Below are 72,089 nucleotides of genomic sequence, written 5' to 3' on the forward strand. Positions count from 1 at the left end.
AGTTGGTCATTTGATGTCAGGCTCTGGCTTGTTGGCAGGGCCATACCTGGTTGATAGAGCACTGAACACCCTACTGGCAGCGAAAACTTTTCAAGTCAAACTGCCTGTCCCAGTAAACTATGCTGTAGACTCAGAGGATGTGTCAGAGTTGACTGAAGATGGTGCCGTTGCTGATGACAGCGAGGACACACAAGTAAAACAGCTCCAGATTAACCAGTTTCTGATCAGCCAGATGGAGAATCCACAGACCATGCTAAAGTACCAGAGGAACTAGCAGAAGCCTCAGATCTGTATGACAGTGTTATGGCTGCCACCATAACCGGGACAAATGCAAGTGAATTACTCCAGATCATAACTCAGCGCTTGGAGGCAGAGAAGACAACCTTGGTAGATGACCGGACAGCAGCACTCTGGCCACAGTACATGGAGATGATTGACCTAGTCCGTGCATTCATCAGATTGGAGAAAACTGGAAATTGGGATCAGCACCTTGATACCCTGACAGACATGATGCCATTCATTCCGGCTGCCTCCGGACATAGCTTGTATGTGAAATATACAATAATCCTATAATTCTATACCCGCACCTGCTAACTGTAACTTGAATACACAGCGAAAATGTGGGCCAAATACAATTCTCTTCGTCGTTGATTTGAATGTGAACGATTGATAGCTTTTCCAAATGTCTCTTAACTTTTTCTAGATCTTTGATGGTATTACAAACATGTATTTGATGACATCATTGGTTATTTATTGTTTAACAGATATTATTATTGACAAAATACTAGTGTTCCTTATTTATTTTACATAAATGAATATTCAGATATTTTCCATACCTCCAGAAAATGCGCCAAATAGAAGACACACATCCCCAAGTTAACAAAAGATTTCTGGAAGATGGTCTGCAAGTTGTTCATATGTCAAATTAATACTAGGCTGGACTATCCCCCGACCTTGTAATAGAACAAGCCCTCATGCGAAGTATGAAACACAACGTTTGGTTCTAGTGGATGTGGGTTCTTTCCAACCCTGCAACATCTGAAATCAACAATGCAATGAAAGAAGTGACAGGGGTAAACTATGAAACTAGTGAACAGCACAAGGACCGTTCTGCATCAACACAGGAAAGAGACAACGCAGACACTAAATAAACAGACATAGGCAGACATCGAAATACTTGATGATACTTGATTGTTGGAGTCACAAAATCTGTTGCCGGGTATGAACACCTTCAACACCTAATCACTGGTGTGACAGCCCATAATACGGTGAATGTGGACCATTCAAAGGAGGTTGGTAGAAGGGTCTTAAATCTCACAACATAGCTATCTATCTCACGGCATTTGATAACAATGTCGAAGCGAGAGGCGTTTATAGCTTCGGTCTGCAAAGAGAATGTGGAGGACTTTCTACATTTTGAAAAACTCCACGTAACTTTGGAAAGATTACACCACGATTATGAACAGCCTTCATTTAAAGGACATGGTAGGGAAAAAGGTGACAGAATATACCTTCAAGAGGAAAGCACATGCAGTCACCATGGATTACAAATCCACAGTCAAACTGAACAAATTATCTGAAGCCTTCCAAGTATGAACAAATCCACAGTCAAACTGAACAAATTATCTGAAGCCTTCCAAGTATGAACTCTGAGCCGCCCAAAGAAGAGGTCAAGCTGGTGCCCACTGCGGGGAAGAAGCAGAACAAGAAGAAGGTGGAGGAGGTGGCAGAGGAGGAGGAGGAAGAGTATGTGGTGGAGAAGGTTCTAGACCGCATGGTGGTCAAGGATCGGGTGGAGTTCCTGCTCAAGTGGAAAGGCTTCTCAGACGATGACAACACGTGGGAGCCGCAGGGCAACCTGGACTGGCCGGACCTCATCGCCGAGTACATGCAGAACCACAAGCCCACAGAGAGCGACAACAAGAAAGAGACCGCGGGAGGGAAGAGGAAGACGACGGACCGACTAGAGCCCCCCAAAGAAGAGGTCAAGCTGGTGCCCACTGCGGGGAAGAAGCAGAACAAGAAGAAGGTGGAGGAGGTGGCAGAGGAGGAGGAGGAAGAGTATGTGGTGGAGAAGTTTCTAGACCGCAGGATGGTCAAGGGTCGGGTGGAGTTCCTGCTCAAGTGGAAAGGCTTCTCAGACGATGACAACACGTGGGAGCCGCAGGGCAACCTGGACTGCCCGGATCTCATCGCCGAGTACATGCAGAACCACAAGCCCACCGAGAGCGACAACAAGAAAGAGACCGCGGGAGGGAAGAGGAAGACGACTGACCCTGAGGAGGCGGGAGGAGAGGAGAGCCGGCCCAAGAAGAGGAAAGACGAGGCAGAGAAACCGCGGGGCTTCGCCAGAGGCCTTAATCCGGAACGCATCATAGGAGCCACAGACTTCAGCGGAGAGCTCATGTTCCTCATGAAATGGAAGAACTCTGATGAGATGAACCTGGTCCCGGCCAAGGAGGCCAAAATCAAGTGTCCCCAGGTGCTCATCTCCTTCTACCAGGAACGGCTGACGTGGCACTAAAGTGGAAGGAGGGGAGTGGGTCGTCCGCGGGGGGGCGGAGGAGGGGTTGGGGGGAGGGGTGTGGCTTCTTTCATTACTACTCTTTCACGCTACACAGTATTCATATGACGTTTATTGGTTGTTAGTAAAGTGTTACATTGACTCATGTCTCTCGGTTTATGGCGTCACGGTTTTCCAGGGGTTACTTTTAATTGTTTGATGTTTTTGGACAATATTTTTTTTGTTTTGTTAAAATAAATAAATAAAATAAAATTAAAAAAAAATATATATCTTTATTTGCGTTCACATTTTACAATACACCTGGATGGCAGCAGTGTTCTTCTCTGTTCAACTCTAATAAACATGTTCATGGAACCCCAGTGGAGGGTATCAAACGTAACTGGCCTGCTCTGGTGATGGAGCTAAATGAAGAGGCTGTGGGAGGAAATGCCCAAGCCCAAGGCCTCCTAGGTCAAATCCAGCCGTATAGCTTTATCGCCTGGACTCACGCACTGGCTGATGTGCTACCGGTGATGACCAAATCAATTGCGAAATGTAGACTATGGCCGCCGCCCATCATAGGCTAATAATAATTAGCATCATCATAATAACAATAATAATTATTAGGCTATAATAACAACAATGATAAAAACAACAGGATAACATTTAAACCTTCCTACTTTTCAGTTAATCTGGCTGTTGATGACATTTTGTCATAAAAAAAAAACAGGCCATCACTGATTCATTATCACTCATTCCGTCCTCTCAGCGCTTGAAGAATATGCCGAACCGGCCATCCAGACCATCATTGGTCATTTTGGCCAAGAAATTACCAGCGATGATGACTCAGCACCAGCCACAGCCCCGGTCATCGATGCCACAAACGTGCAACGAGATGCCATCGGTGTCATGACAGCGCTTCGTGGTTATGGGGGCTTGCGTTTCTCAACAGCCTGCGAAGTCCTCATCCGAGACTTCAGCGAAATGTACCCAGAGTGGGCCACACTGGCCAACATAGCCTGCTTGATTCCCGTCTCCAGTGTGCCTGCAGAGAGAGGATTCTCTCTGCAGAACCCAATTAAAACTGCGCACCGAAGTCGCCTTGGGGAGGGCAAGGTCACACGGCTAATGCGCATTGCAAGTTGCGGAGAGACACTTTGCACCTTTGATTTTAAGTCCGCAGCTGCACGCTTCAATGCTTTCAAAAAGCGACGTAATAAGTAGCTGAATGATATGAGCAGCCATTGTTATTTTTTTGTTTATTTTCAGAGTTTTTACTCTAGGCTATTTTATTTAAGGCTATCCCCTATCAGAGAAAAGGCATAGGCGTATGCGCATTGCAAGTTCATTTAATTCCTATGTTAGAAAGGTTCCAATATTGAACGTGCCACTCTGCTGGCCCACGACTCACAAATGGACTCCGCTGAACGTTTGATGGAGCGCCTGCTCTCTTCCATGAGACAACAGATCTCAGCCAGTCCCAAGACCAAGACCACCAACAGGGCAATCCAGACAGACTTGCTCGGCAGCACAACCAACCAATCAGACATGGCTTCCGTAACTCCCCCTCCTCCCCCTCCACTTCCTGCTGCTACCCCAAACCCTCCTCCTCCCCCACCCCCACCCCTGCCAGGCACCACTTATGGTGCACCACTTCTGGCACACTTTTGGTGCGCCACCCCTGGTGCACCCCCACCACCTCCTCCTTTACCTGGGATGCCACCTCCTTCTCCACCACCTCTACCAGGGATGGGGCAGGGAGGTCCACCTCCTCCCCCTCCCCTGCCTGGTATGGGCCCCCCACCTCCCCCTCCCCTGCCTGGTATGGGCCCCCCACCTCCCCCTCCCCTGCCTGGTATGGGTCCCCCTCCCCCACCACCCCCTCCCCCAGGTATTGGAGGAGGTATTATTGTGCCCCAGAACGTGCAGTTCTTGGGGGCATTCTACTACGCTCCTCTCCCCAAGGCCAGCCGCTGTCCCACACTGCGCATGAAGAAGCTCAACTGGCAGAAGCTGCCCTCCAGAGTGGTGTCTGAAAGCCAATCCATGTGGTCGTCAGTGCAGTCTGATTCCCTGGAACCTGACTACTCCAGCATTGAGGAGCTCTTCTGTGCCAGTGACTGACTCAAAGGCCAAAAGTACCAACACTACGGTCAAACGAGAGCCCAAAGAGATATCCTTCATTGATGCATAGAAAAATCTAAATTTGAACATATTCTTGAAGCAGTTCAGATGCTCACATAAAGACTTTGTAGCTATGATCCAAAATGGGGACCGTTCCAAGTTTGACGTCGAGGTGCTGAAACAGATGCAGACGTTACTGCCGGAGAAACATGAGATTGAGAACCTCAAGTCATACCAAGGGGAGATAGAGAAGCTGGCCGGTGTGGATCGGTTCTACCTCGAGCTCCTATCAGTTTCATGCTACACCATGAGGATCGAGTGCATGCTTCTCTGTGAGGAGACCGCTTCTGTGTTAAAGATGCTGCAACCCAAAGCTGAGCTGCTGGACGCAGCCTGTGAGAGTTTGATAGAGAGCACTCGCCTTCCAAGTTTCTGCAAGCTCATACTTGACATTGGAAACTTCCTCAACTATGGGAGTCACACAGGCAATGCAGATGGCTTCAAGATCAGCACCTTGCTGAAGCTCACAGAAACCAAAGCCAACAAGTCCCGTATCACATTGCTCCATCACATCCTGGAGGAGGCGGAGAAAACCCATGCTGACCTGCTGAACCTTCCGGATGATCTAGAGATCTGTGAAAAGGCTGCTGGAATAAATGTGGATTCTATTCAGGCGGAGTCGAGCTCACTGGTCAAACGGTTGAAGGGTTCTGAGAAAAAAGTGTCCTCTTCTTCTCAGGAGGATATCAAGCAGCAGTATCTCACTGCTATGAAGGGGAACCTGGAGGCCTGTGAGGAGCTGCAGGAGCTCTTTGCCTCCATCGAAAAGAAGAAGGAAGAGCTAGCAGAGTATCTGTGTGAGGACACGTCCCGCCTCTCACTAGAGGAGCTGTTCAACACCATCAAGACCTTCAGAGGACTCTTCCTTAAAGCAATCAAGGACAACCAGACCTGGAGAGAGCAGGCCATCAAGGCAGAGAAGAGGAAGAAACAGCAAGAGGAGGATGACGCCAAGAGACCGAGGGGGGAGAACGGAAAAATAATTCATAAAGCCCCCCCAGTTCAGGAGGAGGGCTGCATCATAGACCACCTGTTGGCTGACATCAAGAAGGGCTATGCACTAAGGAAGACCACCAGGGCCCAGGCAGACAGGGGCAGCCTGCCCTCTAATGACAAGAAAAGGGATAGCACCCAGCCTGAACATGCCAAGCTTGAGCGATCATCAGCCGTAGATACCCAAGATGGCATAGAAGTGGACAAGGTGGCATCAACCATTCAGCAAGGATCGCAGGACAGACTGCCACACACAGGGGAGTCCACATCAGGCCTTCCAACAGGACTCAAACTGGATTCATCAGAGACCATCGCCCCCCTCAATCCTGGATTGGATCCCCTGCTCAAGGAGGGAGGAGGCTCTTCCTGGATCTAGAGAGAAAAGCCACAGACCCCACCAGGTTCACCAACAGAGGAGGGGCCCTCCTCAAAGAGGAGAGACAGAGGTCAGAGTTGCACAAAAGCCTGCCCAAGCTTGAGAAGAAGCTGAAAGCCCAGATAGACGTGTGGGAGCAGGAGCAGGGGCGGGACTTCCTGGTCAACGGACAGCAGTTCCTGCAGTTTGTGGAGGAGCAGTGGGAGACGCACCGCGTAGAGAAGGAGCAGGAGAAACTGGAGAGACAATTGAAGAAAAGCAAGCAGACAGAAATGGATATGCTCTATGGAACGTCCGTCAGAACACCAACTAAAAGGAGGTTCCTTGGCACTGTGACCCCCAGTGCCTTGTGATCCTGCCAAACAGAGAGCATTGTCAACACAGATCCCACACCTCTCAAAATGCAGTTTAACAGAAGCCAGTAAAGCTTTATATCAGCAGGAAAGTCCAAATGTCCTACCTCATCACAATGAAAATGATGTGAATTACTATCAGACAACTGGACTGTAAACGGCAGAAACAACACAGACCCCCAGTAATCAGTGGATGTGATGTGTAATTGTTAATTCCTTATGGCCGTTTAGAGCTTCTGTGTTTCGCCCTCTGTTTTTACTGTCCTTCCGAGTAGGTAAACATGTTTTGTTGTTCTGCTTTTAGCTTTTTTAGTATCCGTATTTCACATAACGTTAAAGGCCTAATGTTATTGGTGTCAGCATTGGGGTCCGTTCAGTTTCATTCAGTTTAGGCAGTTCACTGAGGTTCCGGTTCTTAAATGTTCCTCATTGAAAAGGATGGGGGACATTTGGAATTGGAGTTGCAGTTTACTTCCTGAATTGATTAATTTTAATTGAGTTGACCCCAACCCTGATTGGTGTGAACCTCATGAAGAAAGGATGCTGCAGCACTAGATGTAAAAACAATGTTGCACTGATATATTTAAAAGATCTATGTGTTTTATGATATCGAATTGTGAAAAAGAGAGAGAGAGAGAGAGAGAAAGAGAGAAGGAAAAGACAGTGTTATGGTTTATTCTTTTTATATGGTTTCAGATGAAATGATATGAGGCTGAAATGTACAATTACAGAGATGTTTTTCATTATTGGAAAAAGCTATACACGTCTCTAATAACGTCATGTTTTATTTACCTGCTATGTTATATGATATCACCTTGTGTTTTTGTACCGTCACAAAATGTATGTGCCATTCTTTTTCTACCCCCCAAAAAAGAAGTTTTATTTTCAATACTGCTTCTGTAATTCGCTGTCTCAGATATTAAAACAAGAGGAGAAAATAACTAAGTAAAAGCAGTGAGGCCTTAAAGACTGAAGTAATGTTACTACTCTGACGGACCATCCCCTCTACTCTGCAGTCAGCCCCAACACCCAGCCCGTCTCTGTTGTCTCTGACTCAATGACTCCTACATTCCAAAGAATTGGATCAAATAAATGTTTGAATAAGAAAATAAAAAATAAAAAAAATAATAAGATCTACCAGTTCCCCGACTGTGACTCAGACTCAGACGAGGACTTCAAACAGCAGGACCAGGAGCTGAAGGACAGCATTCCCTTCGCGGTGATCGGCAGCAACACGGTGGTGGAGGCCAAGGGGAAGAGGGTGCGAGGCCGCCTGTACCCCTGGGGTATCGTAGAAGTGGAGAACTCGGCGCACTGTGACTTTGTGAAGCTGCGGAACATGCTGGTGCGTTCTCACATGCAGGACCTGAAGGACGTGACGCGGGAGACCCACTACGAGAACTACAGGGCCCACTGCATCCAGAGCATGACCCGCATGGTGGTCAAGGAGCGCAACCGCAAGTCTGCGGAGTCCTCCTCCATCTCTGGGTCTGTGGAGGTGAACGCCACTTCGAGCCTCCAACATTATTATTATTATTAACTTATTCCGCAAGCTGCTGTCAGAAATGTCTGCTGAGCACCACGATCTGCTTTTGCATAACGACGTCAGGTGGCTGTCCAAAGGCAAGGCACTGGAGCGTTTCTGTGATCTCAGAGACGAGATTACAACTTTCCTCCGCAGCAGCAGCAGCAGCAAGCAAACGAAGGCAGAAACACACTTGAATCGCATACTGGACGACAACTTCATGGCTGATGTCTGCTTTCTGAGCGACATTCAAACACCTGAATGACCTAAATGTGGGGCTACAAGGCAGAGACAAAACTGTGATTGATCTTGTGGAACAGGCGCGTTCCAAGTCAAACTGGACCTTTTCGCGGCCGACTTCTGCACCACACACACACACACATTTAATATCTTTATTTGCGTTCACATTTTACAATAAAATTCTTGAACACACCTGGATGGCAGCAGTGTTCTTCTCTGTTCAACTCTAATAAACATGTTCATGGAACCCCAGTGGAGGGTATCAAACGTAACTGGCCTGCTCTGGTGATGGAGCTAAATGAAGAGGCTGTGGGAGGAAATGCCCAAGCCCAAGGCCTCCTAGGTCAAATCCAGCCGTATAGCTTTATCGCCTGGACTCACGCACTGGCTGATGTGCTACCGGTGATGACCAAATTTAACTTGGTTTTACAGAAAGACGACGTAAATCTGGCCATGATCCGACCAATGGTTCACGCATCCGTAGCGGCACTAACACAGCTACGAGATGCCCCAGGCCCAGAAGAAGTTAAGTTCCAGGCGGACTGCCAAGACGGCCTGTACAATGATGTCAGAGTGACACATGTAGGTGACCGGTCCGTTCAGGCGTTTAAAAATGCCCGAGCACGCTACATCCAGCATCTAGTAGATGCACTACACGAGTGATTCCCCGAAGATTCCCTAGATGTACTGAACAGCTTCGACATCCTTCTGAACCCCTCCCAATACCCACAGACGCAGGATGGTAAGTAGAAGCTAGGCCTATTTAATTAAGTTGGTTGCAAAATGCATAGTATAATTCTTTAAATAGGCCTATCCTTTTTGAATAACCTAAAATGCTTGTCTAAATTGCGAAATGTAGACTATGGCCGCCGCCCATCATAGGCTAATAATAATTATCATCATCATAATAACAATAATAATTATTAGGCTATAATAACAACAATGATGAAAACAACAGGATAACATTTAAACCTTCCTACTTTTCAGTTAATCTGGCTGTTGATGTCATTTTGTCATAAAAAAAAAACAGGCCATCACTGATTCATTATCACTCATTCCGTCCTCTCAGCGCTTGAAGAATATGCCACTACTCTGTCAGGACATCGAGGACAGCTTCCAGGACAATGAGAAAGCTGGGGTAGTGTACCTGGATCTGACTGCTGCATACGACACCGTGTGGCACCGGGGACTTCACCTGAAGCTGCTGAGGACAATACCGGACCGCCACATGGTGAAGTTCATCATGGAGACACTTTCCAACTGCAGCTTCATCTTACAGACCAGCAGTGGCCAGTGCAGTAGGCTCAGAAGACTGAGGAACGGGGTACCGCAGGGGTCTGTTCTCTCGCCGATGCTGTTCAACGTTTACATCCACGACCTACCTGATACAGCATCTAGAAAGTATGGCTACGCAGACGATCTTGCCATCATGCTGAGCCGACCAACATGGAAGGCGATGGAAGAGGGTCTTAACGTAGACATAGGCACACTGGTAGCATACCTTCGAAGGTGGCTTCTACAACTCAGTGTCGGAAAGACAGTCGCAGCGGCATACCACCTTAGCACCAGAGAAGCCAGGAGGGAACTTGAGGTGCGCGTTGACAACAAATGTCTGGAGGTCCAGCAAGCCCCGAAGTACCTTGGAGTGCGCCTGGATCGGACATTATCCTTCAAGCAACACCTGCAAGAAGAAGTCAAGGCCAAAGTGACATCCAGGGCCGCGCTGATCCGCCGCCTTGCTGGTACAACCTGGGGAGCCTCCGCTAAGACGCTAAGAATATCCACCCAAGCCCTGGTCTTCTCTGCAGCGGAATACTGCGCCCCAGTCTGGAGCAGAAGCCCGCATGCGAGAAAGGTCGACGTGGCTATCAATACCTCCCTCAGAATAATAACTGGATGCTTGAAGCCTACCCCTGTGTCCCTCTTGCCAGTCCTCGCGGGAATAGCACCGGCCGGCCTCCGACGGGAGGCTGCCACCCTCGCCCTGGCCAGGAAGGCACAAAAGCATGACTGGCACATCCTGCACAACACCACCATAACACCAGCACCTCCAAGCCGACTCAAGACCCGCCACCCTTACAACAAGGCAGCACAAGCCATGCTCAACTCCACCTCTGAGGACATCTCCAGAGATGCATGGTTGGCAGCAGCTTGGAAGCAGGAGTGGGAGTCAGCCGGGCCCTCCCGAATCCACCGCTACATCTGGGACCCAGGAGATGCCGCCATTGGAGAAGACGACCTACCACGCCGGCAATGGACCACACTGAACCGTCTACGAACTGGTGTCGGTCGCTTTAAAACATCAATGAAGGCGTGGGGCCTGGCGGACAGTGCGGCATGCGAGTGCGGTGACCCAGAGCAGACCGCCGACCACATAATCACCATCTGCCCCTTATATAGACCACCCTCAGAAGCCAGCCTCTTCGACCTAGAACCAGAGATGCGGGCATGGCTACGCAACACCGAGTTGGACCTCTGACGTTACACGAAAGAAGAAGAAGAAGAATATGCCGAACCGGCCATCCAGACCATCATTGGTCATTTTGGCCAAGAAATTACCAGCGATGATGACTCAGCACCAGCCACAGCCCCGGTCATCGATGCCACAAACGTGCAACGAGATGCCATCGGTGTCATGACAGCGCTTCGTGGTTATGGGGGCTTGCGTTTCTCAACAGCCTGCGAAGTCCTCATCCGAGACTTCAGCGAAATTTACCCAGAGTGGGCCACACTGGCCAACATAGCCTGCTTGATTCCCGTCTCCAGTGTGCAATTAAAACTGCGCACCGAAGTCGCCTTGGGGAGGGCAAGGTCACACGGCTAATGCGCATTGCAAGTTGCGGAGAGATACTTTGCACCTTTGATTTCAAGTCCGCAGCTGCACGCTTCAATGCTTTCAAAAAGCGACGTAATAAGTAGCTGAATGATATGAGCAGCCATTGTTATTTTTTTGTTTATTTTCAGAGTTTTTACTCTAGGCTATTTTATTTAAGGCTATCCCCTATCTGAGAAAAGGCATAGGCGTATGCGCATTGCAAGTTCATTTAAATCCTATGTTAGAAAGGTTCCAATATTGAACATGCCACTCTGCTGGCCCACGACTCACAAATGGACTCCGCTGAACGTTTGATGGAGCGCCTGCTCTCTTCCATGAGACAACAGATCTCAGCCAGTCCCAAGACCAAGACCACCAACAGGGCAATCCAGACAGACTTGCTCGGCAGCACAACCAACCAATCAGACATGGCTTCCGTAACTCCCCCTCCACTTCCTGCTGCTACCCCAAACCCTCCTCCTCCCCCACCCCCACCCCTGCCAGGCACCACTTATGGTGCACCACTTCTGGCACACTTTTGGTGCGCCACCCCTGGTGCACCCCCACCACCTCCTCCTTTACCTGGGATGCCACCTCCTCCTCCACCACCTCTACCAGGGATGGGGCAGGGAGGTCCACCTCCTCCCCCTCCCCTGCCTGGTATGGGCCCCCCACCTCCCCCTCCCCTGCCTGGTATGGGCCCCCTACCTCCCCATCCCCTGCCTGGTATGGGCCCCCCTCCCCCACCACCCCCTCCCACAGGTATTGGAGGAGGTATTATTGTGCCCCAGAACGTGCAGTTCTTGGGGGCATCCTACTACGCTCCTCTCCCCAAGGCCAGCCGCTGTCCCACACTGCGCATGAAGAAGCTCAACTGGCAGAAGCTGCCCTCCAGAGTGGTGTCTGAAAGCCAATCCATGTGGTTGTCAGTGCAGTCTGATTCCCTGGAACCAGACTACTCCAGCATTGAGGAGCTCTTCTGTCTGCCAGTGACTGACTCAAAGGCCAAAAGTACCAACACTACGGTCAAACGAGAGCCCAAAGAGATATCCTTCATTGATGCCAAGAAAAATCTAAATTTGAACATATTCTTGAAGCAGTTCAGATGCTCACATAAAGACTTTGTAGCTATGATCCAAAATGGGGACCGTTCCAAGTTTGACGTCGAGGTGCTGAAACAGATGCAGACGTTACTGCCGGAGAAACATGAGATTGAGAACCTCAAGTCATACCAAGGGGAGATAGAGAAGCTGGCCGGTGTGGATCGGTTCTACCTCGAGCTCCTATCAGTTTCATGCTACACCATGAGGATAGAGTGCATGCTTCTCTGTGAGGAGACCGCTTCTGTGTTAAAGATGCTGCAACCCAAAGCTGAGCTGCTGGACGCAGCCTGTGAGAGTTTGATGGAGAGCACTCGCCTTCCAAGTTTCTGCAAGCTCATACTTGACATTGGAAACTTCCTCAACTATGGGAGTCACACAGGCAATGCAGATGGCTTCAAGATCAGCACCTTGCTGAAGCTCACAGAAACCAAAGCCAACAAGTCCCGTATCACATTGCTCCATCACATCCTGGAGGAGGCGGAGAAAACCCATGCTGACTTGCTGAACCTTCCGGATGATCTAGAGATCTGTGAAAAGGCTGCTGGAATAAATGTGGATTCTATTCAGGCGGAGTCGAGCTCACTGGTCAAACGGTTGAAGGGTTCTGAGAAAAAAGTGTCCTCTTCTTCTCAGGAGGATATCAAGCAGCAGTATCTCACTGCTATGAAGGGGAACCTGGAGGCCTGTGAGGAGCTGCAGGAGCTCTTTGCCTCCATCGAAAAGAAGAAGGAAGAGCTAGCAGAGTATCTGTGTGAGGACACGTCCCGCCTCTCACTAGAGGAGCTGTTCAACACCATCAAGACCTTCAGAGGACTCTTCCTTAAAGCAATCAAGGACAACCAGACCTGGAGAGAGCAGGCCATCAAGGCAGAGAAGAGGAAGAAACAGCAAGAGGAGGATGACGCCAAGAGACCGAGACGGGAGAACGGAAAAATAATTCGTAAAGCCCCCCCAGTTCAGGAGGAGGGCTGCATCATAGACCACCTGTTGGCTGACATCAAGAAGGGCTATGCACTAAGGAAGACCACCAGGGCCCAGGCAGACAGGGGCAGCCTGCCCTCTAATGACAAGAAAAGGGATAGCACCCAGCCTGAACATGCCAAGCTTGAGCGATCATCAGCCGTAGATACCCAAGATGGCATAGAAGTGGACAAGGTGGCATCAACCATTCAGCAAGGATCGCAGGACAGACTGACACACACAGGGGAGTCCACATCAGGCCTTCCAACAGGACTCAAACTGGATTCATCAGAGACCATCGCCCCCCTCAATCCTGGATTGGATCCCCTGCTCAAGGAGGGATCTTCAGAGAGAGATGAGGGCATGGCTACTGAATCCGGGGTTGAGGTTAAGGATGTGAACCGTAACGAATTATCCTCTACTGGGGATGCTACTAGGGAAGGAAACACAGAAACAAAGGTGATGGATCAGAGAGGGGCTGATGGAACGGTGGTGGATGGGTGTCCAGTGTCAGCACCTACCTTGGCCACAGTTGACGGAGACACAAAGTCCAAAGAAAAGACCCTATGGCTTGCGGCTCTGTTCGAAGGCCTTGGCTTCCAATCGAGTCACACTCGAAAATGAGCCATAGGGGTAGAAAAAGGAATCGGGATTGGCCCTTAATGTATTCCTCTCTACCGGTGCCATACTCTCACACATCCACCAGGGGGACCAAACACTTTTGAGATTGCCAGTCTCAAACCCTTCCAACCTCAAAGCCAGTGCTAATGCTTTTAGTACTTCTTCCTGCCAATTACAATAAATAAACATCAACAAATCTTTGGAAAAAATAAAAATAAATAAAAGAAAGGTTCCAATATTCTAAGTTCATGATTATTATATTTGGTTATCATTTCCACCTTAAGAGCTAAGCTGTGCCTAATATCACCTGCCACCTTAAGTGCGCAGTGCATTCAGGACCGCATTGATTGGAGAGAAGTTGAAAGTACCACAAGTTTCTCATGTTACAACTCCAGTCAGTTAGCCAGCGGTGTGACATCAACAGTAAGGCAACAGTAACACTACTGTTATTTTATGAAACTCCGTTGTCAGATGTTGTTGTAATTATTTCATTTTTATGAATCTGTAATTATGAGTCAACGACGGGTTTTGCAAGAACCACACATACACCCATTGTAGTGTTTGCAATCATCCTACCCATGCCTGAACTGTACCCTGCCTGAACCCACTAAAGAAACCTGAACACAAAGTCAATCTCCTGTCATGTGTGTCCTGATCGACGTCCCGGGGGCGAATGGAGCATACTCTCATTGAACTATTCACCTTATACAGTCCTTTCGCATAACCTCACTAACAGCCTATTTATTTTCAAAGTTTTATTCTATTTTATTTTATCTGATAAAAGGCATATGAACGGAAATTAGGCTAGCCTATGTGTCACGCCAGAAGCCTACATGTAACCTCTTGCACTTTTCAATAAAATGTTATAAATCTAGACATTGTGGTATTTCTTTATATACGTATCCCAGCCTGCCTATCAATTGTTTCTCAATAAACAGTTATGTTCTCCTCATTGTCATACTCCCGAGTCCGATTAAGTATGATTTGACAGGCAGCTAAACTAAATGCCTTACCAACCAGCGAGACCTGGTTATAGAAATGACGTTGTTTTATTGATAAAAAAGGGTAAAACTGGAAAGAGAAAATAGAAAACTCACATTAATCCCAAACAATTTAACAGACTTCAGTTAACGTAATGTGGAGTCCGTTCATTGATCGATGCAGTCTGTTCAGTTCCCAGTGTGGCGCGCGTTCAGCGCTGGACATATGGCATAGCGCGCATGCGAATCATGAAAGCCTATATTATTATATTTATTATATAGCTCGCATCTAATCGTATCGGATGAGAAATAGACATTAAACGGCATATATAGGCTACACAACAGTAATCACCGCGACAAACAGCTATATTATATTTTAATATGATGACCGGAATATCTCACGTTTGTCCGGTAAATTGAAATCTTCCCGGACACGTTGACCGACACCAATTTTTTCTAACGGAAACCCTGACACACACACAATAACTTGTGTACGTTCGTACACAACAAACAAAACCACACTAACAAAAAACAAACAAACAAGCTTCTAACAAAGCTAGATAGCTAACAAGCCAACACCTGTGTGGCTAGCCTAGTAAACACTGACACAGCTTAGCATGTAACTCAGTACACTAGTTAACAAACTAACACGTTTGGCTATGGAATGTGATTACATAGTTAACAAACTAACATGTTTGGCTATGGAATGTAACCTACTACATAGTTAACAAACTAACACATTTGGCTATGCCATGTAACTCACTGTCGGTGTGTCGGCAATAAACATACAAACTTGTACATACACACAGCTTAGTAAACAATGCAGGGGGGTATTCCACGTACGTTGATTAGTATATCAGCGATTAAAATAAAAACCGCGTTCAGGCAACTCGTGAATGGGATTCAAGCCTCAGGTGATTCCTCGAACGAGGATCAGGCTTATGTCATCAGTGTTCACAGAAGACGAAAAATAAGATGTAAAATAGTGCAATACTGCCGCAATTAACAAGGCGAGGGCAATGGTTTGGCAAGAAATTGCTGACCGATTAAATGCGTAGGTCATACTAGCCCCAGTTATTGTTAAATGTTCATATTTTAATGAATGAATATTTACTACTGTGGTGATATCAGTAGCAGGCTACATATAGTCATATTGTCACGATGACATAGTGGTTTTGACCGCTGCCATAGTATTAAATCATCATTTTAAGATGATGGTTCAAATCCCTCTTCAGACACACGTTTTACTGCATTTCGTTGTCTGAATCTAATCTAAAATCTCATCTAAAAAAGTATGTAGGCTATAAAATGATGGTGTAGAGTAGACTCAGAGGATGTGTCAGAGTTGACTGAAGATGGTGCCGTTGCTGATGACAGCGAGGACACACAAGTAAAACAGCTCCAGATTAACCAGTTTCTGATCAGCCAGATGGAGAATCCACAGACCATGCCAAAGTACCAGAGGAACTAGCAGAAGCCTCAGATCTGTATGACAGTGTTATGGCTGCCACCATAACCGGGACAAAGCAAGTGAATTACTCCAGATCATAGCTCAGCGCTTGGAGGCAGAGAAGACAACCTTGGTAGATGACCGGACAGCAGCACTCTGGCCACAGTACATGGAGATGATTGACCTAGTCCGTGCATTCATCAGATTGGAGAAAACTGGAAATTGGGATCAGCACCGTGATAATTAATAACTAATACTAGGCTGGACTATCCCCCGACCTTGTAATAGAACAAGCCCTCATGCGAAGTATGAAACACAACGTTTGGTTCTAGTGGATGTGGGTTCTTTCCAACCCTGCAACATCTGAAATCAACAATGCAATGAAAGAAGTGACAGGGGTAAACTATGAAACTAGTGAACAGCACAAGGACCGTTCTGCATCAACACAGGAAAGAGACAACGCAGACACTAAATAAACAGACATAGGCAGACATCAAAATACTTGATGATACTTGATTGTTGGAGTCACAAAATCTGTTGCCGGGTATGAACACCTTCAACACCTAATCACTGGTGTGACAGCCCATAATACGGTGAATGTGGACCATTCAAAAGAGGTTGGTAGAAGGGTCTTAAATCTCACAACATAGCTATCTATCTCACGGCATTTGATAACAATGTCGAAGCGAGAGGCGTTTATAGCTTCGGTCTGCAAAGAGAATGTGGAGGACTTTCTACATTTCGAAAAACTCCACGTAAGTTCTAACTTTGGAAAGATTACACCACGATTATGAACAGCCTTCATTTAAAGGACATGGTAGGGAAAAAGGTGACAGAATATACCTTCAAGAGGAAAGCACATGCAGTCACCATGGATTACAAATCCACAGTCAAACTGAACAAATTATCTGAAGACTTCCAAGTATGAACTCTGTGGGTATCCACCTGCGCTCTGCTCATAAACAGTGTTTCTCCCAGTGAACAAACCCCAAATTGCAAAAGCAATATGGAACGCAGTCCCTCATGATGGTGCCAGAAAGAGACATCCCGTACTTTACTTTTATTTATTTGTATAGCACTTATTAAGACAGCAGTCACAAAGTGCTTCACGGTACATTTGGTAGAATATTGCATAACACAGCAAATAGCAAATAGAGGAGCAAATAGAGGAGCTGTACAAAACACGCTGTCTCAGGAGGGCCTCCAAGATCTCCAAGGACCCGACCCACCCTGGGCACGAACACTTTGTCAAGCTGCCCTCGAACAGGAGGTACAGGACCCCGGCCGCTAAGACAAACAGACTGAAGGACAGCTTCTACCACAGGGCCGTCAAGGCCCTGAACACAGAAAAGGCCTAAGTTCTGGGCCCAGGACAGTCCGGACGGATTGTATGGCAGCTAGTGCTGAGGCACAAACATGTACATTTTCAAGCCTGCAAACTGTGACACTTTAAAATAATGTGAAAAAATACTTTCTTGTGAAATATGACAACCCTAGTTGACTATCTGTGCAGTATAGTACAGTGGATTGTGTACATAGCCTCTATTGATGTAAACCAGCTCCTTACCTTCTTGTGATTTTATGCATCTATGCTTTTTCCAAAATGTGTTTCTTTTTCCTTTCCTAAACACCAGGGGAGCCTCCCCTCCTAAATTTCGTTGTTTGGTACCTGTACTGTAGCAATGACAAATAAAGTCTATCTATCTATCTAAATAAACAGCCAGCGTAATTCATAAAAAAGTAAACAAGCATTTCACACAAGCAATAAAACAAATGATCAAATGAACGAATGATAAAATCAATGCAAATATCAGAAGTAAAAAGAGAAAACAACGTATAAAAATGCCATCCTATATAAGTGGGTTTTTAAACGTTTTTTAAAAAGTGGTACAGACCCAGCTAACCTGACAGTGAGGGGGAGGCGATTCCATAATGTTGGAGCTCCAACAGTAAAAGCACGGCCACCCTTTGTTTTGAGCCATGTGTGTTTTAAGGAGGGATTTAAAAATCTCCAGGGTCTGAGCGGCCCGTACGTGGAGGGGGAGGCTGTTCCAAAGTTTAGGTGCAGCAGCCGCAAAGCCTCATGGTCATGGGTAAAGGTGAGCCCATGTGGCTGTGGCGTCGTGTTGAAGACAGGCTGAAAGCGATGCAAATTACTCCACCCTGCCCCCACTGTGATAGATGACACCAGTCCAGTATGGAGGGTTACCTGCTGGTTGCCACCTCCAAAGTGAGTTTCTTTAATCTCTCTGCTATATTTACAAGAATAGTTCTCACTATAGTCTACGTCAGTCATGTCAAATTCAAATACACAGGGGGCCAAAATAAAAATTTGTTACAAGTGGAGGGCCGGGCTGGTTCAATGTTTATTAAAACTCGCAATTATTGCACATATTGAACCAATACCAATAACACAGCCTATATTGCACTTAACATTAATCATTAAATTAAATTAAGTAAAACATAAATAAAATCAGTTGCAATATTTTCTCAAGGCTCTTTCAGTAATAAATTGAAAACGTTTTTTTTTTCTCTTCTTTTTTTTAACAGGTAAACAGCAAAATGTAATTTTCATTCAAAGCTCAATGGCAAGATAAATGCAAAAATGAAACAGCATGCATTAAAAAACAAATCAGTTTGCTGCTCTGATCCTCACCAATGACTGTCTTTTATAATAAAATTTGAAAAGTTATTGCAAACGTGCAAAAGTGCAAAACAGTTGCATTAATTTCTTAGGCAACATTTCCCTGGGTCCATTCAACTGGAGAAAAAATAAATAATTCCCTTCAAACAAATATCAAGTCCAAGTCCTTTCTGCTCACTTGTCTGAGGCTGAGCCCGATACTTGGTGTCTCATCTTGAGTACAAGTTCATTAATGTTTGGGGTCAGGCTCTGAGCTGAGGAAATCCTCAGGATTGAGTTCAGGTGTTCATCAGTAAGATGCACATGCCCAAGATGCTATGTGATATTTTGTTTAGTTTCATCAACGAAAACAGTAGTTCACACACGTATGTGCTGCCAAACATAGACAGCGTGCGAGCAACTTGGGTGCGCAGCTCAGGCATTGTGTAAGGGGTGAAACGAGCAAACTCAGCAGCGCCGGACGCCATTTTGCCTTCAGTGTGTCATTACAGCTCCATTTGGAGATTTGCTGATGCACTTTCCACGTCAACTGCAAATGGATTGCTGAGCAGTTGAAGCCTGCTTTTTTGGGCTTCAAAGTCGGAAAATCTCCGCCTGAATTCGGCGGTTTGTCAGCAAACTGTGTACTCGGGAACACTCGGGAATTGACGGCGATGTTCAGACCTCCACTGTGACGGTGCTGCTACTGCTCATGACTAGTACTGACGTGAAGAGAAGACGCGGGGTCGCGCTCGCTCGCGGGCACTCGGTACGCGCCAATGCACTCGCAGTGCATCTTGGGACTTGTAGTATTATGGTGCTGCGGGCACAGAATACTGCGGGCCGGTTTTAATAGTAATTAAATATCATCCCGCGGGCGAGAGAGAACTCATTCACGGGCCTGATCTGGTCCGCGGGCCTTGACTTTGACACATGTGGTCTACGTGAATAACTACGTCATTCTGGGTCAGGGTTTCTCTCAAACTCCTCAGTCTTTCAAACTGGTGGTTGATATTGTAAATGTGCCTGGAGAAGTTTGAGAGGTGTTCCTGTGTGAGCTCCACCAACTTCTCAATGGAGGTATTCATCAGAGCAACGCATCCGGGTACTTTCCCCTCCCGTAATGTCCACGCCCCTTTTTGGGTGATAGAAGAGTAGAAGTTTGACTGGCAGTCAATGGGAATTTCTGTTCTTTGCTACTTTAATCAGATAAAATAAGAAAACCGTTGTGCTTTTTAGATATTAGGAGCACAAATCCGATGGCCAGTTAGGCAAACTATTATATAGTGTCATTGCCGATCAATGATCGACGTCGTTATATAGAGAAAATGAATGAAATAGGGGTTGATTCATCAGAGCAGTCATACGTCATCTCCCTGTCATCAGGCATTTGTAGTTCTTCAGTTGATTTGCCGTGTAACTCCCCAGATGAGTGTTACATTAGTTTTCTTAAGATAGGATAATAAATACATCTGTTCAATGGGCATTTGCCAAAGTAGCCTACTGTTAATCAGTATTTATCCTGTATGGTGTTGTATATGAAGATGTTATGACGTTTTATCATGAAAATAATGAACAGCAAGCTAGATCCAAAACTAGGGCCGGTGGAGGAGGGCAATTGTCACATTGGACAGACTACCAAAACAGAAAAATAAAGTATCTTAACGACAGCAAAAGTGATGGATGTCAGAAATACATTACCTGGAGATTCAATAAGGTACTTTTATATGACAGGATATTGGTTAGGGTTATATGACACCTGTAGCGAGATAGATAGAGCCAAAAGTAAAAAGTCGCTAATAAAAAAAGTCGCTAGTAATTGTATGACGCGCCAAACAATCAGCTGAGATGAAAAGTACGTTTTAGAGCATTTATTGAATAGAACAATCAAATTTGGCGATGTGGATGTGGGTTCTTTCCAACCCTGCAACATCTGAAATCAACAATGCAATGAAAGAAGTGACATGGGTAAACTATGAAACTAGTGAACAGCACAAGGACCGTTCTGCATCAACACAGGAAAGAGACAACGCTCTCAAGGGTAGTGGTGGTCTAGTGGATAGTGAGTTGGACTTGTGATCAGAAGGTTGTGAGTTCAAATCCCGCCTGAAGCCACACCACTACTAGTGTGCCCTTGGGTCAGGCACTTAGCCCTCAGTTACTCCAGGTGGAATGTCCCTGTAATTCGTAATTGTAAGTCGCTTTGGATAAAAGCGTCTGCTAAATGGCAAAATTATTTATTATTATTACAACGCAGACACTAAATAAACAGACATAGGCAGACATCAACATACTTGATGATACTTGATTGTTGGAGTCACAAAATCTGTTGCCGGGTATGAACACCTTCAACACCTAATCACTGGTGTGACAGCCCATAATACGGTGAATGTGGACCATTCAAAAGAGGTTGGTAGAAGGGTCTTAAATCTCACAACATAGCTATCTATCTCACGGCATTTGATAACAATGTCGAAGCGAGAGGCGTTTATAGCTTCGGTCTGCAAAGAGAATGTGGAGGACTTTCTACATTTTGAAAAACTCCACGTAACTTTGGAAAGATTACACCACGATTATGAACAGCCTTCATTTAAAGGACATGGTAGGGAAAAAGGTGACAGAATATACCTTCAAGAGGAAAGCACACGCAGTCACCATGGATTCCAAATCCACAGTCAAACTGAACAAATTATCTGAAGAATGAACTCTGTGGGTATCCACCTGCGCTCTGCTCAAAAACAGTGTTTCTCCCAGTGAACAAACCCCAAATTGCAAAAGCAATATGGAACGCAGTCCCTCATGATGGTGCCAGAAAGAGACATCCCGTACTTTACTTTACTTTTATTTATTTGTATAGCACTTATTAAGACAGCAGTCACAAAGTGCTTCACAGTACATTTGGTAGAATATTGCATAACACAGCAAATAAACAGCCAGCGTAATTCATAAAAAAGTAAACAAGCATTTCACACAAGCAATAAAACAAATGATAAAATGAACGAATGATAAAATCAATGCAAATATCAGAAGTAAAAAGAGAAAACAACGTATAAAAATGCCATCCTATATAAGTGGGTTTTTAAACGTTTTTTAAAAAGTGGTACAGACCCAGCTAACCTGACAGTGAGGGGGAGGCGATTCCATAATGTTGGAGCTCCAACAGTAAAAGCACGGCCACCCTTTGTTTTGAGCCAGGTGTGTTTTAAGGAGGGATTTAAAAATCTCCAGGGTCTGAGCGGCCCGTACGTGGAGGGGGAGGCTGTTCCAAAGTTTAGGTGCAGCAGCCGCAAAGCCTCATGGTCATGGGTAAAGGTGAGCCCATGTGGCTGTGGCGTCGTGTTGAAGACAGGCTGAAAGCGATGCAAATGACTCCACCCTGCCCCCAATGTGATAGATGACTCCAGTCCAGTATGGAGGGTTACCTGCTGGTTGCCACCTCCAAAGTGAGTTTCTTTAATCTCTCTGCTATATTTACAAGAATAGTTCTCACTATAGTCTACGTGAATAGCTACGTCATTCTGGGTCAGGGTTTCTCTCAAACTCCTCAGTCTTTCAAACTGGTGCTTGATATTGTAAATGTGCCTGGAGAAGTTTGAGAGGTGTTCCTGTGTGAGCTCCACCAACTTCTCAATGGAGGTATTCATCAGAGCAACGCATCCGGGTACTTTCCCCTCCCGTCATGTCCACGCCCCTTTTTGGGTGATAGAAGAGTAGAAGTTTGACTGGCGGTCAATGGGAATTTCTGGTCTTTGCTACTTTAATCCGATAAAATAAGAAAACCGTAGTGCTTTTTAGATATTAGGAGCACAAATCCGATGGCCAGTTAGGCAAACTATTATATAGTGTCATTGCCGATCAATGATCGACGTCGTTATATAGAGAAAATGAATGAAATAGGGGTTGATTCATCAGAGCAGTCATACGTCATCTCCCTGTCATCAGGCATTTGTAGTTCTTCAGTTGATTTGCCGTGTAAATCCCCAGATGAGTGTTACATTAGTTTTCTTAAGATAGGATAATAAATAAATCTGTTCAATGGGCATTTGCCAAAGTAGCCTACTGTTAATCAGTATTTATCCTGTATGGTGTATATGAAGATGTTATGACGTTTTATCATGAAAATAATGAACAGCAAGCTAGATCCAAAACTAGGGCCGGTGGAGGAGGGCAATTGTCACATTGGACAGACTACCAAAACAGAAAAATAAAGTATCTTAACGACAGCAAAAGTGATGGATGTCAGAAATACATTACCTGGAGATTCAATAAGGTACTTTTATATGACAGGATATTGGTTAGGGTTATATGACACCTGTAGCGAGATAGATAGATAGAGCCAAAAGTAAAAATTCGCTAATAAAAAAAGTTGCTAGTAATTGTATGACGCGCCAAACAATCCGCTGAGATGAAAAGTACGTTTTAGAGCATTTATTGAATAGAACAATCAAACTTGGCGACGTACAAAAATAATCCATAAGCAATCAAAACCAGAAAAATAACAAACTATGCGTATAGAATATGCGTATAATGCGGTCAACAAAAATACATCGTTCCCCTCTCTCTCCACTACCGCCATGCAAGGTGCGCAGGTGATTAAATTACCTTGCAATATCACCCCCCATAACCATATGACTTCTCAATACGGTGATCTAGGCAATAAACAAACAATCAAAGTAAACTCACAATAACCCCATTAGCCTGTTATACTAAATACCCCCTAAATCATATTCATACCTCCTACAACACCTCAGGCCTTTAGGTCGGGTGGTTCATCCACATGGATGGAGGCAGACTGAAAGGACACACATTCATTGCCTATTTCATAAATGTTCTCCATATAACGACGTCGATCATTGATCGGCAACGACACTATATAATTGTTTGCCTGACTGGCCATCGGATTTGGGCAGTCTGGGGATTTACACGGCAAATCAAATGACAGGGATTAAAGCAAAAAAAAATCTCCTGACGGAAAAAGAAATTCAGGCCAAATCGGGGCCGGTGGCTTTCCGTGCGCAAAGCGCGCGTGCGATTTTCCGTTCTACGTTCTAATGCTTTGTCTTTTCTTTCGAAAAATGTGAACACATTTCCGCGTTGTATAAAATCAATGACACATCGCTAGTCAACTAACACAGCTTGTTTTGTGAGCCTGCTAACAATGTAAATAGTAGTAGTGTTATAGTTAACTAGGTAGCAGTCCAATCCATTTCGCTGCAGTATTTTGGCTTGACTAGCGAGTTTGTGTTGTGATTCTCAACAACGTTGAAACGTAGTTTCACCCTTTTCCATAGTTTTGAATAATAAATGTGTGGACTGATGATGTAGCGCAGCCTAACTTATTCTAATAATTATTTAACATAGTTTTATTGTGATAATTATTCCCCCCTCCTCCCAGACTTACAAGGTCACATTATTATTGGATTGGTTGTTTACGTGCCGGGTGAAGTTAGCTAAACATTTAACCTGCTAGCTAGCAAGAGACACATAATGTCACTCTCCAAAGGTCTAAAGAGGAAAGTTGACGGTGAAAACAGGGCATTTAAAGAGGAATGGACAGCGAACTATGCGTTCATCCTACCTGGTTTCATCAATGCAAAGCCGTTGTGAGACTCACATTTTACGTGCTCACAATGAATGTTCCCTTCCACCTATACATCCGAGTCGTCCTTTCGGCAATGAATGCGATAAAGACGGACTAGAGGAATCGATTGATGCATAAAGACCTTGAGAACTGCCGGATTAAATTGACGTCCATAATAATAATAAATAATAATAATACATTAGACTTATAGCGCTTTTCTAGACACTCAAAGACGTCCATATCACCAGATAGCCAACAAATAGTGACCGATGGGAGATGCCAGTTTTCTCATTAAGTGAGATTTAATAGCCTAATATTATTTTTTCTATTTTTAATGAATGGCTCATTGTAATTATTATCCCTAGTAATGTAGCGTGTTTGCTCTGTCGTTTCAGGAGCATATAGGCTAAGCGGATTCAGCTTTCTTTCTTTTTTGCGCCGATTTTGTTGTCAATGTTTTTCATAAAATTAAACTGCATTTGCTTTGTTACTGTTCACATGTGTGGTGCAGTCACATTCACATAGCCTATAAGTAAACATTAAGTTTGAATGATTTACTGAGCTGGCGTTACTTTTTTCAAACCACACACCGCATGTCGGCTATTTCAGCACCACGCATTGTCCACCTATTTATCACTATGAGGGGTTCAGCGTCAGTGCACCCCGCTCTGTTACTGTCGCATAGTTGTAGCCAATAAAGGCCTATATGTAGGCTATATAGGCTATTATATATCATTTATATACCTAATACCAACATCAAAATAGATTGTATGCCTCTACAAATCATATTACACCAGGTAAAATCCGTCACAACTTGGAATAAATCCGTCACAACTTGGAATAAATTGACGGAAATCCGTCGTAGCGACGTAATCCCTGAAATTAAGAACTCCAAATCCCTGATGACAGGGAGATGACGTATGACTGCTCTGATGTCTGAGGCTTGTTTCGGATCCGCTTTTCCATGTTTCACGTCAGGGTGATGCCTCAATAAGTGGTTTCCGTAGATGTGTGGTGTTTCCACAAAATGTAACCTCCACTGCGCACAGCTTGCATATGGCTTTGCTTTTGGCGACTGTAAAAAGTATTAATGTGTGTAGACTTCCTAACACTGTAGGGTATTGACTTCCTACACTGTATGAGGGTGTAGCAGGTTACTTTCTGCTGGGTTAGTATTCTGCGTTGTGTCTTTTTCACGAAGAAACACCGGTTGGATGAGCAGTGGATTTATTCCCTTTAACATAGACACATCAGAAACAGGTGTCACATCAGTTCTCTTCCACCATCCACATACTGTAAAACATAAATACAATGATGAACACCAACATATTGTGACGTTAGAATTATATCTATCTCAATTTTTGTCAACATTTAGTTTTCTACATAATCTGATCCATTAGGTGTTTATTAATGCCTGTGTGGTGTTATCTTTAAAATGTTGGCATTTTTCAGTTAGTAATTAATCAAATACAAAGGTTCCATCTCATAGAACATAATGGAATGTAAAAACTTTGGTGCTCAATATCTCTGAACTACCCTAAATGGAGATAGAACCTTCTCATTCTAAGCTCACGATATACTGTATCACGAGGCAACATCGCCATTACAACTGGCACAATGTACATTCTCAAGACCAGCGCGCGCCTCTCCCCTCACGTTCACACGATGGCTAGCTGCTAGCATACAACCTAGTAGCCAGTCTCACTCCTCAATCTTAATCAAAACAAAATATAAGAAGACAATTTCTTCTACACAGCTTAGCAAACACATAAACATCCACATTATATTCTGTTACAGTGTGTGTCGCAAAAATATTCAACCCCAAAATCTCAAATAGCAATGGAGAGAGCAGAAAAAGACCGTGTCACCAGCTCAGAGTAAAACGCGTTCTGAGCTGGACCATGCGTGTCACCGTAATAGCGCCCCCACGGGAAACAAAAAAAGGTATGCAATGTAATTAACGGGGTAGGAACCAATAATCTCAATCTCATTTTGGGGAAATTCACAACACAAATAAAATAGCATAATAGACAATATTGACTTGGCTACAAGGGCATAGGCTACTGTATGCTAATTTATCTTGCTGTAACCTTCTGTACTCTTCCTGTAGTTCTGGGTCGGTGTACATTTTGGCTCTGAATTTTGTCAGCCTAGCCTTTGCTAAAGCTCTCTTTTTTTCACCTGCTGACTGTCTGCAATGAAACAGGTCATAAAGCAACAAATATAAACAGTTAGTACATGTTTACTCATTATACACAATTAGACAATAATGAAGTAGCCTATATAAATGTCATCTGTCAACTGTATCATAACACCGCTGATTGATTGATTTTCAACTGCATGAAATACCATAATGTCTATGGTTCACAGAGTCAGGACGTCCAACAGCCAATTGCACAGCAAGGTGTTCACTCCCAGCCGATCCAGGTTTTGTATAAGCTGCTGGGGGATGATTGTGTTTTTTTGTTGAGCTTGTAGCTCCGCTATCATATTTTCTATTCGTGAAACATTGCTGTGGACTAGCTAGCCGACAAACGCACTACTATTGATTGATTATCAATATTGAAGTTTCTTGTTTGCCACTTCTCCACCTGAAATCTAGGTGTAAAAGTATACAGAGTAGGTTGTCCTACAAAGACACTTAGATTTAGATTTAGTAATCTAAAAATTATAACCAAGGACTTTCATAAAACCTTGATACACATTTGAGCTTTTCAAAAAATGCCGGTTGAGAGAGGACGCTGGCGTTGCTTGTTCGCCTCTTCTCCGTCCGACATCTAGGTGTAATTGCAGTATACAGAGTAGATTGTCCTGCAAAGACACTAAAGGTTTTTGCACGCCAATGCGTTTTTTTCGCATGCATATTTTTTAATCCGTCATCCGGAAAAAAAACGATACGCACAGAGACCTTGCACACTGACCTCCGATGGCGTTTATTTGTTATATTGATGTTGCGAAATTTCGCAATATGCACTCTACATTCTAAATGCTTAATTTAGCAAAAGGTACAAACAAGTGAGAGCAATAGCCTATAGCTAAAACCTCACACCCCACCCCCAGCCTGTCCTTAGTAAGTAGTTCAAACAAAGACATTTCTTTAATTCGACCACTCAATACAATAAAAACCATTTCATCAGTCGTAATTTTTGCTGCATTGAATTGCAGGTTACTCTTCGCTAGTTAGCTGACGTTTGCTAGCTAGCTTGTGTGTACAGCTGTCAGTGGTAAATAGCCTAGTTCAAACAAAGGATTAGACATTTCTTTATTTCTATGACTCAATACAATAAAAACTCTTGTATAATTGTCATCAATCTTAATTTTAGCTGCATTGAATTACAGGTTATTCTTCATTTCATGTTAGCTAGAGGTTAGATTATTAGTTATGATTGACATGGATCCAGGAGATCTGACTTGCATTCATTCCACTCTCCAGTTCGTTCATGATCACACAGCTAGCTACCAGGTCACTCCAATTGTAACCTTTGATCAACTAATGGAAAGCGATGACAATTATTGAAAGTGAAGCACCTGGCAGTCCATTGAAATCTAACTTTCTTCGATTTAATGGGTTCCATGTGCTCATGAGTTTCCTTGGCACGTTGGTCATTTGATGTCAGGCTCTGGCTTGTTGCCAGGGCCATACCTGGTTGATAGAGCACTGAACACCCTACTGGCAGCGAAAACTTTTCAAGTCAAACTGCCTGTTCCAGCAAACTATGCTGTAGACCAGGCCTATTCAATTAGCGGCCCGGGGCCGCATGCGGCCCAGACGTGACCCCCGATTAGCCCAGCCATAAAAGCAGAGAAAAAAGTATTTCGCAAGTGTTCAGAAATTCATGCAGAAATGTCTACAATAGTAGCCTACAGAACGTGAATATAACACTCTAAACAAACTAAGCTGGGAGCTTAAAACAACAATGGACAACGTGATGGCCTCCAACATTATTATTATTATTATTAACTTGTTCCGCAAGCTGCTGTCAGAAATGTCTGCTGAGATGTCAGCCATGCAGCCAGGACTAAGTGAAGCAGGGGGGGGGGGATGGTTACGCCAATGATTCAACCTGTTAATTAAGTTTTATTGTTGTTTCATTCGTATGTTTTTTTCTTCTTCTTACATTCCTTGACATTCCTTGGCAGCACAAATACAAATATGGCAAGATAGACAAGATAAATAAAGTTCTGGGAGTTTGTTTAGTGATGATAGAAGTCAAAGGTGGAAGTTAAAAGTAAAGTAATTTTATTTTATATATTTGTGATTGATTTTTGCACTCTGAATTAAAAGCACATCATCAGCACACAAACAAAAAAAATGTCTGCTGAGCACCACGATCTGCTTTTGCATAACGACGTCAGGTGGCTGTCCAAAGGCAAGGCACTGGAGCGTTTCTGTGATCTCAGAGAGGAGATTACAACTTTCCTCCGCAGCAGCAAGCAAACGAAGGCAGAAACACACTTGAATCGCATACTGGACGACAACTTCATGGCTGATGTCTGCTTTCTGAGCGACATTCAAACACCTGAATGACCTAAATGTGGGGCTACAAGGCAGAGACAAAACTGTGATTGATCTTGTGGAACAGGCGCGTTCCAAGTCAAACTGGACCTTTTCGCGGCCGACTTCTGCACCGGCAGAATGCTGCATTTTTCCGACGCTCCACAAATGCGTCTCATCCCCGGCACAAATCACAGATGTGATGACTGTTTTCATTGCGAGGTTGAAAGAGAACTTTGCTGGTCGACTGGATGGACTTGCTCTGCCCTCAGAGGTGATGGGCTTTGCCAGAGACCCGTTCACTGCTGCAATAGAAGGGGACTTATCCACCAGAGGAAAGGGAGTGGTGCCTTCCATCGACGAGGGGAAATTCATACTCGAACTTGTTGACATGCAGTCATCCGTAACCATGGCACAGGAGCTTCGCACTAATGGACCTGCGAAGACCACACACACACACACACACACACACACACACACATTTAATATCTTTATTTGCGTTCACATTTTACAATAAAATTCTTGAACACACCTGGATGGCAGCAGTGTTCTTCTCTGTTCAACTCTAATAAACATGTTCATGGAACCCCAGTGGAGGGTATCAAACGTAACTGGCCTGCTCTGGTGATGGAGCTAAATGAAGAGGCTGTGGGAGGAAATGCCCAAGCCCAAGGCCTCCTAGGTCAAATCCAGACGTATAGCTTTATCGCCTGGACTCACGCACTGGCTGATGTGCTACCGGTGATGACCAAATTGAACTTGGTTTTCCAGAAAGACGACGTAAATCTGGCCATGATCCGACCAATTGTTCACGCATCCGTAGCGGCACTAACACAGCTACGAGATGCCCCAGGCCCAGAAGAAGTTAAGTTCCAGGTGGACTGCCAAGACGGCCTGTACAATGATGTCAGCGTGACACATGTAGGTGACCGGTCCGTTCAGGCGTTTAAAAATGCCCGAGCACGCTACATCCAGCATCTAAATCCATTTGAGTAATGGATGAAGCAATGGACTCATACCTGGGCCCTTTTCCTCCCAGGGGACACAAGGCCTCCCCTCCACCCCCCCCCACCACAGCCATGAGGTTCCACACCCGTTGGACAGGCAGTTTGAGGAACGCCCCCGCACCCCGGGGACACCCACCTTTTTACGCCCCCCCACCGCTGGGGGGCGGGCCCAGGCGGAGCCGGGCGTAGAGCGCGGGCTGCAGCTGGAGGGGTATGAGTGTGACCCGGCCTCGCCCATCAGCCCTGCCAGGCCCAAGAGCCCCTGGGGTCGCTTTGACCCCTACGACTACCCGGAGGACGCAGACAAAGAATACGTGGGCTTTGCTACGCTGCCAAACCAGGTGCACCGCAAATCTGTCAAGAAGGGCTTTGACTTCACCCTGATGGTAGCAGGGGAGTCGGGTTTGGGCAAGTCCTCTCTTGTGAACAGCCTCTTCCTCACAGACCTCTACAAGGATAGGAAGCTGCTCAACGCTGAGGAGCGTATCACTCAGACGGTGGAGATCACCAAGCACACCGTGGACATCGAGGAGAAGGGCGTGAAGCTGAAGCTCACCATCGTGGACACGCCCGGGTTTGGGGACGCTGTCAACAACACTGAATGGAAGTCCGTGGCGGATTACATCGATCAGCAGTTTGAGCAGTACTTCAGGGACGAGAGCGGCCTGAACCGCAAGAACATCCAGGACAACCGCGTGCACTGCTGCCTCTACTTCATCTCTCCCTTCGGCCACGGTCTCAGGCCTCTGGATGTGGAGTTCATGAAGGCTCTGCATGAGAAGGTGAACATCGTGCCTGTGCTGGCCAAGGCAGACACCTACACCCCGGCTGAGGTCAAGAAAAAGAAATTCAAGACCAGAGAGGAGATCGAGCAGTACGGCATCAAGATCTACCAGTTCCGGCCTTTCTTGACGCATCGCTCGAACAACGTTTGCAACTCAAGATAATCTTGCTGAAATATAATCCTAGGTTCATAGGTGAAAGTGGGCCGGAACGGTCCGGTGCTGCGTTCCGGCAAGACTTTCTGTGCCGGAACGCTGTTGGGGGAAGAGATGCAGCTGCCTGTCAATCAAAATCCGATTGTTGCAGAGTGCAGAAGCAATCACGATTCACGATCCATAATTTCCAACAAGGAAACACTGAGACAGTCCGACCGGGATTACAGTCGCGCCGGGGGCGGGGGGACAGTCGCACCTTACAGTAGGTGGCCGTGAGACTCACGCATTTCAACCAGTTCTCGTTTTGCGGGACTTGAAATTCCTTTAATGTAATTTGAGATTGCATTTGCATGTTCCACTTTTGCATGCATTCCTTCAGACAATATTCAAATTCAAATGCAATTCTAATGATTTTCATTTTAATTTTCATGTACCTGATGTGCACATTCGCTGTCAATATTAAAATGATAATGCAAAGGCATTTGACATTTAATTTTCAAAGTCATGCGCTGCTTTGTAGCTGACAAAATTCAAAAGTTCATTCTAATGTGAAAATTACTATGCAATCCCAAAATAGCATATTCATTTGCCACTTTTGCCTGCGTTATTTGAGTCAATATTCAAATTGTAATGCAATAATGTGATACGCAATTGCATGTTCTAGTTAACACATCCGCTTTGTAGCTGACAAAATTCAAATTGTCATTCTAATGTGAAAATGACTATGCAATCCCAAAATAGCATATTCATTTGCCACTTTTGCCTGCGTTATTTGAGTCAATATTCAAATTGTAATGCAATAATGTGATTAGCAATTGCATTTATATGTTCTAGGAAACACATCCGCTCATTAGAATTGCATTTGAATTTGAATATTGTCTGAAAGAATGCATGCAAAAGTGGAACATGCAAATGCAATCTCAAATTGCATTAACATTTGAATTTAGTCCACTATATGCTTCCATAAGCAAGCCGTGTTGCCAGATTGGGCTACTTTTGGTCACACTGGACGGGTGGATTCGGCAGCTTTTAGACTGGTTGGGCTGGAAATTGTCAATTCCATCTGGCAACCCTGGTAGCAAAATATGTGCATACGTATCTGGTAGCCTACTGGTACTTTCAAATCGCATCGTATTATTATTATTATTATTATTATTAATAATAATTACAATTTACAATACAAATACAACAATTGGGGGTCCCTCAAAGAAAATGTGGGCGCACTGTGCGCGCACAACATCAACCTCCAAGGCTTGATTCAGACCCAGGAAAAACCATGGTATGTACTGTATAACATGATAGCCATCTATGAGCAATGCACTGTATATAAGATGATGACCAAGGGTCTTTCTGCTGCTGACCAAGGGGTTGAGTTCACTTGATGAGGCCCAATTTTGTTTTAGACTCTGTAGGCTACTGTATTTGTTTATTAAGACTTAAGATATATTATCTGAATTTCTCTTGTTTTATCAAATGTTCCAATTATTTTCATTTCTTGTGCTGGTTTAAAATTGCAGGAAACTAGCACAAATAATTGTGTGGGAGAGAGGGGCCGCCGCTACCAAAACGTGCACAGTTTTGGGCCGCTCCACCACCAAAAACTCTCACTCCAAACTTTTGGTGAAACTTGGCAGCCCTAATGTCTTTCTAATTTCGACACCAACACCACGATGTGTGTGTTCAGGGATGCATGAAGCTGGGGGCAGGAGGAGAACAATATGAAACGATGAAGGTTGGGGTAGTAGCCTATAGTTCCTGTAAGAAACTCAAACCACTTTCACCCCTGCCTAGGTTTACTAAATTGATGTTACATATCTAGCTCACGTAATCGCCCCATCGAGTATGACAACGGGCGGTTAAGGGTTAACATACATGCGCCAACTGATATTTTTCAAACTTTTGCTTTTCAAAAACAAAAAACATGGCCGACAACTCTCAGCTCGAGTTATGTTAATAACTTCGAGTTTTCTGCACATTTACACTTGGTTTGGAGTGTGTGGTCACCATAGATGTGCACGTGAATGTGAATAAGATGACCACAAACAGCAACTCTGCTGCCATCCTTAAAGATGTTGTGGCCTATGTTGATGTGTGGTCCAGAAGCAAAACGGAGAATTACTCCAAGTCCATCATCCAGCAGCTGTGCGATATGGGAGCTGAGGTGACAAAAAGATTACTAAGCGAGTCACCCATGTGGTCTTTCAACACGGCCATCCAGCCACATGGGATAAAGCCCAGAAGACTGGTGTGAGGCTTGTATCTGTTCTCTGGGTGGCCAGATGTAAAGATGACGGTGAACATGTGGATGAAGAGCTGTGTCCTGCCTTCAATGATGAAGCCAGTCCTGCGCTCAAGAGAAGGGCACATCGTTCTATGCAGCCAAAAGACCTCCCCGTGCTGACCCCCGAAAATGACACACGCATGAAGAAAAAACTGGACAAGATGATGAAAGAGCTTCATCCAGTGCCGTCGTCACCTTTTTTTACAGATGTGTCCACTTTCATCATTGATCACGAGAATGGAATAGTCTACAGCCCTCTGCTGAAAGTGTCTGACACCATGGCACAGCGACTGAAAGAGATGAGAGAGAGAAGGGAGAACCTCTCTCCCACAGCTTCAGAGATGGCAGAGTCCAGATTATCACCTGAACTCGAGCCTTCTCTTGGGAATACACCATCACCCATCTCCCAGCTGGATACGGATTCTGATGACCCATATGTTGGTGCTCAGTCTTGCTAAAAGAAGAAAGATGGAAAGAAGCAACAAGAAGACACTAGTGACAACTGTCCTGGAAAATCCCTGCACAAGAACGACCAGTGGTTGTCACCTTGCAGTGATGTGTCGAGACCAAAATCATTAGATCCAATTCCGTTCCCTGCTTTATCAGCTGAAGACGAAGGCATAAAACAAGACAAAAAGCCAAGGTTGACCAAAATCAAAAGAGCTGGAGTCAAGAAACAAATTTCTTCAGAGAGTCCTGATGGTAGCAAGAGTGTGTTTACCTTAGAGTGTCCCCCATAGAAAGTAAATCAACCACAAATAAAGATGCTTGTAGTATTTCTGTATCTCTGTCCGCACGGTCCTTTGCTCTCTCAAGTGACTCAGTGAATGCTTCTTCCTGTCCCAATGAAGATGATGGAGCGTTTGAGGACTACTTTTCTCCAGTTAACAACCCACAAAGGCCTCTTTTGCTCAACTTGCCCTCAAAGACTAAGGTTCAGATCCTCTTTGAACCCAGCCCTGGGAAGAGAAAGAGGGGCAAGAGTGAAACCACAGGGCCTATGTTGGCCCCTGCCAAGAGAAAAAAAATTAAGTGTGAAGGAGACCTCCTGGGAGTCCAACAGAAACAAGGAATTGCCTTGTGATCCTGCCAAACAGAGAGCATTGTCAACACAGATCCCACACCTCTCAAAATGCAGTTTAACAGAAGCCAGTAAAGCTTTAGATCAGCAGGAAAGTCCAAATGTCCTACCTCATCACAATGAAAATGATGTGAATTACTATCAGACAACTGGACTGTAAACGGCAGAAACAACACGGACCCCCAGTAATCAGTGGATGTGATGTGTAATTGTTAATTCCTTATGGCCGTTTAGAGCTTCTGTGTTTCACCCTCTGTTTTTACTGTCCTTCCGAGTAGGTAAACATGTTTTGTTGTTCTGCTTTTAGCTTTTTTATTATCCGTATTTCACATAACGTTAAAGGCCTAATGTTATTGGTGTCAGCATTGGGGTCCGTTCAGTTTCATTCAGTTTAGGCAGTTCACTGAGGTTCCGGTTCTTAAATGTTCCTCATTGAAAAGGATGGGGGACATTTGGAATTGGAGTTGCAGTTTACTTCCTGAATTGATTAATTTTAATTGAGTTGACCCCAACCCTGATTGGTGTGAACCTCATGAAGAAAGGATGCTGCAGCACTAGATGTAAAAACAATGTTGCACTGATATATTTAAAAGATCTATGTGTTTTATGGTATCGAATTGTGAAAAAGAGAGAGAGAGAGAGAAAGAGAGAAGGAAAAGACAGTGTTATGGTTTATTCTTTTTATATGGTTTCAGATGAAAAGGTTTTTACTCTAGGCTATTTTATTTAAGGCTATCCCCTATCTGAGAAAAGGCATAGGCGTATGCGCATTGCAAGTTCATTTAAATCCTATGTTAGAAAGGTTCCAATATTGAACGTGCCACTCTGCTGGCCCACGACTCACAAATGGACTCCGCTGAACGTTTGATGGAGCGCCTGCTCTCTTCCATGAGACAACAGATCTCAGCCAGTCCCAAGACCAAGACCACCAACAGGGCAATCCAGACAGACTTGCTCGGCAGCACAACCAACCAATCAGACATGGCTTCCGTAACTCCCCCTCCTCCCCCTCCACTTCCTGCTGCTACCCCAAACCCTCCTCCTCCCCCACCCCCACCCCTGCCAGGCACCACTTATGGTGCATCACTTCTGGCACACTTTTCGTGCGCCACTCCTGGTGCACCCCCACCACCTCCTCCTTTACCTGGGATGCCACCTCCTCCTCCACCACCTCTACCAGGGATGGGGCAGGGAGGTCCACCTCCTCCCCCTCCCCTGCCTGGTATGGGCCCCCCACCTCCCCCTCCCCTGCCTGGTATGGGCCCCCTACCTCCCCCTTCCCTGCCTGGTATGGGCCCCCCTCCCCACCACCCCCTCCCCCAGGTATTGGAGGAGGTATTATTGTGCCCCAGAACGTGCAGTTCTTGGGGGCATCCTACTACGCTCCTCTCCCCAAGGCCAGCCGCTGTCCCACACTGCGCATGAAGAAGCTCAACTGGCAGAAGCTGCCCTCCAGAGTGGTGTCTGAAAGCCAATCCATGTGGTCGTCAGTGCAGTCTGATTCCCTGGAACCTGACTACTCCAGCATTGAGGAGCTCTTCTGTCTGCCAGTGACTGACTCAAAGGCCAAAAGTACCAACACTACGGTCAAACGAGAGCCCAAAGAGATATCCTTCATTGATGCCAAGAAAAATCTAAATTTGAACATATTCTTGAAGCAGTTCAGATGCTCACATAAAGACTTTGTAGCTATGATCCAAAATGGGGACCGTTCCAAGTTTGACGTCGAGGTGCTGAAACAGATGCAGACGTTACTGCCGGAGAAACATGAGATTGAGAACCTCAAGTCATACCAAGGGGAGATAGAGAAGCTGGCCGGTGTGGATCGGTTCTACCTCGAGCTCCTATCAGTTTCATGCTACACCATGAGGATCGAGTGCATGCTTCTCTGTGAGGAGACCGCTTCTGTGTTAAAGATGCTGCAACCCAAAGCTGAGCTGCTGGACGCAGCCTATGAGAGTTTGATGGAGAGCACTCGCCTTCCAAGTTTCTGCAAGCTCATACTTGACATTGGAAACTTCCTCAACTATGGGAGTCACACAGGCAATGCAGATGGCTTCAAGATCAGCACCTTGCTGAAGCTCACAGAAACCAAAGCCAACAAGTCCCGTATCACATTGCTCCATCACATCCTGGAGGAGGCGGAGAAAACCCATGCTGACTTGCTGAACCTTCCGGATGATCTAGAGATCTGTAATAAAGGCTGCTGGAATAAATGTGGATTCTATTCAGGCGGAGTCGAGCTCACTGGTCAAACGGTTGAAGGGTTCTGAGAAAAAAGTGTCCTCTTCTTCTCAGGAGGATATCAAGCAGCAGTATCTCACTGCTATGAAGGGGAACCTGGAGGCCTGTGAGGAGCTGCAGGAGCTCTTTGCCTCCATCGAAAAGAAGAAGGAAGAGCTAGCAGAGGATCTGTGTGAGGACACGTCCCGCCTCTCACTAGAGGAGCTGTTCAACACCATCAAGACCTTCAGAGGACTCTTCCTTAAAGCAATCAAGGACAACCAGACCTGGAGAGAGCAGGCCATCAAGGCAGAGAAGAGGAAGAAACAGCAAGAGGAGGATGACGCCAAGAGACCGAGGGGGGAGAACGGAAAAATAATTCGTAAAGCCCCCCCAGTTCAGGAGGAGGGCTGCATCATAGACCACCTGTTGGCTGACATCAAGAAGGGCTATGCACTAAGGAAGAACACCAGGGCCCAGGCAGACAGGGGCAGCCTGCCCTCTAATGACAAGAAAAGGGATAGCACCCAGCCTGAACATGCCAAGCTTGAGCGATCATCAGCCGTAGATACCCAAGATGGCATAGAAGTGGACAAGGTGGCATCAACCATTCAGCAAGGATCGCAGGACAGACTGCCACACACAGGGGAGTCCACATCAGGCCTTCCAACAGGACTCAAACTGGATTCATCAGAGACCATCGCCCCTCTCAATCCTGGATTGGATCCCCTGCTCAAGGAGGGATCTTCAGAGAGAGATGAGGGCATGGCTACTGAATCCGGGGTTGAGGTTAAGGATGTGAACCGTAACGAATTATCCTCTACTGGGGATGCTACTAGGGAAGGAAACACAGAAACAAAGGTGATGGATCAGAGAGGGGCTGATGGAACGGTGGTGGATGGGTGTCCAGTGTCAGCACCTACCTTGGCCACAGTTGACGGAGACACAAAGTCCAAAGAAAAGACGCAGCAAAGGAGTAGGGGTAGATTTAAACCATTATGGCTTGCGGCTCTGTTCGAAGGCCTTGGCTTCCAATCGAGTCACACTCGAAAATGAGCCATAGCAGTAGAAAAAGGAATCGGGATTGGCCCTTAATGTATTCCTCTCTACCGGTGCCATACTCTCACACATCCACCAGGGGGACCAAACACTTTTGAGATTGCCAGTCTCAAACCCTTTCAACCTCAAAGCCAATGCTAATGCTTTTAGTACTTCTTCCTGCCAATTACAATAAATAAACATCAACAAATCTTTTGGAAAAAAAAGAATAATAAGAATAAAAGAAAGGTTCCAATATTCTAAGTTCATGATTATTATATTTGGTTATCATTTCCACCTTAAGAGCTAAGCTGTGCGTAATATCACCTGCCACCTTAAGTGCGCAGTGCATTCAGGACCGCATTGATTCAGATCGGAGAAGAAGTTGAAAGTACCACAAGTTTCTCATGTTACAACTCCAGTCAGTTAGCCAGCGGTGTGACATCAACAGTAAGGCAATAGTAACACTACTGTTATTTTATGAAACTCCGTTGTCAGATGTTGTTGTAATTGTTATTTCATTTTTATGAATCTGTAATTATGAGTCAACGACGGGTTTTGCAAGAACCACACATACACCCATTGTAGTGTTTGCAATCATCCTACCCATGCCTGAACTGTACCCTGCCTGAACCCACTAAAGAAACCTGAACACAAAGTCAATCTCCTGTCATGTGTGTCCTGATCGACGCCCCGGGGGCGAATGGAGCATACTCTCATTGAACTATTCACCTTATACAGTCCTTTCCCATAACCTCACTAACAGCCTATTTATTTTCAAAGTTTTATTCTATTTTATTTTATCTGATAAAAGGCATATGAACGGAAATTAGGCTAGCCTATGTGTCACGCCAGAAGCCTACATGTAACCTCTTGCACTTTTCAATAAAATGTTATAAATCTAGACATTGTGGTATTTCTTTATATACGTATCCCAGCCTGCCTATCAATTGTTTCTCAATAAACAGTTATGTTCTCCTCATTGTCATACTCCCGAGTCCGATTAAGTATGATTTGACAGGCAGCTAAACTAAATGCCTTCCCAACCAGCGAGACCTGGTTATAGAAATGACGTTGTTTTATTGATAAAAAAGGGTAAAACTGGAAAGAGAAAATAGAAAACTCACATTAATCCCAAACAATTTAACAGACTTCAGTTAACGTAATGTGGAGTCCGTTCATTGATCGATGCAGTCTGTTCAGTTCCCAGTGTGGCGCGCGTTCAGCGCTGGACATATGGCATAGCGCGCATGCGAATCATGAAAGCCTATATTATTATATTTATTATATAGCTCGCATCTAATCGTATCGGATGAGAAATAGACATTAAACGGCATATATAGGCTACACAACAGTAATCACCGCGACAAACAGCTATATTATATTTTAATATGATGACCGGAATATCTCACGTTTGTCCGGTAAATTGAAATCTTCCCGGACACGTTGACCGACACCAATTTTTTCTAACGGAAACCCTGACACACACACACAATAACTTGTGTACGTTCGTACACAACAAACAAAACCACACTAACAAAAAACAAACAAACAAGCTTCTAACAAAGCTAGATAGCTAACAAGCCAACACCTGTGTGGCTAGCCTAGTAAACACTGACACAGCTTAGCATGTAACTCAGTACACTAGTTAACAAACTAACACGTTTGGCTATGGAATGTGATTACATAGTTAACAAACTAACATGTTTGGCTATGGAATGTAACCTACTACATAGTTAACAAACGAACACATTTGGCTATGCCATGTAACTCACTGTCGGTGTGTCGGCAATAAACATACAAACTTGTACATACACACAGCTTAGTAAACAATGCAGGGGGGTATTCCACGTACGTTGATTAGTATATCAGCGATTAAAATAAAAGCCGCTTTCAGGCAACTCGTGAATGGGATTCAAGCCTCAGGTGATTCCTCGAACGAGGATCAGGCTTATGTCATCAGTGTTCACAGAAGACGAAAAATAAGATGTAAAATAGTGCAATACTGCCGCAATTAACAAGGCGAGGGAAATGGTTTGGCAAGAAATTGCTGACCGATTAAATGCGTAGGTCATACTAGCCCCAGTTATTGTTAAATGTTCATATTTTAATGAATGAATATTTACTACTGTGGTGATATCAGTAGCAGGCTACATATAGTCATATTGTCACGATGACATAGTGGTTTTGACCGCTGCCATAGTATTAAATCATCATTTTAAGATGATGGTTCAAATCCCTCTTCAGACACACTTTTTACTGCATTTCGTTGTCTGAATCTAATCTAAAATCTCATCTAAAAAAGTATGTAGGCTATAAAATGATGGTGTAGAGTAGACTCAGAGGATGTGTCAGAGTTGACTGAAGATGGTGCCGTTGCTGATGACAGCGAGGACACACAAGTAAAACAGCTCCAGATTAACCAGTTTCTGATCAGCCAGATGGAGAATCCACAGACCATGCCAAAGTACCAGAGGAACTAGCAGAAGCCTCAGATCTGTATGACAGTGTTATGGCTGCCACCATAACCGGGACAAATGCAAGTGAATTACTCCAGATCATAGCTCAGCGCTTGGAGGCAGAGAAGACAACCTTGGTAGATGACCGGACAGCAGCACTCTGGCCACAGTACATGGAGATGATTGACCTAGTCCGTGCATTCATCAGATTGGAGAAAACTGGAAATTGGGATCAGCACCTTGATAATTAATAATTAATACTAGGCTGGACTATCCCCCGACCTTGTAATAGAACAAGCCCTCATGCGAAGTATGAAACACAACGTTTGGTTCTAGTGGATGTGGGTTCTTTCCAACCCTGCAACATCTGAAATCAACAATGCAATAAAAGAAGTGACAGGGGTAAACTATGAAACTAGTGAACAGCACAAGGACCGTTCTGCATCAACACAGGAAAGAGACAACGCAGACACTAAATAAACAGACATAGGCAGACATCAAAATACTTGATGATACTTGATTGTTGGAGTCACAAAATCTGTTGCCGGGTATGAACACCTTCAACACCTAATCACTGGTGTGACAGCCCATAATACGGTGAATGTGGACCATTCAAAAGAGGTTGGTAGAAGGGTCTTAAATCTCACAACATAGCTATCTATCTCACGGCATTTGATGACAATGTCGAAGCGAGAGGCGTTTATAGCTTCGGTCTGCAAAGAGAATGTGGAGGACTTTCTACATTTCGAAAAACTCCACGTAAGTTCTAACTTTGGAAAGATTACACCACGATTATGAACAGCCTTCATTTAAAGGACATGGTAGGGAAAAAGGTGACAGAATATACCTTCAAGAGGAAAGCACATGCAGTCACCATGGATTACAAATCCACAGTCAAACTGAACAAATTATCTGAAGACTTCCAAGTATGAACTCTGTGGGTATCCACCTGCGCTCTGCTCAAAAACAGTGTTTCTCCCAGTGAACAAACCCCAAATTGCAAAAGCAATATGGAACGCAGTCCCTCATGATGGTGCCAGAAAGAGACATCCCGTACTTTACTTTACTTTTATTTATTTGTATAGCACTTATTAAGACAGCAGTCACAAAGTGCTTCACAGTACATTTGGTAGAATATTGCATAACACAGCAATAAACAGCCAGTGTAATTCATAAAAAAGTAAACAAGCATTTCACACAAGCAATAAAACAAATGATAAAATGAACGAATGATAAAATCAATGCAAATATCAGAAGTAAAAAGAGAAAACAACGTATAAAAATGCCATCCTATATAAGTGGGTTTTTAAACGTTTTTTAAAAAGTGGTACAGACCCAGCTAACCTGACAGTGAGGGGGAGGCGATTCCATAATGTTGGAGCTCCAACAGTAAAAGCACGGCCACCCTTTGTTTTGAGCCAGGTGTGTTTTAAGGAGGGATTTAAAAATCTCCAGGGTCTGAGCGGCCCGTACGTGGAGGGGGAGGCTGTTCCAAAGTTTAGGTGCAGCAGCCGCAAAGCCTCATGGTCATGGGTAAAGGTGAGCCCATGTGGCTGTGGCGTCGTGTTGAAGACAGGCTGAAAGCGATGCAAATTACTCCACCCTGCCCCCACTGTGATAGATGACACCAGTCCAGTATGGAGGGTTACCTGCTGGTTGCCACCTCCAAAGTGAGTTTCTTTAATCTCTCTGCTATATTTACAAGAATAGTTCTCACTATAGTCTACGTCAGTCATGTCAAATTCAAATACACAGGGGGCCAAAATAAAAAATTGTTACAAGTGGAGGGCCGGGCTGGTTCAATGTTTATTAAAACTCGCAATTATTGCACATATTGAACCAATACCAATAACACAGCCTATATTGCACTTAACATTAATCATTAAATTAAATTAAGTAAAACATAAATAAAATCAGTTGCAATATTTTCTCAAGGCTCTTTCAGCAATAAATTGAAAACGTTTTTTTTCTCTTCTTTTTTTTAACAGGTAAACAGCAAAATGTAATTTTCATTCAAAGCTCAATGGCAAGATAAATGCAAAAATGAAACAGCATGCATTAAAAAACAAATCAGTTTGCTGCTCTGATCCTCACCAATGACTGTCTTTTATAATAAAATTAGAAAAGTTAGTGCAAACGTGCAAAACAGTTGCATTAATTTCTTAGGCAACATTTCCCTGGGTCCATTCAACTGGAGAAAAAAATAATAATTCCCTTCAAAGAAATATCAAGTCCAAGTCCTTTCTGCTCACTTGTCTGAGGCTGAGCCCGATACTTGGTGTCTCATCTTGAGTACAAGTTCATTAATGTTTGGGGTCAGGCTCTGAGCTGAGGAAATCCTCAGGATTGAGTTCAGGTGTTCATCAGTAAGATGCACATGCCCAAGATGCTATGTGATATTTTGTTTAGTTTCATCAACGAAAACAGTAGTTCACACACGTATGTGCTGCCAAACATAGACAGCGTGCGAGCAACTTGGGTGCGCAGCTCAGGCATTGTGTCGGGGATGAAACGAGCAAACTCAGCAGCGCCACGGACGCCATTTTGCCTTCAGTGTGTCATTACAGCTCCATTTGGAGATTTGCTGATGCACTTTCCACGTCAACTGCAAATGGATTGCTGAGCAGTTGAAGCCTGCTTTTTTGGGCTTCAAAGTCGGAAAATCTCCGCCTGAATTCGGCGGTTTGTCAGCAAACTGTGTACTCGGGAACACTCGGGAATTGACGGCGATGTTCAGACCTCCACTGTGACTGTGCTGCTACTGCTCATGACTAGTACTGACGTGAAGAGAAGACGCGGGGTCGCGCTCGCTCGCGGGTACTCGGTACGCGCCAATGCACTCGCAGTGCATCTTGGGACTTGTAGTATTATGGTGCTGCGGGCACAGAATAATGCGGGCCGGTTTTAATAGTAATTAAATATCATCCCGCGGGCGAGAGAGAACTCATTCACGGGCCTGATCTGGTCCGCGGGCCTTGACTTTGACACATGTGGTCTACGTGAATAACTACGTCATTCTGGGTCAGGGTTTCTCTCAAACTCCTCAGTCTTTCAAACTGGTGCTTGATATTGTAAATGTGCCTGGAGAAGTTTGAGAGGTGTTCCTGTGTGAGCTCCACCAACTTCTCAATGGAGGTATTCATCAGAGCAACGCATCCGGGTACTTTCCCCTCCCGTAATGTCCACGCCCCTTTTTGGGTGATAGAAGAGTAGAAGTTTGACTGGCGGTCAATGGGAATTTCTGTTCTTTGCTACTTTAATCAGATAAAATAAGAAAACCGTAGTGCTTTTTAGATATTAGGAGCACAAATCCGATGGCCAGTTAGGCAAACTATTATATAGTGTCATTGCCGATCAATGATCGACGTCATTATATAGAGAAAATTAGTGTTGTTCCGATACCGATACTAGTATCGGCATGGCCACCGATACGCACAAAAATGCTGGTATCGGTATCGGCGAGTACTAACAAAAAACAAATTCCGATTTTTTTTTTTTTTTTTTTTTTTTTTTTTTAAGTACTAAAGTTATTTTGTTTGTAAATGTTCACTTGCTGTTGCACTACTACTACGACTGTTTTATATCTTAAATGGATATTGCACTGATTGGCATCTGTGAGAGCCACATTTCAGGTTTTATAAGGGGTTGATTTTCTTGTCACCATACCAGGTAGACAATAAAAAAAAGTTCTATAGTATTCACTCTCTGTTGGTATTTTTTCCTGTTTTACAAAGGTTTTGAGCAGTGCCAGACTAAGTGTTAGCAATAATTTTACATCGAGGTGAGTATGCGGCTCAAAAAACATGTTTTTTTGTTTTGTTTTTTCAAACGCCGTGGTATCGGATCGGTACTCGGTATCGGCAAGTACTGCACGGTCAGGTATCGGTATCGGTATCGGGATCAAAAAATGGTATCGGAACAACACTAGAGAAAATGAATGAAATAAGGGTTGATTCATCAGAGCAGTCATACGTCATCTCCCTGTCATCAGGCATTTGTAGTTCTTCAGTTGATTTGCCGTGTAAATCCCCAGATGAGTGTTACATTAGTTTTCTTAAGATAGGATAATAAATAAATCTGTTCAATGGGCATTTGCCAAAGTAGCCTACTGTTAATCAGTATTTATCCTGTATGGTGTATATGAAGATGTTATGACGTTTTATCATGAAAATAATGAACAGCAAGCTAGATCCAAAACTAGGGCCGGTGGAGGAGGGCAATTGTCACATTGGACAGACTACCAAAACAGAAAAATAAAGTATCTTAACGACAGCAAAAGTGATGGATGTCAGAAATACATTACCTGGAGATTCAATAAGGTACTTTTATATGACAGGATATTGGTTAGGGTTATATGACACCTGTAGCGAGATAGATAGATAGAGCCAAAAGTAAAAAGTCGCTAATAAAAAAAGTCGCTAGTAATTGTATGACGCGCCAAACAATCCGCTGAGATGAAAAGTACGTTTTAGAGCATTTATTGAATAGAACAATCAAACTTGGCGACGTACAAAAATAATCCATAAGCGATCAAAACCAGAAAAATAACAAACTATGCGTATAGAATATGCGTATAATGCGGTCAACAAAAATACATCGTTCCCCTCTCCACTACCGCCATGCAAGGTGCGCAGGTGATTAAATTACCTTGCAATATCACCCCCCATAACCATATGACTTCTCAATACGGTGATCTAGGCAATAAACAAACAATCAAAGTAAACTCACAATAAACCCATTAGCCTGTTATACTAAATACCCCCTAAATCATATTCATACCTCCTACAACACCTCAGGCCTTTAGGTCGGGTGGTTCATCCACATGGATGGAGGCAGACTGAAAGGACACACATTCATTGCCTATTTCATAAATGTTCTCCATATAACGACGTCGATCATTGATCGGCAACGACACTATATAATTGTTTGCCTGACTGGCCATCGGATTTGGGCAGTCTGGGGATTTACACGGCAAATCAAATGACAGGGATTAAAGCAAAAAAAAATCTCCTGACGGAAAAAGAAATTCAGGCCAAATCGGGGCCGGTGGCTTTCCGTGCGCAAAGCGCGCGTGCGATTTTCCGTTCTATGTTCTAATGCTTTGACTTTTCTTTCGAAAAATGTGAACACATTTCCGCGTTGTATAAAATCAACGACACATCGCTAGTCAACTAACACAGCTTGTTTTGTGAGCCTGCTAACAATGTAAAGTAGTGTTCTAGTTAACTAGGTAGCAGTCCAATCCATTACGTTGCAGTATTTTGGCTTGACTAGCGAGTTTGTGTTGTGGTTCTCAACAACGTTGAAACGTAGTTTCACCCTTTTCCATAGTTTTGAATAATAAATGTGTGGACTGACGATGTAGCGCAGCCTAACTTATTCTAATAATTATTTAACATAGTTTTATTGTGATAATTATTCCCCCCTCCTCCCAGACTTACAAGGTCACATTATTATTGGATTGGTTGTTTGCGTGCCGGGTGAAGTTAGCTAAACATTTAACCTGCTAGCTAGCAAGAGACACATAATGTCACTCTCCAAAGGTCTAAAGAGGAAAGTTGACGGTGAAAACAGGGCATTTAAAGAGGAATGGACAGCGAACTATGCATTCATCCTACCTGGTTTCATCAATGCAAAGCCGTTGTGAGACTCACATTTTACGTGCTCACAATGAATGTTCCCTTCCACCTATACATGCGAGTCGTCCTTTCGTCAATGAATGCGATAAAGACGGACTAGAGGAATCGATTGATGCATAAAAACCTTGAGAACTGCCGGATTGAAGTGACGTCCATAATAATAATAAATAATAATAATACATTAGACTTATAGCGCTTTTCTAGACACTCAAAGACGTCCATATCACCAGATAGCCAACAAATAGTGACCGATGGGAGATGCCAGTTTTCTCATTAAGTGAGATTTAATAGCCTAATATTATTTTTTCTATTTTTAATGAATGGCTCATTGTAATTATTATCCCTAGTAATGTAGCGTGTTTGCTCTGTCGTTTCAGGAGCATATAGGCTAAGCGGATTCAGCTTTCTTTCTTTTTTGCGCCGATTTTGTTGTCAATGTTTTTCATCAAATTAAACTGCATTTGCTTTGTTACTGTTCACATGTGTAGTGCAGTCACATTCACATAGCCTATAAGTAAACATTAAGTTTGAATGATTTACTGAGCTGGCGTTACTTTTTTCAAACCACACACCGCATGTCGGCTATTTCAGCACCACGCATTGTCCACCTATTTATCACTATGAGGGGTTCAGCGTCAGTGCACCCCGCTCTGTTACTGTCGCATAATTGTAGCCAATAAAGGCCTATATGTAGGCTATATAGGCTATTATATATCATTTATATACCTAATACCAACATCAAAATAGATTGTATGCCTCTACAAATCATATTACACCAGGTAAAATCCGTCACAACTTGGAATAAATCCGTCACAACTTGGAATAAATTTACGGAAATCTGTCGTAGCGACGTAATCCCTGAAATTAAGAACTCCAAATCCCTGATGACAGGGAGATGACGTATGACTGCTCTGATGTCTGAGGCTTGATTCGGATCCGCTTTTCCATGTTTCACGTCAGGGTGATGCCTCAATAAGTGGTTTCCGTAGATGTGTGGTGTTTCCACAAAATGTAACCTCCACTGCGCACAGCTTGCATATGGCTTTGCTTTTGGCGACTGTAAAAAGTATTAATGTGTGTAGACTTCCTAACACTGTAGGGTATTGACTTCCTACACTGTATGAGGGTGTAGCAGGTTACTTTCTGCTGGGTTAGTATTCTGCGTTGTGTCTTTTTCACGAAGAAACACCGGTTGGATGAGCAGTGGATTTATTCCCTTTAACATAGACACATCAGAAACAGGTGTCACATCAGTTCTCTTCCACCATCCACATACTGTAAAAAATAAATACAATGATGAACACCAACATATTGTGACGTTAGAATTATATCTATCTCAATTTTTGTCAACATTTAGTTTTCTACATAATCTGATCCATTAGGTGTTTATTAATGCCTGTGTGGTGTTATCTTTAAAATGTTGACATTTTTCAGTTAGTAATTAATCAAATACAAAGGTTCCATCTCATAGAACATAATGGAATGTAAAAACTTTGGTGCTCAATATCTCTGAACTACCCTAAATGGAGATAGAACCTTCTCATTCTAAGCTCACGATATACTGTATCACGAGGCAACATCGCCATTACAACTGGCACAATGTACATTCTCAAGACCAGCGCGCGCCTCTCCCCTCACGTTCACACGGTGGCTAGCTGCTAGCATACAACCTAGTAGCCAGTCTCACTCCTCAATCTTAATCAAAACAAAATATAAGAAGACAATTTCTTCTACACAGCTTAGCAAACACATAAACATCCACATTATATTCTGTTACAGTGTGTGTCGCAAAAATATTCAACCCCAAAATCTCAAATAACGATGGAGAGAGCAGAAAAAGACCGTGTCACCAGCTCAGAGTAAAACGCGTTCTGAGCTGGACCATGCGTGTCACCGTAATAGCGCCCCCACGGGAAACAAAAAAATGTATGCAATGTAATTAACGTAGGAACCAATAATCTCAATCTCATTTTGGGGAAATTCACAACACAAATAAAATAGCATAATAAACAATATTGACTTGGCTACAAGGGCATAGGCTACTGTAGGCTAATGTATCTTGCTGTAACCTTCTGTACTCTTCCTGTAGTTCTGGGTCGGTGTACATTTTGGCTCTGAATTTTGTCAGCCTAGCCTTTGCTAAAGCTCTCATTTTTTTCCACCTGCTGACTGTCTGCAATGAAACAGGACATAAAGCAAAAAATATAAACAGTTAGTACATGTTTACTCATTATACATAATTAGACAATAATGAAGTAGCCTATATAAATGTCATCTGTCAACTGTATCATATCACCGCTGATTGATTGATTTTCAACTGCATGAAATACCATAATGTCTATGGTTCACAGAGTCGGTCAGGAAGTCCAACAGCCAATAGCACAGCGAGGTGTTCACTCCCAGCCCATCCAGTTTTTGTACAAGCTGCTGGGGGATGATTGTGTTAAAAGCTGAGCTAAAGGTCCCCCGACCTTGTAATAGAACAAGCCCTCATGCGAAGTATGAAATGTTTGAAACACAACGTTTGGTCCTAGTGGATGTGGGTTCTTTCCAACCCTGCAACATCTGAAATCAACAATGCAATGAAATAAGTGACATGGGTAAACTATGAAACTAGTGAACAGCACAAGGACCGTTCTGCATCAACACAGGAAAGAGACAACGCAGACACTAAATAAACAGACATAGGCAGACATCAAAATACTTGATGATACTTGATTGTTGGAGTCACAAAATCTGTTGCCGGGTATGAACACCTTCAACACCTAATCACTGGTGTGACAGCCCATAATACGGTGAATGTGGACCATTCAAAAGAGGTTGGTAGAAGGGTCTTAAATCTCACAACATAGCTATCTATCTCACGGCATTTGATAACAATGTCGAAGCGAGAGGCGTTTATAGCTTCGGTCTGCAAAGAGAATGTGGAGGACTTTCTACATTTTGAAAAACTCCACGTAAGTTCTAACTTTAGAAAGATTACACCACGATTATGAACAGCCTTCATTTAAAGGACATGGTAGGGAAAAAGGTGACAGAATATACCTTCAAGAGGAAAGCACATGCAGTCACCATGGATTACAAATCCACAGTCAAACTGAACAAATTATCTGAAGCCTTCAAGTATGAACTCTGTGGGTATCCACCTGCGCTCTGCTCAAAAACAGTGTTTCTCCCAGTGAACAAACCCCAAATTGCAAAAGCAATATGGAACGCAGTCCCTCATGATGGTGCCAGAAAGAGACATCCCGTACTTTTCTTTACTTTTCTTTATTTGTATAGCACTTATTAAGACAGCAGTCACAAAGTGCTTCACAGTACATTTGGTAGAATATTGCATAACACAGCAAATAAACAGCCAGCGTAATTCATAAAAAAGTAAACAAGCATTTCACACAAGCAATAAAACAAATGATAAAATGAACGAATGATAAAATCAATGCAAATATCAGAAGTAAAAAGAGAAAACAACGTATAAAAATGCCATCCTATATAAGTGGGTTTTTAAACGTTTTTTAAAAAGTGGTACAGACCCAGCTAACCTGACAGTGAGGGGGAGGCGATTCCATAATGTTGGAGCTCCAACAGTAAAAGCACGGCCACCCTTTGTTTTGAGCCAGGTGTGTTTTAAGGAGGGATTTAAAAATCTCCAGGGTCTGAGCGGCCCGTACGTGGAGGGGGAGGCTGTTCCAAAGTTTAGGTGCAGCAGCCGCAAAGCCTCATGGTCATGGGTAAAGGTGAGCCCATGTGGCTGTGGCGTTGTGTTGAAGACAGGCTGAAAGCGATGCAAATGACTCCACCCTGCCCCCACTGTGATAGATGACTCCAGTCCAGTATGGAGGGTTACCTGCTGGTTGCCACCTCCAAAGTGAGTTTCTTTAATCTCTCTGCTATATTTACAAGAATAGTTCTCACTATAGTCTACGTGAATAACTACGTCATTCTGGGTCAGGGTTTCTCTCAAACTCCTCAGTCTTTCAAACTGGTGCTTGATATTGTAAATGTGCCTGGAGAAGTTTGAGAGGTGTTCCTGTGTGAGCTCCACCAACTTCTCAATGGAGGTATTCACCTCCCGTAATGTCCACGCCCCTTTTTGGGTGATCGAAGAGTAGAAGTTTGACTGGCGGTCAATGGGAATTTCTGGTCTTTGCTACTTTAATCCGATAAAATAAGAAAACCGTAGTGCTTTTTAGATATTAGGAGCACAAATCCGATGGCCAGTTAGGCAAACTATTATATAGTGTCATTGCCGATCAATGATCGACGTCGTTATATAGAGAAAATGAATGAAATAGGGGTTGATTCATCAGAGCAGTCATACGTCATCTCCCTGTCATCAGGCATTTGTAGTTCTTCAGTTGATTTGCCGTGTAAATCCCCAGATGAGTGTTACATTAGTTTTCTTAAGATAGGATAATAAATAAATCTGTTCAATGGGCATTTGCCAAAGTAGCCTACTGTTAATCAGTATTTATCCTGTATGGTGTATATGAAGATGTTATGACGTTTTATCATGAAAATAATGAACAGCAAGCTAGATCCAAAACTAGGGCCGGTGGAGGAGGGAATTGTCACATTGGACAGACTACCAAAACAGAAAAATAAAGTATCTTAACGACAGCAAAAGTGATGGATGTCAGAAATACATTACCTGGAGATTCAATAAGGTACTTTTATATGACAGGATATTGGTTAGGGTTATATGACACCTGTAGCGAGATAGATAGATAGAGCCAAAAGTAAAAAGTCGCTGAGAGACGCAACCAGGGTCTGGGCTGGTAATTGTATGACGCGCCAAACAATCCGCTGAGATGAAAAGTACGTTTTAGAGCATTTATTGAATAGAACAATCAAACTTGGCGACGTACAAAAATAATCCATAAGCGATCAAAACCAGAAAAATAACAAACAATGCGTATAGAATATAGAATAGAATAGACTTTATTGTCCTTGTACAGTTGCCTATACAATGAAATTGTAGTGGTTCTTCTGAAGGTGCAAAAACAGAAAAACATATTCACATATTCACAAACCTATACACATAACATATCACAAATATTACACACTAGACAAATTCAAAAGCGAAAATGCTATAAAACAAGCTAAGAGACAATGAGGTCCGTGGTGCAAATAAAGACAACAATATTAAGAAAATAAAAACAACTATAAAAGCAAGCTAAAAGACATGAGGTCAGTGTCTCATCATATGACTTCTCAATACGGTGATCAAGGCAATAAACAAACAAGTAAACTCACAATAAACCCAGCCTGTTATACTAAATACCCCCTAAATCATATTCATGCCTCCGACAACACCTCAGGTCTTTGGGTGGTTCATCCACATGGATGGAGGCAGACTGAAATTCTGTAATCCTACTTTGATTGTTTGTTTATTGCCTTGATCACCGTATTGAGAAGTCATATGGTTATGGGGGGTGATATTGCAAGGTATTTTAAGCACCTGCGCACCTTGCATTGCGGTAGTGGAGAGAGAGGGGAGCGATGTATTTTTGTTGACCGCTGTTAGAGCAAATTATCAATAAAGGCAGCCTGTTTCGTTTCAAGATGTATAAGAAATGATATTTAATATTTTCCTCTATAGAAGGAGGAAGTTTACAGGTTCGTCAGACGCATCTGAAGATTCAAAGTTCCTCGTAAAGTCAAGATCATTCATTACATCTCAGTATTTATGCACTCAGGTACCCTCAGGTAAGAGGTCCGCCCTCGAGTGAGGTCTAGACCAATCATGAGCAATGGGTGTGGATTTGTACATCGAGGAAGATGATGGGGGATGAAGGTTAAGGGGGAATCGGCCCCCACTTTCTCCTAGAGACACAAAGGTGAAAAAGGAACACAATGGCTACAACTGGTTTAGTCTGGTCTTAGAGTACTGGGTCTGGGGAAACACAAAAGTCCAAAACTGCTCTAGATGGCTTAGTCCATCTAGGTAGAAAAGAGAGCAATCAGGTCTTTGTAATCATTTAAATATGTCTGTTGTCTAGCCAATGTCAAGCTTCAAGTAGAGAAACTGGTTTCATTTTGTGTTTACAACAGGAAATCAGTTTCTATAGCTTTCTCTAGATATTAAATTTTCTGTTGTGAAGTTTGAATCTTAAATGTAGAAAAATGTCTTATTACATATAATAGTTTTCTCTCACACCGCATTATACGCATATGACACAGATGAACCACGGATGAACCAGATGAGACACTGACCTCATGTCTTTTAGCTTGCTTTTATAGTTGTTTTTATTTTCTTAATATTGCTGTGAATATGTGAATATGTTTTTCTGTTTTTGCACCTTCAGAAGAACCACATTTTCATTGTATAGGCAACTGTACAAGGACAATAAAGTGTATTCTTTCAACCCTTCCAACTTCCTGAATGAGCAGGGAGAGTTTGAGAAGCCTGAGGCCTTCCTGCCCTTCTCTGCAGGTATATAGCGCAAAACAAAGTACATCGCTATAGATAAATGTTGATGATGGATGGAAATAAATGGCTGATTTAGCTTTTTTCTTGTTATTGTTGTTAATGTTTCAGGGCCTCGTATGTGTCTTGGGGAAGGACTAGCTCGTATGGAGCTTTTCCTGATTATGGTGACGCTTCTGCGACGCTTCCAGTTTGTCTGGCCTGAGGACGCAGGGGAACCTGACTACACTCCTGTGTTTGGAGTTACTCTGTCCCCCAAGCCCTATAGACTAGGTGTAAGGCTGAGAGGGAACCAGTGAGGGGGAAGAGGTCAGGTATAGTCTGATATTATCGATGTGATATAGTTAAACCCTGTATGTTGTTGTTGTTGTTGTTGTTGTACGTAAATCTATTGTACTTGCTATTGTGTTTTACACAAATAATTGTTGCTGTCAGTTTTGCTTTGTATAACCTTGATTAAGATTGATGGAACACTTGGCGCACTGTGTGACAAAATGTTGGTTCAAGTAAATATGTCTTCCTCCTTCGTCTCCTTCCTTACATGCGTTACCATTGAAGAGCATACGTTGTTAAAATGTTATTGGACTGGTATGTAATATTTTTGTAAAATAAATAGTTAGCAAACATTAGTTTAACATAAGTTATGTGGAATGTTTGGCTTGCTGAATTCTTAATAAAAGTATTTATAAATGATTGTTCTGCAGTTGTTCCTCGTCTCTAAAGCATCTTTCACACAGGTCACAACCAATGAATCGAGACTAGCAACCTGTCTTGTACAGTTGCAATCAAAATTATTCAACCCCCAATTGCACATTAGGTTTATTGGCAAACTATTTCTCAGCTGTTTGCAATAAACAAATTACACAATAACTGTTTAAGTAGTTCAATGAAACTAATATTACACGTTAAAAAAAAAAATCCAAATTCAACACAAAATTCTACTTGAGTAGGCTACAGCTCAAGCAGGAGTTGAAAATGTGAGAAAGATGCGGTGCCAACAACAGATTAACATCGCTATTAAAATCGATTTTCTCTGACCTAGCAAAAGTGAACCCTCGCATATGGAGTATACGGTTTAGCAATCGGTTTTGCGAATCACATTATTGCATTACAATTTGAATATTGACTCAAATAACGCAGGCAAAAGTGGCAAATGAATATGCTATTTTGGGATTGCATAGTCATTTGCACATTAGAATGAACTTTAGAATTTTGTCAGCTACAAAGCAGCGCATGACTTTGAAATGTAAATGTCAAATGGCTTTGCATTATAATTGTAATATTGACAGTGAATGTGCACATCAGGTACATGAAAATGAAAATGCAAATCATTAGAATTGCATTTGAATTTGAATATTGTCTGAAAGAATGCATGCAAAAGTGGAACATGCAATTGCAATCTCATATTGCATTAGCATTTGAATTGAGTCTACTATATGCTTCCATACCTTGGTAGCCTAGTGACCATGTCGTTGCTCATTGATAGTACAGTATCGTGTCCTCACTCTCCATAAAATTGGATAGCCTGGTTATATTACCCCACATTAACCACTGTAGCCTACTGTCTATTCATTGACATGTACATACTTTTATCAAGCTGAAGCAAGCATATTTTCTTCAGAATAGTCATTTATTAGTGACGTTGATTACTGTGAAGTCAATGCGGACGGTGGTCAAGTTGTTAATGTAGCCTCGCGCTACGTGCACTGAATATGAATGTAAAAAGTAAATATATTTGCATGAATATCAATATGTACAGTAAAGATATATCTATACAGTGTGATGCGTACAGGACAAGGACGAATAAGATATGTGCAGTGCGCACGTATCCTTTGTGCACTCCTTCATAATACGTGAGGCAATATTTCTTATGTCGGTGGAAATGGTATCCATTTCAAAGCGTTTCTCCTCTTTCATACTTCTGCCAGCGGAGGCGCAGTTGATAATTTCTCCAGTTTCTATGCGTACGCATAGCTGCCAGTGTGCTTAGAGGTGCGCACAGTTTCACAAGATCTCGCCTCTTGGGGTATCGATGATCATGAAATGCATCTGCGTTTCCTGGGGCCTCATTTATAGAAAGTACTTTGGATCAAATTTTATCTTACCCGTGTCGTACGTAGAAAACCACGTCAAAGTAGTGATTTATAACATTTCAACGTGAGTTAATTTGACGTGGAAACGATCGTAGCTCTACGTCAGGTAATTGACTTGACGTACGCACATTACCTACTGGTTATGCAGAGTTATTACAGGCATTTTTCAGAGTTCTGTCTGGCTTTTGACTGACCATTTATATGCAACGTTTGCAGGAAAAGTGCTATACAAATACAAAGTTATTATTATAGGCAACTATGGGCGTCAAAAAGGGTGGTACAAGATGCTCGTTCATGTGCACAACATTTTAGAGTTGATTGTGATTCATAAATGGAAGCAGGCGTGGGACTTGCAAATGCCACTGGCGTGCGCACCGTTTTATTAATCCGAATGTTGGTGTGGGTAAATGTTCTTGCTTTGCGTAGGTACGCAAGCCGTTTACGCCAGTTATACGCAAAGCTTTATAAATGAGGCTGGTCCCATAGGCTACATGAAGTCAACAATCAGCTCAGGAACACAAAATTTAGAAATATGTAGAGAAAGATAGACAGTTTAATGTATACATCTTCCACTGTATCCAAAATATCCCAAATATAATGCTTAATATGTCCGGGAGCCATGGGGTTGAACCAGCTTTTCTGCTGTTTCTTGTTGCATCAGCCATGACTGCAGCATCCTCACTCAAATGAGAGGACGTGACAGAGTTAGGACGTGACAGAGTTAGGACGTGACAGAGACAGCCACTGAGACAGCCACTGAGACAGCCACCGAGACAGCCACTCACACGGCAACTGACACAGCCACTGACACAGCCGCTGACACAGCCACTGAGACAGCCGCTGAGACAGCCACTGAGACAGCCACTGAGACAGCCACTGAGACAGCCACTGAGACAGCCACTGACAGCCACTGACACAGCCACTGACACAGCCACTGAGACAGCCACAGCCACTGAGACAGCCACTGAGACAGCCAATGAGACAGCCACTGAGACAGCCAATGAGACAGCCACTGACAGCCACTGACACAGCCACTGACACAGCCACTGAGACAGCCACTGACTCAGCCACTGAGACAGCCACTGACAGCCACTGAGCTTTTTTTTCCGGAATATTATTCCGGCGTTTCGTGACCAGGTTCTCCTCCACACGCCTCAAAGCTTCCTGGGTCATAAACAACGATACCTTCCTCCTGAGGAGAGCTGCTGCTTGATGATAGGCTGGCTGAAGGGAACCTCCCTGATGACCTGGTTGGTGGAGGGAACCTCCCTGATGACCTGGTTGGTGGAGGGAACCTCCCTGATTGGCTGGTTGGTGGAGGGAACCTCCCTGATGACCTGGTTGGTGGAGGGAACCTCCCTGATGACATGGTTGGTGGAGGGAACCTCCCTGATGATCTGGTTGGTGGACGGGACCTCCTTGATTGGCTGGTTGGTGGAGGGTACCTCCCTGATGACATGGTTGGTGGAGGGAACCTCCCTGATTGGCTGGTTGGTGGAGGGAACCTCCTTGATGACATGGTTGGTGGAGGGTACCTCCCTGGTTGGCTGGTTCATGGAGGGAATCTCCCTGATTGTGAGACAGTTTGACCTCCAGACACTTCCTCCTCAGGCTCATGTCCAGCCTGGGCTCTTGCTTCTCCTGCAAAGCCCTCTGGGAAGGGTTGGTGTCACCAGTACTAGCCGGCTGGGGCAGGATGACCGTTCTCAGGTTAGGCTTTGTGTTCAGGTTGGGGTTAACCTGTGGTCTGCTCTTGTCCCTCAGCCGGCTGTCCCACAGAGAGAACACAGAGCCGGTCACATGGCCCATGACCCTGCTGTCTCCCGTGGCCAGCGAGGGCACCAGAAGAGGCGTCAGGTCTCCCACGTACCTGGTGACCCGCTGGGGGAAGCCCCAGAGACGATGGCTGAGTTTGCCTCGGACGTGCGACTCCAACTTCTCTCTGGTCTCCTGAGAGATGAAGGGGACGGAGGCGGCCCGCAGGAACATCATGATGGGCTTGCCCTCCGTTGCCGTGGTGACAGGCTGGCACGGAGAGTTGGCCCGTGGGCAGGAGGCACTCGTGCCGGACTCCAGGGGGCGTCTGGGGTGGCACTGGGCCTCCGGGGGTCCACGCCTCCACTGCACGACCAGCCGGCCCGGTCTGGGGGAAGGGCTCTGGTTGAGAGTGGCGTGGGTAGTACTCTGCTCGGGGCTCTGGTTGAGAGTGGCGTGGGGGTTAGTGGTCAGGTCTTGTTTGTGCTGGTTGTGATGGAGGTCCGGGTCAGAGTCTTGAAAATCCAGAGACAGCAGGGGGTCACGGGTCGTGTTCTCAGAGGAACTGTGACAGGCACTGGAGTCTTGCTGGCAGGCTGAACTTTTTGACTGGAAGAAGTCTGGCACGCCTGGACACCTGTCCCCCCCCCCTCTTCTGTTCCTATGGCGACACGTTCTACAGGGCCTCTGAGAGCAGCAGCTGGACGACTGAGCCGAGGAGGAGGGCCAATTGGAGCAGGAGGCGGAGTCAGAGGAGGAGTCAGAGCCCAGGGGAGTATCCAGCTTAAACTCCAGGATGTCCAGCATCTTCTCCAATCGCTTTTTTTTTATTTGGTCTGTGAACTCCTTCAACAGCTTTCTGCAGGAGGACAACAAACAGGGCTCTCATTCTGGCTAACACAGCAGGCATTTAGGCTGTTCATGTTATCATCAAACCACTTTAGTTTAACAAAGAATTATGACAAATCATAATTAATGACACTTACATTTTTTGGTCAATTGTTGGTGTCGAGATTTCCTCCTGTTCAAATACAAAATGGGAATGTAATGTAAGTATTAGCCTTTTAAATACACGCAAGCCCTAGCACACAGCCTTAAGACACAGCCCTGACACACAGCATTAAAACACACAGCCCTGACACACAACCCTAATCATAACACACAGCACTAGCCCAACGGTGCTTTACGCTCATTAATATTAATATTGACGCGCAGTTTACCTCGCTTGCCGGGAGCGCGCCGGTGCCACCTTTCCTCCGGTTAATCATCCAGCTCAGGAGCCAGAGCAAGGAGAGGATACACACCATGAGCTGCAATCCAATGACCGCATCGAAACCTTGAAGCTCCGAGCTGGGAACCAACCTTGGAACCGAGCTTGGATCCAAGCTTGCAGACGACTGCAAGGGCACGCGGAAGCGCACGAATTTGGTTGAAGTGGCTGACATGTTAACGGTCCGGTAACATCGCCATGGCTATAGATAAGTAAGCGCAGTCTGTCGCAATACGTGTACTCTCTGATAGATACAGCGTGTCTGAATGTTGTTGATGATTGTTATGGGCTATATCAATGTATGATGACGTTATGTTATTATTACGTCATGGCGTCACCAGGACAACAACATGTATTGTTGATTGTTGCATCATTGTTTGCCCAAAAGCACTTCATTACGCTGTGTCTTGCATATTGTGTTTAAATGACCAATACAATTTTATTTCATATTTTATTGCACTGTAAATAATATAGCTCTGCGACTCCTTCCATAGTAATATCCTTTCAGTCTGATATGCATTGTTGCTAAAACCGTATACTCCATATGCGAGGGTTCACTTTTGCTAGGTCCGAGAACAATCGATTTTAATAGCGATGTTAATCTGTTGTTGGCACCGCATCTTTCTCACATTTTCAACTCCTGCTTGAGCTGTAGCCTACTCAAGTAGAATTTTGTGTTGAATTTGGATTTTTTTTTAAAACGTGTAATATTAGTTTCATTGAACTACATAAACAGTTATTGTGTAATTTGTTTATTGCAAACAGCTGAGAAATAGTTTGCCAATAAACCTAATGTGCAATTGGGGGTTGAATAATTTTGATTGCAACTGTACAAGACAGGTTGCTAGTCTCGATTCATTGGTTGTGACCTGTGTGAAAGATGCTTTAGAGACGAGGAACAACTGCAGAACAATCATTTATAAATACTTTTATTAAGAATTCAGCAAGCCAAACATTCCACATAACTTATGTTAAACTAATGTTTGCTAACTATTTATTTTACAAAAATATTACATACCAGTCCAATAACATTTTAACAACGTATGCTCTTCAATGGTAACGCATGTAAGGAAGGAGACGAAGGAGGAAGACATATTTACTTGAACCAACATTTTGTCACACAGTGCGCCAAGTGTTCCATCAATCTTAATCAAGGTTATACAAAGCAAAACTGACAGCAACAATTATTTGTGTAAAACACAATAGCAAGTACAATAGATTTACGTACAACAACAACAACAACAACAACAACAACAACAACAACATACAGGGTTTAATTATATCACATCAATAATATCAGACTATACCTGACCTCTTCCCCCTCACTGGTTCCCTCTCAGCCTTACACCTAGTCTATAGGGCTTGGGGGACAGAGTAACTCCAAACACAGGAGTGTAGTCAGGTTCCCCTGCGTCCTCAGGCCAGACAAACTGGAAGCGTCGCAGAAGCGTCACCATAATCAGGAAAAGCTCCATACGAGCTAGTCCTTCCCCAAGACACATACGAGGCCCTGAAACATTAACAACAATAACAAGAAAAAAGCTAAATCAGCCATTTATTTCCATCCATCATCAACATTTATCTATAGCGATGTACTTTGTTTTGCGCTATATACCTGCAGAGAAGGGCAGGAAGGCCTCAGGCTTCTCAAACTCTCCCTGCTCATTCAGGAAGTTGGAAGGGTTGAAAGAATAGACTTTATTGTCCTTGTACAGTTGCCTATACAATGAAAATTTGGTTCTTTTGAAGGTGCAAAAACAGAAAAACATATTCACATACCGGTATTCACAACAATATTAAGAAAATAAAAACAACTATAAAAGCAAGCTAAAAGACATGAGGTCAGTGTCTCATCTGGTTCATCAGTGGTTCATATGCGTCATATGCGTATAATGCGGTCAACAAAAATACATTGCTCCCTTCTCTCTCCACTACCGCAATGCAAGGTGCGCAGGTGCTTAAAATACCTTGCAATATCACCCCCCATAACCATATTACTTCTCAATACGGTGATCAAGGCAATAAACAAACAATCAAAGTAGGATTACAGACTTTCAGTCTGCCTCCATCCATGTGGATGAACCACCCAAAGGCCTGAGGTGTTGTCGGAGGCATGAATATGATTTAGGGGGTATTTAGTATAACAGGCTGGGTTTATTGTGAGTTTACTTGTTTGTTTATTGCCTTGATCACCGTATTGAGAAGTCATATGATGAGACACTGACCTCATGTCTTTTAGCTTGCTTTTATAGTTGTTTTTATTTTCTTAATATTGTTGTCTTTATTTGCACTTGACACCACGGACCTCATTGTCTCTTAGCTTGTTTTATAGCATTTTCACTTTTGAATTTTTCTAGTGTGTAATATTTGTGATATGTTATGTGTATAGGTTTGTGAATATGTGAATATGTTTTTCTGTTTTTGCACCTTCAGAAGAACCACTACAATTTCATTGTATAGGCAACTGTACAAGGACAATAAAGTATATTCTATTCTATATTCTATACGCATTGTTTGTTATTTTTCTGGTTTTGATCGCTTATGGATTATTTTTGTACGTCGCCAAGTTTGATTGTTCTATTCAATTAATGCTCTAAAACGTACTTTTCATCTCAGCGGATTGTTATTACCAGCCCAGACCCTGCTTGCGTCTCTCAGCGACTTTTTACTTTTGGCTCTATCTATCTATCTCGCTACAGGTGTCATATAACCCTAACCCATATCCTGTCATATAAAAGTATGTTATTGAATCTCCAGGTAATGTAGGCAATTTCTGACAACCATCACTTTTGCTGTCGTTAAGATACTTTATTTTTCTGTTTCGGTAGTCTGTCCAATGTGACACTTGCCCTCCTCCACCGGCCCTAGTTTTGGATCTAGCTTGCTGTTCATTATTTTCATGATAAATTGTAGCTAGCTAGCTATAAAATCTTCATATACACCATACAGGCTACTGATTAACAGTAGGCACTGATTAACAGTAGGCAAATGCCCATTGAACAGATTTATTCATTATCCTATCTTAAGAAAACTAATGTAACACTCGCATCTGGGGATTTACACGGCAAATCAAATCAAAGATCGACACATCCCTGATGACAGGGAGAGGACGTATGACTGCTCTGATGAATCAACCCCTATTTCATTAATTTTCTCTCTATAACGAAGTCGATCATTGATCGGCAACGACACTATATAATAGTTTGCCTAACTGGCAATCGGATTTGGGCTCCTAATATCTAAAAAGCACTACGGTTTTCTTATTTTATCTGATTAAAGTAGCAAAGACCAGAAATTTCCATTGACCGCCAGTCAAACTTCTACACTGCTATCACCCAAAAAGGGGCGTGGACATGACTACCCGGATGCGTTAGAATTGCATAGAGAGTTTGAATTTTTAAAGCGGATGCGTTTCCTAGAACATGTAAATGCAATTGCTGATCACATTATTGCATTACAATTTGAATATTGACTCAAATAACGCAGGCAAAAGTGGCAAATGAATATGCTATTTTGGGATTGCATAGTCATTTTAATTTTGTCAGCTACAAAGCGGATGTGTTTACTAGAACATGTAAATGCAATTGCGAATCACATTATTGCATTACAATTTGAATATTGACTCAAATAACGCAGGCAAAAGTGGCAAATGAATATGCTATTTTGGGATTGCATAGTCATTTGCACATTAGAATGAACTTTTGAATTTTGTCAGTTACAAAGCAGCGCATGACTTTGAAAATTAAATGTCAAATGGCTTTGCATTATCATTTTAATATTGACAGTGAATGTGCACATCAGGTACATGAAAATGAAAATCATTAGAATTGCATTTGAATTTGAATATTGTCTGAAAGAATGCATGCAAAAGTGGAACATGCAATTGCAATCTCATATTGCATTAGCATTTGAATTAGGTCTACTATATGCTTCCATATTAAAAAGCTCCTCTTCCTGTTTTAACCAGGACAAGTTTCTGCTTTACTTTGAATACTAAGCAGAACAGATGTGTGGATAGCAACAGAGATCTGGAGGTTTTTAAATTTCCCTGGCCTTCCCCCCCACTTAGCCATTGTTATGTCCCTGGCTTTTATTGTTTTATTGTTTTTAGTCCTTTTATCTTCTCTTCTTTTAAATTGTTATCACATCTTGTATTGTGTTGCATTTTATTTAATATCCTGCACTTTACCTGTTTTACATCTGTGAAGCACTTTGGTTCAGCTGCTGCTGTATGTAAATGTGCTATATAAATAAAGTTGACTTGACTTGACTTGAGATTTGACGATTGAAACCTGTATGTTATTTTAACCTACAATCAGGGAATATTCAAATATGTATAGGAACTTAGTGTGATTTTGAGATCCTAACCTGGGCAATGTTGGAAGCAGCTGGCAGGCATAAGCAATCAAAATAACTTTTCCTGTACAAAATCGCCGCCCTGTGGTTGAAATAGATATAACATTGAGCATATCCATGTGTCAGGGTGACTAATCATGGTGACCTGATTGGTTACCATAAAACTTGCTATGACATTACAATTATGGCATTATAATTATCCATAAAAGGCATCATGTACTAATGCTTAGCTGTTGCAGCCGGGCATACTAATATGATCAATGACTGTGTTTTATAAGTAACATTTACATTGACCTTTAGCAGACCTTTAGCAGACGCCTTTATCCAAAGCAACTTACGTCTAAAGTAAGTGAATCATCTGATCAGTCATCATAACAAAAACAAATATATATATTTACAGAGAGGCACAATTGCAGACAATGGCATTGTAAATTGGGGGGTAGGGCCAAGTGTGACATTCCAAATATAAACACGTACTGTATTAAATACTGTATTAAATACATTTTAATAGAATCAGTGGCAGCCTACGGCCATGGGAGACATTCCTAACATTGACACTTATCAAATGTATCTCAACGGAGGGATAGGTTACTGTGTCAAAGTATCACAATCGGTAAATGGCTGTATTGGCTGTATGTGATATACTGAATGGTAAAGATGTGTTTACACAAAAGCACACCGACACTCGTGACATCTCAAACAGCCAGCATGTTTTGTCTCGAGAAAGATGCATGAAGCATGAACATGGAAATGCCAAATGTCACCGTCATAACACTTGAATAGGTTCACACATATCCATTCCATGCCGTTGGGGGGGCTGAGTATGCATGGTTGTTCACAGGTGGAGGCGGTGAGGTTGATCGCAGCGGGGAAAGCACCAAAGATCACCCAATCAGAGGAGGGAGCCACCTATGAGGGCATCCAGAAGAAAGACAACGCAAAGGTACTGAAGACCTAGTCCTGGACAGAACACTCTAGACTGCTCCTGCCATCTTGCTTTTCCCACAAGTACTACTACAATGCTATCTGGAATTCCATAGAAATTCGGTGATGTCAAATCTATTATGACCAGACGTACTTACATTTGTACTTACTCACTAGGGTTTCTGCTGTGTATATTGGTCCATTGTTAGAATGAGATGGACAATTGATCAGTATTTTTGCATTTTGTCTGTGATGTAGATTGACTGGAACCAGTCAGCCGAGGCCTTTCACAACTGGATCAGAGGTCATGACAAAGTCCCCGGTGCCTGGGCTGATGTTGATGGACAGGTAAGAATACGCCCACAGTGGGGCGCTTGGGTGGCGTAGCGGGTTAAAGTGCTGACCATGTAACCGCAGGGTCCCGGTTCGATTCCTGCCGGGGACATATCCTGCATGTCATCCCTTCTCTCTCTCACCCATTCTTCCTGTCATAAGGGGAGCCACCCCTCCTAAATTTCGTTGTTTGGTACCTGTACTGTAGCAATGACAATAAAGACCATTCATTCATTCATAATCTCTATCTGTCTCTTTCATTAAAAAGAAAACCATGAGTGGGACTGCCCCACTCAGAAAAAAAAGAATACGCCCACAGTCAGTCTTATAGTGGAAATCCTCTGAGACAGAGACTGAATCACAGTAGTTTCAAGTGGCCTCTCCCTCTCCCTCATCAGCACTGACCTGAAAACACAAGAGGTGAAAGAGAGTACTGAGATGCACCTCAAAAACTCATCCCACTGTTGTCATCCCAACCTTTCTCTGTAGAAGATGACGTTCTACGGCTCCACTCTGGTAAACGACGGCACCGCTGCTAACGGACAGCCCCTGGAGATCCCTGGTGCCAGCCGACCTGGTCTGGTCACCAAGGCAGGCCCGGTGCTGTTTGGCAGCGATGGCAAGATGGTAAGTTGCCAGATGTTACACAAACATCATTACGACGCACTGGATATTACCAGAGTTTCACTTTTGGGGGATTGTCTTTGGCTTGTTTTTCTGCACTTTCTTCCTCATTATTCAAGTTAAGATTCCTCTGAATAAACCATAGCCATTCGTTTCATTGGCTTTTGTGAGACTCTGAACTTGTAGTATACCTACATGCAACCATACTACCTGACCATGAAGTATGCAAATAGGTCATGACTTTTATAGAGGCCATGTGTGCTAGGCTAACCTCTTGGTGTAGCGGGCCATGTATGCTAAGCTAAGGCGTGCTAGGCTAACCTCTTGGTGTAGCGGGCCATGTCCCAGGCTAGGCTAGACTAACCTCTTGGTCTAGTATGTATATGTATGAGTTAGCATAAAGGACATGTAGATAGAGAGAGGAGGATACTGCTGCTTTAGATCATTGGGACACACCTGGACTGGCTGGTTGATACACGGGATATATTGAGATAAATAACAAATAAATGGCCAAAAGGACATTCTGAAAGTATGTGAAATGTGTTAAAAAAAAACAATGAAAACTAACTTGCCTTCCTCATAGCTGGTGTTGCACTTTTGGCTGAAATAACCTCAATTAAATCTCTGACACAGTTTTTTCCCATTCCTCCATGCAGAGTTATTCCAGATGTGTTTGTGTTTGAGGGGTGTCTTGTCTTGCATGCACAGGCCCGTTTCAAATCACCCCACAGCATCTCAATAGGATTCAGATCCGGGCTTTCACTTGGCCTGTTCCAGAACTCTCCATTTCTTTCTTTTGAGCCGTTCGTTGGTGGATTTACTGGAATGTTTTGGGTCATTGTCATGTTGCATGGTCCACATCTGCTTTAGCTTCAATTCTGCATGGTCTCACATTTTCCTCAAGCACCCTGTGATACAATATAGAATTCCTAGTGGATTCTATGATGGTGAGCAATGACTTCTCCAACAGCATGTTTGGATACTGGATTCTGATTGGCTAGCAACAGTGGTAAATACCCCCCAAGTCCCTTCAGTTCAGCTCCGACCGCATTTCCAGTATCAATGCGCCTCCCAATCAATCTGATTAAGAACACCTGTGCTGACTCCGCCCACTGTTTAGCCAATAGCAGTCTACCAATCTGGAGTGTCATTCCAAGGCACCAATCACGAACAAGTTGGCTCAAAGGCAAGTGAACGTGGCCTAGCCTACAATGCAATCGTTAATGTTGGGGGGACTATATTATGTGGCGGAAGGATATATGTATTCTGAAATGGGTGTCAAACGAAGAAGTGAGAAAACGTGCTGGTAGAGAGCTGGTAAGTTAGCACGCAGATCAGAAAGAGAAGATGGAAGTACATCGGCCACGTGTTGAGGAAAAGCCCGGATGACCATCAACGCACAGCCCTCAGATGGACCCCTGATGGACGGAGAAAAAGGGGACGACGCCCCAAAGAAACCTGGAGGAGAACCGTCGAGAGGCAGCGGGACATGCCGGGTCTGAGACCCGGGGAGGCGGCGGCCGCTGTGGCGAGGGACAGAGACCGGTGGCGAGGGACGGAGACCGGTGGCGTAAACTCGTTGGAGGCCCTACTCTTCACACCCGGGGGGTATTCCATCAACGTCGCTAAAGGAAAATCCTGGCTTATTTTTGATAACTTCTCGCGAGACTTATCAGAATATGCCTGGATATTTTTAGGAACTCTCGCGAGACTTGTCAGACTAAACCTGGATTTTCTTTTAGCGTTGTTGATGGAATACCCCCCCTGATGGAATTACAACCCCCTTCTTCTCATGGTAAGTTGCTTACATTTCCACCCCCACGCTTCACAGCTGGTATGAGGTTCTTGTGCTCAAATGCTGTCTTTGGTTTGTACCAAACAAGTCTTCTGTTACTGTGCATAAATACTTCATCCAAAACACATAGTTCCAGAAGTCATGGTGTTTGAAAATGCTTGGACGGCCTGACCTGGCCATGTTGGCAGTTGTTTTAAATGTTCTCCACTTGTAAATTATTTTCAGGACAGTGGAATGGCTGATTTCTAATTGTTTGGAGATCTTTATAAATCCCTTCCCAGACTCATACACATCTACAACCCTCTTTCTGCAGGCCTCAGAGAGCTCGATTTATCTCTCCATGGTGACACCACTCACTTCAACAATCAAGAGCAAACCAAACTAAATGTCTGAGGTTTAAATAAGACAGGCTCCTCCAAAATCCTCTCTAACAATGTTCTAATCATTTACACACAGAGTAGCAATACACAAAGTAGCAATACATGTGGGGGGTGTCTTGTTTTTGCTCACAAGAAAATTGCATTTCCATTAATTCCATTTTACAAATAGATCAAATATTTAAGAAAATAATAATTTCTGTTTCATTTGATTAGTTATATTACCTCCATCCATCAATATTGTTCAAATGAAAATCAAATGTCCATATGTTGAAATATGTTGAAAAAGACAATTGTTTTCATGTAGTATCCTATCTTTTTCACATGACAGCTGCCACTAGAACTGGGATACTTGTCTTAATTAGTGTTCCTACTACTACTACGTAGGAACAGTATTGTTATTGGTGGTATACTCCTTATTATTCTTTTTTCCCGCTTTGGTCAAATAGCTCAAAAAGTCCCTGACCGAAAATGCTATAAATGTGCATGCCACAACTAGAGAGCATCAAACTATGACTATGGCAGAAAGAATGACCATGATTAAACCATAGGTGGCGCTATAATAACCAAAAGTAAATAATTAACTTCAGAATGCTGGCATTTACACCCCGGATGTATGAAACTTGGTACGTATGTGTCTTTCCTCATGGGGAACATATTTGCCTCAAGAACCGATAAGGTCCGCCATGATGGATTTTTCTGAAGGTGCAAAATCTGGCCAAACTTATAAAAATTTACTTAAAATCACCTGTAAGTCTGATTGGTCCAAAATTGCATATGGACATGCATGGTGCATGTCTCTCCTTAGGGTGTTAAAGGATAAGAGATCCATTCCAAGTTGGCGGAGAAAAAATATGACGGTCACAGTACAATTATAATGTCATAAAATCAGGATTTATACTGTGTAGACCTGTTCACAACAATACTACCAGACTATAACTGTGGTCCTATTAACAACAATACTACCAGACTATAACTGTGGTCCTATTAACAACAATACTGCCAGACTATAACTGTGGTCCTATTAACAACAATACTGCCAGACTAAATTGTGTAAACACTGTTGGGCCCCCTGTGGGGAGCATGCAGCGTCTGGCCAGTAGAGGGAGCTACAGGACTGGTGGAGAGTAGATGAAGACATGATTGAAGACTGGTTGGTGTCAATCATGTCATTGTCATTTGGCATTTAACTTGTGTGTTTTTTTTCTCTTCCGACAATCGGTAGGAAGTGATGGTGAGACCAAGACATAGGCCTACACTATGGACCAGTGAAGACATAGGCCTACACTATGGACCAGTGAAGACATAGGCCTACACTATGGACCAGTGAAGACATAGGCCTACACTATGGACCAGTGAAGACATAGGCCTACACTATGGACCAGGACAGCTTGGCCCGTGCGTCCTCTCTCTCCCTGGGTCGGCGCACGGAGACGGAGGCCCCCCTGGTGGGGCTACCGCAGCAGCAGCAGCAGAAGCCTCCGGGTCTGGGCGGGTCACTCTCCTCCAGCCACAGCCAGTACACCATCCTCCTGGAGGAACCCCCACCACCACCCCACTCCTCCTCCTTCTCTTCCACCCGGCCAGGCTGCTCCACACCGCCTCCTCCTCCTCCTCCTCCTCCCCTCCACCCCCACCTCCCCCATCGCCCCAGGGAAAAGCACCACCACCCCCACCTCCCCCATCGCCCCAGGGAAAAGCACCACCACCACCACCACTGCCAGGGCAGGCCTAAGCTCCGTTCCCTCAGTGTGCAGTATGGCCTGGGAGAGAGAGAGAGGCCCCAGAGCTCTGTCCGCGGTCGCTCTCGCAGCATCCAGTACTGCAGCCTGCACGAGGAGGCCTACAAGGTAATGCATGGATGCTGGTTCAGGACCCCAGTTTAGAGGTGTGCGTGTGTGTGCAGTGCTTCCTCCAGGATTTCCCACATTAGTGGCGGGGTGTTCCTTTTTCGTGCACGCGCATAAAACGCGCACTGGCGCTCAAAACAAAGACATAATTTCACCAAAACCACGCACAAAACCGGCTAACGTTACTGTTTACACAAGTAAAATCACAGTGTGACAGTCAGATGGAGCATTCGGTAAACAACCAACAGCAAGGTAATGCTATCAGTTGAGTTAAAGAAAACCAACTCTTACCTTTGAGGACACCAACATGAGCCCTGCTTACCCGTACCTCCGCCGTTCTGTTCGTGGTGATTTTAGAGGCAATAGATTATTTTTGCCCCGCGCATATTGCTATGAATAGTTCGAAGCTAGGTGCTTGCACGTTAGGTGCGAGAGCTCGGTTAACCCATTAGCGGGAACATTATTTGTTTCACAAAATAGGCTGATTTAGTTGACCATGAACATCAGAGACATACATTACGAATGATCATTTAAAATACTCTATACTGAGCACTGGTAAGCACCACTGTGGTGCTTGACAGTGACAGTGACAATGACTTTGTTCACTTGATGACTTTGAGGAGGAGGAGGAGGAGAACGAGGAAGACAATGACTTTGTTCACTATATTGATGACTTTTGGGGCTTTTCCGGGCTGGCCTGCTTCTTTGGCGCTTTTCCATTTGTCGGCCTGGGTCGGGTCGGGTCGCTTCCTTAGCTACCCATCGTGAGCAGGAACCATAGGGCCGAAGGGTACCTTTTTGCCAGGCTGCGTGTGACGTGTGACGTTGTTCACTATATTGATGACTTTGAGGAGGAGGAGGAGAAAGAGGAAGACAATGACTTTGTTCACTATATTGATGACTTTGAGGAGGAGGAGGAGAACGAGGAAGACAATGACTTTGTTCACTATATTGATGACTTTTGGGGCTTTTCCACTAGAGGGCTGACCCGAGTCCCTGGGTCGGCGCACGGAGACGGAGGCCCCCCTGGTGGGGCTACCGCAGCAGCAGCAGAAGCCTCCGGGTCTGGGCGGGTCACTCTCCTCCAGCCACAGCCAGTACACCATCCTCCTGGAGGAACCCCCACCACCACCCCACTCCTCCTCCTTCTCTTCCACCCGGCCAGGCTGCTCCACACCGCCTCCTCCTCCTCCCCTCCACCCCCACCTCCCCCATCGCGCCAGGGAAAAGCACCACCACCACCACTGCCAGGGCAGGCCTAAGCTCCGTTCCCTCAGTGTGCAGTATGGCCTGGGAGAGAGAGAGAGGCCCCAGAGCTCTGTCCGTGGTCGCTCTCGCAGCATCCAGTACTGCAGCCTGCACGAGGAGGCCTCCAAGGTAATGCATGGATGCTGGTTCAGGACCCCAGTTTAGAGGTGTGCGTGTGTGTGCAGTGCTTCCTCCAGGATTTCCCACATTAGTGGCGGGGTGTTCCTTTTTCGTGCACGCGCATAAAACGCGCACTGGCGCTCAAAACAAAGACATAATTTCACCAAAACCACGCACAAAACCGGCTAACGTTACTGTTTACACAAGTAAAATCACAGTGTGACAGTCAGATGGAGCATTCGGTAAACAACCGTGTGTGTGTGTGGGTGTGTGTGTGCGTGTGTGTGTGCGTGCGTGCGTGTGTGTGTGTGTGTGTGTGTGTTAGGGCTGGGACGACGAGTCGACGTAATCGACTACGTAATGTGCGTCGGTGCGTCGCAAAGTCGCAAAAAAATTCTAGCTGCAATTGCGTCACTGCGCCGAAGTGGTGGCGGGGGCGCTGTTTCGCAAATAAGTTAGCTTTCGTTTTTGCTAGCGAAATATCTGATAGTATGTTGACTGCTCAAGGAGAATACATATTTGAAAGTACAGAATGCCTGAGAGCCTTATATTGCATTATATTACATTATATTTTGAATGGTCATCTGGTGCCTGAATATTGTGTTTTCCTTTACATAAATAATGACATTTCCACCATAAATTGATGCAGAAAGGGCACAAATTGGTGCATATCAATTCACCAGAATGCAAGAAATTAAGTGTTTGATGTTTAAGGACCCCCAGACAGCCCTGCTTCATGGGTCCCCCCCGATGTCAAACACCACTGGTACCACCTCCGCCTCATTTTGAGCCAGGAAAAACCCTGATGGCCATGTTGGCATTCAAGTTGGCTAAACATAGCAGTGAGTCTGCCCTGTGTCTGGGGCTGTTTGACAGAGGCAGTTACAGTAGTAGTAGTAGTAGTAGCAGGTCGCCGAATTAAAGGTGTCTGTGTTTAATTGCGGGCCCACAGACAGCCCCCATACATCAGCTGATCATTTAAAGGGGCGGCCGTCTGAGTAATGTGCATGTCACACGCTGCTTTGTTTTATAAGAGCAGCAGCTATTACCCAGAGTGCTTTATAAAGACACTGTTAAACAGAGAGAGACAATACAGCCATTATTTGGGGGGAAATTAAGTGATGCATGAATCGAACAGTAAAAAAAATAATCGTTAGACTAATCGTTAAATTTGTCGTTAGAGTAATCAAATAATCGCTAGATTAATCGTTAGAAAAATAGTGCTTTGGGACAGCCCTAGTGTGTGTATGAGTGTGTGTGCGTATGTGTTGGAGGGTCAGCAAAGGCAGAAGACAAATATCAGCTTGTCCCCCAACAAATCGAAAATGCTCATTCTATTCTATTCAATTCTATTTTCATTGTATTTCATTGCAGAGCTTGAATGGTAAAAGCCTCGGTAAGCCACAGCCTCCTCTCTCCCAGAACCAGCCCCACCCCCTGGGGGGGGAGGAGAGGAGGCAGAGCTGTCCTGTCCTGTGTAGGCGTCACACAGGAGGCGGGGGGGGTCCAGGCCGGGCAGACGTCACCAAGGCTGGAGGCTCCAGCAACTCCGGGGACGCCCAGGGTCTCCTCTCCCTGTCCCCCTCCTTGTGGAAGGCTGTGGAGGGGGTGCAGTACATCTCTGACCACTTACTGGGTCGACTTACTGGGATCTCCACACTCCAGAGCTCTCCTCCCATCTTGCAGTTCATCTGCAGGGCAATCTTGGTGGCCACAGTCATGACGACCTGTTGGCGGGAAAGGGTGCGAGCCAACACACACTGGCTGGGGGTGGGACAGTCCACACACAGGTACTTCTTCACACTGTCATACTTATCCTTCCTGTTGCTGGGGAGGATCACCACCACCTGAGGAGGTAACACACATGCTTTAGTCCTCATTCAACACCTAGAGGTGGTTACCTGGACACAGATTAAGACGATTGCTAGACATGTTATGCTCAGAGACTAACCATCTGGGTGGTCTCTGTAACGTTGTGCTGCAGAGCCCTGAGCAGAGACTCCTGGCGGTCCTCGTACTCCACCCTGTACACAGACCAAAACTGTCAAAGCACTGGGACATCTAACCAATGGGACTTCCACTGATGATACCATGTTCATTTTGAGATAACACCCAAGTATGATTGGCAAAGAATACTCAAGGCTTTGTAAAACACCTGTGGTACAATACTGCAGCTTAAAGTGCTCATTAACTCAAGCTTGGAACCTTAATTCTAGCTGTGCCCATTCACAGCTGGACTCACCGTTGTAATTAACTTAGGTATCATATGTTGCTCCCTGCCACTAGGTGGTGCTATAGCACTGTGTGTGTGTGTGTGTGTGTGCCTCCTTCCAGTCTCCTCCAACCCAGAGTGAGAACTCACATAACAGGCCTCTGCATGCGGATGCCCATGGGTGGGGACACCTTATTTAAGCCGTCCAGGAGGGCGTGGGCTACGTCAGCGTTGCGGTGGGTAAGGAACATGATCCAGTTGTCCAGTGGCCGGCTGCTGATCAGGGGGATCCCCCTCATTTCTTTGGACCAGTCTGCTGCCCAAGCGTTGTACTCGTACTGGGAGACAAAAGAAAAAGAAAAAAAATGGGTTTGCTGACCTCTATACAAAATGGACCCTGGCTATGGTCTGTGATGTAACAATGACCAAAGTTAGAATTCTTCTAAAACATTCCCCACATCACATCCAGTCATTAAGGATGTCACCATGTGATGACATAACAATGTAGAACATGCAGCTGGGGTTCTAGAATCCAGCTGCAGTACACATGCCGTTCATTTACCTGCCATTCCTCTGTGAAGAGCTAGATAGATAGATTAGTTATTCGTTCTTCTCACAGTTTTTCTCCAACTCTCGCTATCCGAAAGTCACCAGACAATGAATCCTAGTGCGCCTATTCAACCGACGGCCTCCTTGTATGTAGGAGATCTCCACATGGACACCACTGAAGGAATGCTATGTGAGAAATTCAGCCCTTCTGGACCGATCACCTCTATAAGAGTGTGCAGGGACTTGAGGACACGCCGGTCTCTCGGGTACGCTTTCGTCAACTTCCAACAGCGAGCTGACGCCGAGCGCGCCTTGGACACCATGAACTTCGACGACGTCAACGGGAGACCCATGCGCATCATGTGGTGTCAGCGTGACCCCTCTAGAAGGAACAGTGGAGTCGGCAACATCTTAATCAAGAATTTAGCGAAGGCTTTCGACAGCAAGGACCTCTACGACACGTTCTCCGAGTTCGGGGACATCCTTTCCTGCAAGGTAGCGTCTGACGAGAACGGCTTCTCTAAACGCTTCGGCTTCGTCCAGTATAACACCCAGGAGGCCGCAGAGAGAGCTATCGAGAGACTCGACGGCACGTTGTTGAACGACCAAAAAGTGTTTGTCGGACACTGGAAGTCTCGCAAAGAGCGAGAGTTCACTAACGTGTACGTCAAGAACTTTGGGGAGG

At 44.2% G+C, this 72,089-nt stretch overlaps 3 protein-coding genes and 1 pseudogene across 4 annotated transcripts; all 4 read left to right on the top strand.

The window, feature by feature from the left end:
- Window positions 1–1,642: 1,642 nt before the first annotated feature.
- LOC308171128 (chromobox protein homolog 1-like) lies at window positions 1,643–2,524 on the top strand (the record flags this gene model as incomplete). Its single annotated transcript, XM_080545997.1, has 1 exon — window positions 1,643–2,524. One exon carries the CDS (start codon window positions 1,643–1,645, stop codon window positions 2,522–2,524), a length of 882 nt encoding a protein of 293 aa, XP_080402123.1.
- Window positions 2,525–4,219: 1,695 nt separating this feature from the next.
- LOC308171129 (inverted formin-2-like) lies at window positions 4,220–29,998 on the top strand (the record flags this gene model as incomplete). The annotated part of the gene is made up of 4 exons (XM_080545998.1): window positions 4,220–4,406; window positions 11,551–13,130; window positions 29,574–29,734; window positions 29,842–29,998. 4 exons carry the CDS (start codon window positions 4,220–4,222, stop codon window positions 29,996–29,998), a joined length of 2,085 nt encoding a protein of 694 aa, XP_080402124.1.
- A 194-nt stretch (window positions 29,999–30,192) lies between these two features.
- Window positions 30,193–30,756, top strand: LOC308171130 (septin-4-like; the record flags this gene model as incomplete). The annotated part of the gene is made up of 1 exon (XM_080545999.1): window positions 30,193–30,756. The coding sequence occupies one exon, from the start codon at window positions 30,193–30,195 to the stop codon at window positions 30,754–30,756; it is 564 nt and encodes a 187-aa protein (XP_080402125.1).
- Window positions 30,757–35,258: 4,502 nt separating this feature from the next.
- LOC308171131 (inverted formin-2-like) lies at window positions 35,259–52,197 on the top strand (annotated as a pseudogene). Its single transcript has 2 exons — window positions 35,259–36,812; window positions 52,090–52,197. The product of its transcript is annotated as an inverted formin-2-like (transcript).
- The last annotated feature ends 19,892 nt before the right edge of the window (window positions 52,198–72,089 follow it).

This window comes from Nansenia antarctica (assembly GCF_963989245.1).
Source record: "Nansenia antarctica genome assembly, chromosome: 15".
NCBI lineage: Eukaryota > Metazoa > Chordata > Actinopteri > Argentiniformes > Microstomatidae > Nansenia > Nansenia antarctica.